The following is a 67510-nucleotide window of genomic DNA, read 5'->3' on the forward strand; positions in this document are numbered from 1 at the left end:
AGAGCTGAAGAGTTAAAGAGTCATTTAAATAGGCACTTGAAGAATTTCAGAATAATATAAATAACCAGATGAAGGAAATCATTAAAACAGTTCAAGACATGAAGATAAAAATGGAAGCTATGATACAGAACAGACAGAAGAAAAACGTGATCAAGAGGCATCAGAGAAGAAAGCAAGCACTCAAGAGGTGCCTTATCTAACAGATGCAAGAAATGGAAGAACGAATATTGGTAGATCTTCGGGGTATATTAGAGACGCATGGGAGAATAGCAAAATAAAAGGATACAGAGAGTCCTAAAAACCTACAAGTAGAACAATATGATAGGCAGATTTGGGCCCAGGGGTCCCGCTCAAACTAAGGCACCAGCCAAGGACAATACAGGAGGTAAACTTTAAACCCCTTCCCAGATCTAGGCAATGGTCAGAATATTCTCCACAGTTGAGTGGAGAGTGTGATATGACTTTTTCACGTACTCTGGTGCCTCACATTTGACCATGTCCCCTGCAGGGGGAGACCTGGTGGCACTCAGAGGAAGGACAGCAGGTTGCCAAGAAGAGACTTGATACCCTATGAGAATATACATGGGGAGGTAATCCCCCTCAGGACAGTCATAGGGGAGGGCAATAATGGGAAAATGAGGGGAGGGAGAAATGGGAGGATACAAGGGATGGGATAAACATTGAGATGTAACAAGAATGAATTAATGAAAAAAAAAGTTTGGTCAAAAAAAAAAAAAAAAAAAGAAGAACGAATATTGGGACTTGAAGATACAATCGCAGAACTGGAAACAACTATCAAGCAAAATGATAAATCTGAAAAGTTCCTGACACAGAACATTCAAGAAATAAAAGACAACATGAAATTACGAAACTTGAAAATAATAGGGATTGAAGAAAGAGAAGGCAACTGAAACCACAGCCCAGAAAATATCTTTAATAGAATAATAGAAGAAGATTTCCCCAATTTGAAGAAGGAGATGCATATGAGCATACAAAAGGCCTATAGAACACCAAATAGAATAGGAATGAAAAGAAAATCTTCCTACCACATAATAATAACAACACAAAATATACAGAAAAAGGAAAAAATATTAAAAGTGGCAAGAGAAAAAGCCCGAGTAACATATGAAGGCAAACCTATTAGAATTACTCCTGACTTCTCAGCAGAGACCATGAAAGACAGAAGGACACGGACAGAGGTTCTGCAAACCCTAAGAGAACACAGATACCAGACAAGACTACTATATCCAGCGAAATTTTCAATAACCATTGACAGAGAGGACAAGATATTCCATGACAAAAACAAATTCAAACAGTACCTAGCCACAAATCCGACTTTACAGAAGTTACTAGAAGGAAAACTCCACCCCAACTGGTCAAACTACAACCAAAAATACATAGGAAATAGGTAACTATACCATTGCAAAATCACAACCTCACAAAATCTTGACTGTTACAAATAACAAAATGAAGGGACTTACCAATCACTGGTCAGTAATATCTCTCAACGTCAATGGTCTCAATTCTCCAATAAAAAGACACAGACTAACAAAGTGGATGCATAAACATGACCCAACATTCTTTTGCATTCAAGAAACACATCTCAACTACAAGGAGAGACATTGCCTCAGAGTAAAAGGTTGGGAAAAAATATTCCAAGCAAATGGTCACAAGAAACAAGCTGGGGTAGCCATTCTAATATCTAATAAAATACTTTCAACCAAAATTAGTCAAAAGAGATGAGGATGGACACTTTGTACTTGTCAAAGGTAAAGCCGACCAAGAAGACATCACGATTTTCAACATCTATGCTCCGAATACAAGGGATCTCACATTTCTAAAAGAGGTATTAACAAAGCTCGAACCACTCATCGATACCCACACATTAATAGTGGGAGACTTCAACACCCCACTTTCACTCAAGGATAGGTCTTCGAATCAAAAACTAAGCTGGGAAATAACTTCATTAACCAATGTCATGAATCAAATGGATCTAACAGATATCTTCAGAACTTTCCACCCCACGCAAAGAATTATACCTTTTTCTCAGCACCCCATGGAACGTTCTCTAAAATTGATCACATAGTTGGTCACGAAGCAAACCTCAACAGATACAAGAAGATTGAAATAAAACCTTGTTACTTATCAGATCACCATACTAAAAAGTGGAAACTCAACAACTTTCTACTTAATGACACATGGGTCATGGAAGAAATAAGGGAAGAAATAAATGACTTCCTGAAATTCAAAGAAAATGATGAAACACCATACCCAAATTTGTGGGACACATTGAAAGCAATACTAGAGGAAAATTCATAGCACTAAGTGCCTGTAAAAAGAAAATGGAAACATCCCACATAAACAACTTAACAACACACCTTGAAGCTCTAGAAAAAAAGAAGCAGAAACACCCAAGAGGAGTAGATGCCTAGAAATAATCAAACTCAGGACTGAAATCAATAAATTAGAAACATAGGGAACAATTCAAAGAATCAACAAAACCAAGAGCTGGTTCTTTGAAAAAATTAACAAGATAGACAAACCGTTAGCCAATCTAACTAAAAGACAGAGAAACACTATCCAAATTAACAAAATCAGAAATGAAAAGGGAGACATAACAACAGACACTGAAGAAATACAAAGAATCGTAAGAACCTACTTTAAAGGCATTTATGCCACAAAATTTGATAATCTAAAGGAAATGGACAAATATCTCAACCGATTCCATTTGCCAAAATTGAACCAAGACCAGATAAACAAATTAAACAGCCCTATTTTGCCTATAGAAATAGAAGCAACCATTGATAATCTCCCAACCAAAAACAGCCAAGGGCCAGATGGTTTCAGCACAGAATTCTACCAGTCCTTCAAAGAGGAGCTAATACTGATATTATTTAAGCTATTCCGAAAGATAGAAATGGACGGAATATTACCAAATTTCTTCTATGCGGCCATAGTCACATTGATACCTAAACCGCACAAAGACCCAACAAAAAAAGAGAATTTTGGACCAATTTTTATTATGAACATTGATGCAAAAATACTCAACAAAATACTCGCAAAGCGAATACAACAGCATATGAAAGATATCATTCAACATGACCAGGTAGAATTCATTCCAGGCGTGCAGGAATGGCTTAATATATGTAAATCCATCAATGTAATCCACCATATAAACAAACTGACAGAGAAAAACCACATGATCATCTCTTTACATGCAGAAAAAGCATTTGACAAAATCCAACACCCATTTATGTTTAAAGATCTGGAGAGATCAGGAATACAAGGCACTTATATAAACATAATAAAGGCTATATAGAGCAAACCAACAGCCAACATTAACTTAAATGGAGAAATACTCAAGGAAATTCTTCTAAAATCAGGGACCAGACAAAGCTGCCCTCTGTACCCATATCTCTTTAATATAGTTCTTGAAGCTTTAGCCAGAGCAATAAGACATCAAAAGGAGATCAAGGGGATCCAAATGGGAAAGGAAGAGGTCAAATTACCCCTGTTTGCAGATGATATGACAGGGTATATGTGACCCCCAAAATTCCACCAGAGAATTTCGACAGCTGACAAACACCTTCAGCAAATTGGCAGGATACAAAATAAACTAAAAAAATCAGTAGCTGTCCTGTATACAAATGACAAACAGGCAGAGGAAGAAATTAGGAAACTACTCCATTCAACATAGCCACAAACAATATAAAATATCTAGGAATAACTCTAACCAAGCAAGTGAAGGACTTATTAAAAAACTTTAAACCTCTGAAGAAAGAGATTGAAGATGACATAGAAGATGGAGGGATTTTCCTTGTTCAGGGATCGGGAGAATCAACATTGTAAAAATGGCCATCTTACCAAAAGCAATTTACAGATTCAACGCAATCCCTATCAAAATACCTACAAAATATTTTGACAATATTGAAAGATCAATTCTCAAGTTCATATGGAGAAATAAAAAGCCAAGAAAAGCAAAAACAATCCTATACAATAAAAATCCTCTGGAGGAATCCCCATACCTGATCTCAAGCTGTGCTACAGAGCAACAGTAATTAAAACATCATGGCACTGGCAAAGTAATAGGCTGGTGGATCAATGGAATCAAATTGAAGACCCAGAGATGAATCCACACACATTTTCTCACTTGATTTTTGACAAAGAAGCCAAATCTATTCAATGGAAAAATGATAGCATCTTCAACAAATGGTGCTGGTCTAACTGGATGTCTATATGTAGAAAAGTGCAATTAGACCCCTATTTGTCACCATGCACAAAACTCAAGTACAAGTGGATTAAAGACCTCAACTTAAAACCAGAGACATTAATTCAATTAAACAAAAAAGTGGGGAAGAGCCTGAGACACATAGGCACAGGAGACAACTTCCTGAACAATACACCAACAACCCAGGCCTTAATGTCAACAATTTATAATGGGACCTCATGAGGGTGAGAAGATTCTGTAAGGCAGGAGACACAGTCAGTAGAAGAAAGCGACAGCCTACAGACTGGGAAAAGATCTTTACCAACCCTTCATCTGACAAAGGCTTAATATCCAAAATATATTTTAAAAAACTCAAGAAATTAAACACCACAAAACCAAACAACCCAATTGAGAAATGGGGCTTGGAACTTAACAGAGAATTCTCAAGAGAGGAATATCAAATGGCTGAAAAACACTTAAAGAAATGTTCGTCTTCGTTAGTCATCAGAGAAATGCAAATCAAAACGACACTGAGATTCCCTTTTACACCCATCAGAATGGCTAAGATCAAAAACTCAAATGACACCACATGTTGGTGAGGATGTGGAGAAAGAGGAACACTCCTTCATTGCTGGTGGGAATGCAAACTAGTACAACCACTTTGGAAATCTATCTGGCGCTTTCTCAGAAAAATGGGAATAGAGATTTTTCAAGACCCAGCTATCCCACTCCTTGGAATATACCCAGAAAATGCTTTACTACAGAACAAGGACATATACTCAACCATGTTCATAGCTGCTTTATACATAATGCCCAGAACATGGAAACATCCGAAGTGTCCCTCAGTAGAAGAATGGACTAAGAAACTGTGATACATTTACACTATGAAATACTACTCAGCTATTAAAAACAAAGAATTTCTGAAAATTGTGGACAAATGGATTGATCTAGAAATTATCATAATGAGTGAGTTCACCCAGAAGCAAAAAGAGACAAACGGTATATAATCACTTATATCAAAACACTAGTCCAAGGGATACGTACCATGAAAAACTTTACTTACCAAGAAAGTGGGTCAGAAGATAGGACATCCTATTGAGACTTTAGTTGAGAGTACCATAGAAGAATGGGGAAATAATAGGATCCACAGCGTCCTGGAAGCCAACAAGAAGAACTTTATGACAGGCAGATCTGGGTCCTGTGGTCCTCCTCAAACTAAGGCACCAGCCAAGGAGAATATAGGCAGTAAACTTTGTACCCCAACCAAGACCTAGCCGACAAACAGGATATTCTCCACCGTTGAGTGGAGAGTGAGATCTGACTCTCACACGAACTCCGGTACCCCTTTTCTGACCATGTTCCCTGGATGGGGAGGCCTGCCGACACTCAGAGGAAGTACTGCAAGTTACCAAGAAGAGACTCGATATTCTAAGAGCATAAATAGGGGGAGTAGGTTTCCCTCAATCACAGACATAGGAGAGGGGAGAAGGGGGAAGTGGGAGGGAGTAATGGGAGGAAACAGGGGAAGGGCTAATAATCGAAATGTAATATGAATAAATTAGTTTAAAAATGAAAAAAAAGAAGAAATAGTGGAACTGGATTAAAAAATTGGTTTCTATTTAATTTGATTTGATTTATTTTTGGTTAAAATCCAAAATCAAAGATGAAACTATACAAATATAATTATTAGGTCCATACTTTCCTAGACCTATTTGATTTCAGATAAAAAGCACATGGTTGTCTATATATAAATAAAGGCTTTGTTACCTACCTCGAGAAATGATTATATCATTATCAGGAATTGGGGAAGAAATAAGAAGGCATCGTGTCAAGTCACACAGTAAAACTTGGGAAAATCAGCGTTTTCATACACTCCAGGTTCATTAGTGTATGTGTTGTGTCGGTGTGTGTATTAAGTGTCTGTTGGTGTGTATATGTGACATATGCATTTTTACACAAATAAAGTAGGAAAAGTATTATTAGAGAATTGCAAAGATATAGAGGAATTAAGGATGGAGTATTGTATAAAGCCAGTGGAAAGAAAATATCATTATCACACTGAAAATGCAGGCTTTAGTCTGCAACAAAGAATAGATTACTAGGAAAATGGTATAGGAAGAGTTTATACATTAAACCCATATTTGTTTCCCAGTTCTTACTCACTGCAAAGATACTCAGAATAATAATTCTTTACACACATTACCTGAATGTAAAAAACAAAACTCAATGTTGAAAAAATCAAAGATGAAGTACAAGAAATGATTCACCACAAGTTATTTATCTGTGAGAACTGACGATCTAGGATGTAGATCATGTGTAAGAACTCAAATATTCAAATTAGTTTCTCATTAATAATGTAGGTGTTAATGGAGTGATACACCTTTTTGTATATTTGAAATGATATAAAAGGTCTGGAGTTCTCTCTAGATCTTGTATAACCTTTGAAAATCAACATTTAATATGTAAACTGTCTGAGATTTTGTGAGTAGGTGTGTGATTTTGGATACACCAGAAGTCAAATAAAATTAATGGGTTTCACCTGATTGTTCATTCTCCAGACATTGTATACACAGGTTTTGGTTAGATATTCTGTACTTGTCACTGGTGTGGCATATTCCACAGTGTAAATGCCTCACACAAGTGGCTACCTCTCCAACACATAGATAGATGATACAATGCTCACCATGTGGTCCTGAGGCCTTTTGTATATCCCTCCTGAATGAATAATTTATATTTCACTGTGAGTCATCTAAGAAAAAAAGCTAGTGACATAATTTCTAATGGTATTCACATAAACACATCTGTAAGATAGTTCGAAAATGAAATTTTTTTAAATGTTGTTCTGCCTAGGAATTTGACTGGGCACAAATGTAAATGATGTCATGGAACCAGAGAAAGAACTATTTTCATATATATTTATCAACTCATATTTATCACATGGACTGTGGACCACAGATGACAAGCCCCAGGGAAGATTCCTTGAGGAATGAGCAAGGGCCTTGGGGAGAAAAGGAATTATGAATGTGCAAGTACACTTTCCATTGTCCAGAAATATAAAAGAAGGAAGGAACATATCGGTGCCCATATAATGGGTTGATATGTATGACACTTTGCAACTCACAGCACCCATGCCTACAGTAGGGCAATGATGTTCACTTTTATTTTGTTCTACTTGCTTCTGAACATTCCACTTCTCATGACCAGTTTCATTCCTTCCAAATGCTTTTGGAGAATGAAGCAGAATGAAAAAAAAGGATAGAAACTTAATGACAGCTTGTATGTTCACCCTTGAGTCAGCAGAAAGTCTATGAAGAAAGTCGCTTTAAGCATGCTTCTGAATAAGCTTTAAGTGCTTTTGTGTTTTTCTTGTAAATTTCATCACAAGTATTTCAGGAGTGGTCTGAAGCTGCAAAATAGAAGAATGTTTTGAGTATTCTGTCCTGTTCCTCCAATGTGCACACCAAGAAACAACCCAAAATTCATTTATGAGTTCAATGCTTTTTTATGATTTTAACTTGCTATTTTATGTTTTTTCCTGTTAGTCTCCTGATTTTAAGGCTAATGGTTGAGTGAACACAGGTATCTCTATCGTGAGCCATGGGAAATAGCTCACTTAGGTTTCTCTTTCATTAAGATTACTAAGTATATTTGCATATTTTTACATGCACACATTTAACTGTACACATTTTGGCTTTATGGATTTCTGCTATGTGTTTTCAAGCATAGCACTTTACATTATAGGGCAACTTAGATATCAAGTAACTGGTGTTTGTTTTGTTTAGTATGCATGAGTTAGTGTTTCAGTCACACAAACTCTAATCTCAAATTCCTATTTTATGGCACTGAAATGTTCAATACCAATTGTCTTTGTGTAATAAAGGATATTCTAAAGGAGGCTATTTTTGTAGACAAAGATACCACAAAGTTACCATTTCCAAGTGGAAAACTAATTATATTAAAATCTGAGTGAATCCATCAGAATGAAGGAATATGTCTGATGTTTGTTTTTCAGATGATATGAAATGACTAAGAAGAGACAGAAGAGATTATTCTTTCTTTAAAGAGAAAAAAAGATTGTAGGTCAAATTAATTTTTTCCTTTTTATTAAAAGTATATCATAAAGGTCACTCATATATTATTTCTCTCTCTCTCTCTCTCTCTCTCTCTCTCTCTCTCTCTCTCTCTCTCTCTCTCTCTCTCTCAATATTGAAAAAAACATATCACCTGCAATTTCTAGATGTTTCTAATTATCAGTAGGATGCTAGTGTTCTCTTAGTGTAACTGGAAATGTGGTAAAATAAGTTTTTGTAGAAGAGAAAATATATTCCATTACTTGTCAATTGTAAATCACATAACTTTTCTTATTAATAAAATAAGTGAATGATCATGGAATGCTTGTGCATAGACTTAATCTCTGGATGCATGTCTGGAGAAGATGTATTCCTATGTATTGAAAGATAAGGTAGTCTAGAGCAAAACCTCATTTAAAACTATGGAATCACTTACATTTATAAGCACAAATGAGCATTGCTTAAGCCTATTTAGAGATGCATAAACACATACATAATTTTAATTAATATATTTGTTTAAATATTTTTACCTTGAACTATCGCCTCCTCCCTCTTCTACTCCTGGTCCAATCCTCTCAATCCATAGCATTCTATCTTTTTCAGAGAGGGGGAGCCAAACTACCAAATCATCAAAACTCATCAATCACATCGGGACAGAACATGCCCTCTTTTACCCTGTAGCCTGAAAATGAAGGCTCAACATGGCAAAGATTTAAAAACAGGCAATAGTGTTCATGTCAATGGCAGCCCTGTCTACCCATATTAGGGGACCTACAAGAAGCCTGAGTTGCCTATTTGCTACATCTGTGTAGGGGACCTGATCCAGTCTATTCATGGTCCTCAGTTGGTGATTCATTCTCTACAAGACACTCTGTGCCCTCATGAATTAGTTGACTCTGTTGGATTTGTTGTGGAGCTCATGTCACTTCTTGGTCCTTTTATCCTTCTTCTTGTTTTTCCACAAGACTCCCAACACATTGCTCAATATTTGGCTGTGATTATCAGCATCTGTTTTGATTCACTGAAGGCTGCAGCCCACCAGGGAACAGCTATGCCAGGCTACCTTCTCTGCAAGCATAGCAGACTATAAGTAATAGTGTCATGGGTTGGATCTCCCCTGTAGGATGGGTTTCAGTTTAAGCCAGGCATTGGATGGACATTCCCTTCATCTCTGCTCCATATTTATCATTGCATATCTTGTAGGCAGAGTAAAATGTGGTCAAAGTAATTGTGGGTATAGTGGTGTTCTCCTCCCTCTACTGGAAGTTCTGTCTAGTTAGAGAGCATCCTCTAAATCCAATGACTCTGATACTATGAGTCTCAGCTAGAGTCACCCTCCATGTTATTCCAGAAGCTAAGTTGTAGTAGTTCTTCTTCTTGGTAGAGAGATGTCTCCGCCAATGTTTTCTCTTTTTTCTTTGGGCCGTCTGTCCTTCTGCACAAGCACACCCTAGGTCTGATATCTACTCTCATTTCTCTCTGCACTCCCTCTCTTACCTGATCCCTATCTTTAGCTTCTGCTGTCTATTCTATTTCCATTTCTGAGTGAGAATTAAACATCCTCTCTTGGGTCCTCCTTCCTACTTATTTACTTTTGTCAATGAATGATAGTATGTTTACCCTGTACTATATAGCTAAGAAATAACATACCATGTATGTTTTTCTGGTGGGGTTACCAAACTCAGGATGATCTTTTCTAGTTACAACGACTTACTTGGAAATGTCATGAGATTTTTGGTTTTAGTAGCTCAGTAGTACTTCATTGTGTAAGCGTATCACCGTTTTATTCCATTATTCAATCCATTCTTCGATTGAGGGACATCTGGGTTATTTCAGGATTCTGGCTGTCAAGAATAAAATTGCGGTGAACATAGTTAAGCAAGTGTTCTTGGGTTTATGCCCAGGTATGGTACTGCTATGTATTGAGGAAGAATTTTTTCCAGTTTTCTGAGAAAGGAACAGATTGGTTTCCAAAGTAAAATATATATCTTTTTAAAAATGCATCTCTGGTGTGTCAATTTATTTGAAAATAAATTATTAAAACTTGTTCTTCCTAAAAAATAAACTACAAAGAAATAGGAAAAAAACCACAGTCCAAATGTATTAAAGATCTCAATTTAAAACTGGACATCTTAAATATGTTAGAAGGAAAAGTAGGGAAGATCTTCGACCTCATTAGCACAGAAGACAACTTCCTTAATAGAACACCAACAATCCAGGCTCTAAGTCAAATATTAATAAATGAAACCTCATGAAACTAAAAAGCTTCTGTAAGTAAAGGAAACAGTCAACAGAACAAAGCTACAGACTCCAGACTTGGAAAAGATCTTCACCAACCCTACATCTGGCAATGGTCTAATATCCAAAATATACAAAGAACTCAAGAAATTAAACAGCACTGAGCATAATATCCTAATTAAAACTGGGGTACAGAGCTAAATAAAGATATCTCAACAGAAGAATATTGAATGCCTGAGAAACACTCAAAAAAATGTTCAACATCTCAAGTCAATATGGAAATGCAAATAAAAAGGCTGATATTCCATCTTACATCTATCCAAATGGCTAAGGTAAAAATTTCAAGCGATGGCACCTGCTGGTGAGGGTACAGAGAAAGGGGGAAACTTCTCCACTGTTGGTGGGAGTGCAAACTTGTATAACCACTATGAAAATCAATCTGGTGCTATCTCAAACAAATTGGGAATATGTTTACCTCAAGATCCAGCCATACCACTCCTTAGTATGTACCCTAAGATGCACCAAAGGACAACTAGGAAATTTGCTCATCTTTTTTATAGCACCCTTGTTTGTAATTGCCAGAATCTGGTGTAATAGGGTTCTGTTTACTCTCTTGGTCTACAGATGCTTATTTTCATCAGAAACAAGATTGGACTCAGGGACATTTTCTCTCTCTCTCTCTCTCTCTCTCTCTCTCTCTCTCTCTCTCTCTCTCTCTCTATTTATTTATTTTTTGTAGGTAAGGAGATATGAGGTGAAAAGAATGAAAAGAGGATATAGAAATATAGAAAAAGGATAAAACAAAAAGATTATGTAATCTACTCCTCATATCAAGGCCTTAATTGGTACTGACAAATAAGTCATTTTTTAATTAAGTGGTATTGAATTTTGTATATTGATGCAAATTATGGTCGTGTCAAATACTAGTCTAATTCTATCAAAAGAATATATACTCTAGATCCCATAGATAGATATGATTCTCTATATATATTAGGTTTAATAGTTAAATAAGGTCTTCAAAAGCATCAGAGACCTGCAGAATATGGCATTTAAAGACGATTTTATTATTCTAATGATTCTTTGACAAGACAAGTGAACTCCTGGCAACACCTAGCCTGCATCAAAGAAGATGATGAGCGTCAAGTAACCTCCTTATGGAGTTGATTTCAAATGTGAGAAACCAGACACTGAGCAAAATGTCCTCTTTTCTGCCAGTGACAGAATTCTGCCAAAAATAGGTACATTTAAATGCAGGGAGAGTCGATGTCTGAATTCTGCCAAGAAACTATAAGCAAGTCCTCACAAATATGTCTGTCCGATAAACTGAGCCAGAAGGCAGAAGATGATGCTCTAACGTTATTGAGATATTTGGGTGACTGTTCAGGCAACAAACTCATTTTTTCATTTTGGAAGCTACTAACCTGCATTTCCAGTTTACTCACATAATTAAGTTTTATTCCTTCTCAGGTCTCTGATGGGGTTTAAGACCAGAAAATTTAGTCTTACAATTAAGCTTAATTGTTTAGGGGTTGAAGTGTTTTTACATCAAGATAGATTTTTCAAATTATTAGAAGTGATATATGAAAGACATAGGCCTCCATTCGGAAACTTAGACCCAAGTACATAACAAAGATGTTTACACGAAATTTGCCAAATATGAAGAACCAAATCATTATGAATGTAATATTTTTATACCTCAAGTTAGTCTTGTGATTCTTCCTGCTTTATGTAATTAATTTTATTGATGTGTTATAACATAAGTGTATATGTTAAAAAAGAAACCTAATAAAAAGAAAAAGGGAGAACCATACACACACACACACACACACACACACACACACGTGTTGTGTGTGTAAAGGTGTTTTGCCTGAAAAAACAAATTAAAAAGAACGAGGAACTCTGTGAAGATGGATGTATAAAAATATTTTAAGTATACATCAACTAAATATAATGAATTTTTAGCACTGGAGCACAGAAACTCTCTTGTCTATTCATTCATTAGTCATTCCTTCAGCACCTCAGCCATTTCAGTTTATTTCATGAGGAAATACTAGAAACTCAGGGAATCACACATCATGTGTAATTTTCATATTTCTCTATAATTAAAAAATGAAAACATAATCAAGTTTGAAGTATGATCAAGGTATGTGTCCTTATCTTTACCTTCTGAGCAAACACTAAACAACCAAAGATGGGAATTTCCTTCTATGGAAAATGCTTATTTTGGTGAGATGACCTCACATGAAAATGTATAGCTTTTCCAACATTCCAGATTTTTATGTCATCTCATCCTCACTACACTGGATGTTTGTTTCAAACTTTAGGGTTGGGGCACAATCACATGAGTTGCATATAGCCATTGTATTGACTGAAAATGACCATGTGTAGAAATTCATCTACAATAGATATTGTACTATTTTACAGAACAAGAACTGAAAACAAAACGTCTGCTCTGGCCTTGGCTTTTTCAATTGGTGAAATCAACAGAAATCCTGATCTTCTACCAAATACATCTTTAATATTGAAATATCCACTTTGTCTAAGTATGCCAGAATTATATGATGTCATTCATTTTTCTGAACAAACTCATGTTATTTTTCCTAATTTTTTTCTGTGGCCAAGAGGTCTCATGTAATGTAATGCTTAAAGCACCAAACTGGGAAACTTCTCTGATATTTCACAGATTCTTTTATGTCTTCAAATATCATCAGATGAGGTTTTGTGCAAAGAAAATTAATGAAATTGTGTATCTATTGGTGGCATTAACAAGGTGTTAAGAAAGGTGCCAAGAAGAGACTGGTCCTTCTGGCCTTATGTCAATCTGTGTAGCTCAAAGGCCTAATAAAAAACTTGATGGGGATCCTAAATTTATTTGTATGAAATAAACATAAGGGGAAAAGTAACGGAAAGGAGGATTTATAGAACTTTTACAGATAAGAATATGTTTAAGAGATCATAGAGGTGCATCCTACCTCATGTTGATCCCTGTGTCCTAGATGCTTCAGCTTATTTATGGCACTTTTAATCCTCTCCTGGGTGACAATGTAAAATTTCCTGGTCTGCATCAGATGGCCCATGAGGATACATCTCTTGCCCTGGTCATTGTCTCCTTCTTACTTTACTACAGCTGGAGCTGGGTCGATCTTGCTATCTCAGACAATGATCAGGCCAACCAATTTCACTCATATTTGAGAAGAGAGATGGAAAAAAATAAAATGTGTTTTGCCTTCGTGAATATAATCCCTGACAATATGCAGTTATACATGTCAAGAACTGAAGTGTATTACAACAAAAACATTACATCGTCCACAAATGTTGTTATCATTTATGGCAACTTAGACAGTACTCTAGATTTGAGTTTTAGAAGTTGGGAATCTGAAGGGATACAGAGAATATGGGTCACCACCTCACAGTGGGATATTACCACAGGAAAAGGAGACTCCACACTTGACTCACTCCATGGGATCCTTGCTTTTGCACATGACCATGGTAAGATTTCTGGTTTTAAAGATTTTGTGCAGACATTGAACCCTCTCAAATACTCAGATAAATATCTGGCAAGCCAGGAGTAGATGTACTTTAACTGTGAAGCATCAGCATGTAGCTGTAAGACATGGAAGAACTTCTTATATAATGCCTCATCAGAATGGCTAATGACAGAGACTTTTGACATGGCATTTAGTAATAGCAGTTATGATATATACAATGTTGTTTATGCTATCGCCTGTTCCATTCATGAGATGCTTCTTCAAAAGGTAAAAAATCAGCCAATTGACAATGAGAAAGAAGATGGTAAAAGCTGCATGAAGGTAGTGTTTCTTCTTGGATGATAATTGTGTCATTAATATCATAGTTTTTAGGAATCTCTCATATTCCCAAAGTGAGTGGAAGTGGACTAGGAAACGTTTGCCTGAAAACATTTCATGCTGACAAAGTAAATATATATATCCAGTATAAAGGCACTAGAGTGGGGGACACTTTTTATTAATGAAAATCAGTGATTTTGTCACAGAGTATCTTTATATAATCATACCTGTTCTAATGTTGTTGACACTATTGGACCTTCCTCATTAATCTTATACATGAGAAAATGAGTGTTTGTGCATTAACTGTAAAATTTGTGGTAATAAGTGCTAGGATGCATTTCTCAAGTTTTATCAACTTATTGTCTACCACCTTTTGTGTCTCGGGACCTTCCTCACAGGCTGAGAGTAATAACACAAGAAATAATGCTGTGACTTTGTTTACTACATACATGTCTGTTCATATATTTGAATTTATGTTTCTCACTTTACATGTGTGTGTGTTTGTGTGTGTGTTTCTGTCTAACTGACACTGTCTGTCTGTAGAAATTAGCATAAATTTGTCTGAATGTCAGTGTCTGTTTTTGTCTTTGTGGATTTTCTGGGGGAATATGACAGTGAAAGTTTCTATGGGTTCCTGACTGTATGATTTGTGTGTTTCTGTGTATGAGACTGCATATCTCTATGTCTAGGTTGCTGTGTGTATGTCTGTGTGTGTGTGTGTGTGTGTGTGTGTGTGTGAGTGTGTGTATGATTCTGTCTGTCTGACTTTCCTTAGATGCTGTGTTCATGAATCTGTCTTTGTGTCAACATGTCTCTGTGTGGATGTTTGTATTTCATTGTGTCTTTTTGTGTTTATATATCTGTGCATGCATGTGTGAGCCTATGTATGTGTTTTCTGCATTTCTTCATTTGTGTGTCTGACTGTGTCTGTGTGTTCATATTGCTTTCTGGTCATGTATGTTGATGTGTGGGTAAGTAAATGTGTTGATATATTATGTGTGCATCTCTGTATGGATGTGGCTCTCTCTGTATGCACATGTTTGTGCATTGTACATCTATGTTTGATGTCTACATATATGTCTATGCTTTTCTTTGTTAGGTTCCATCCAGATAAGTATACATCAGCAAACATTATGATAAGTCAAATTATATTTTGCTTTCATTGAGATTTTCCTCAAGACACCTTAGAAAAAATTGCATTTCAGATGAAATCAGAATAGGTTTATTCTCATATCGAGGAAGGTTATATTGACTGTAGAATTCTTCCTGTCTTTCAGATCATGGCTTACTTCAAGTAAGATTGCAAATCCGTATGGTCTACCAGATGTTTGCATATTGCATGCTACAAAGAAAAATGTTCTGCTTTACAGAAGATATTATCTTTATTTCTAGTCTTTTCCTCTGCTTTCCAATCTTAACAGCTCAGGCACCACTGCATCAGCTTGAATCCCTCTTCAGGTTGTACAGCAGCAATCCCATTTCTGCAAAGTTCACACTTGTAATTACACGAACTCAATGTGGCTTGCTTGCCTACTATGTTCAAGAAGAGAGGGCTGTGTGATTTAATATCTTTTGAAGTTAGAAATATAACTAATATTAACTTCCAACTATATAAGCTATAAACAAGCAGCATATTTGATGAAGACAACACATTTCCAAATGTACTTTTCATAGAGTGTGGGGCACCTGCAAGCATATATTCTTCAAGGTTCACAAATGCTTTCCTACTCTTCATAAAGTTTATCACATATATAGAAAAGAATGTATATGCAATTTGAAAGAGGAGTTGATCTGTCTGTCTTACTTCAGTTAACTATCCTCATGTTCTAATTGTAGCTGCATAAGTATACCCATCTTAATTGCTGTAGCATCAAAAGATCATAAGTTGTACAGCTAGCATTAACTTATATGACACTACAAGATATATTTATATTTTTCAGGAATTGCATCTTTGCTGGTTTGTTCTAAAATGTATTTTCAGTAATTTCCCTAAGTTTTGCATTGTCACCACTAATGTTATTCATGTTCATTTCTCATCATGATATCGATATCTGTTTGTGAGGTAGAAGATGGTAATTCATATTAAGTGAAATGTATACTGATTAAATTATGGAATGTAAAAATGCTCCCTTCAACGTTAATCATACTAATTGCACATCTTATAACAAACCATATGCTACAAAACTGAGTATCTTGCTGAGCATCATGGTGGTTCACGCTTTTAATCTTGGAATTTCTGAGATAAAGACCTATGGTTTTCTTTTGTTTTCTTTGTTATATAATGTGAGAATTTTTACAATTTTTATTAATTATGTTTAAATATGTATTTATATTATAATATGTATATACAATAAATGACATATAGAAGAACAGGACCATAAAACAATCAGAAATTGTATATATGTTACATTCATATGTTTTGAGTTTCTTATCTGGTAGCCTTGAAGAAAACACATTTCTTATCTTGGTGAGTCTAAAATTCTGCATGTAAATCAATAATATCTATCATTTCCCATCATTATCAACTTAAACATCGATCTCTACTGAAAACATCTTGACCCTTAAGCAACTAAGGTTAATTGTAAAACTAAACTATCAGGTCTTCCACTCCATTAGAGTCTTGATAATGAATAAATTAATACCTGAGTATACACGGAGTTCAGCTTAGCCCCTTCCTAAAAGAGAAGATGACAGAGATGGTTTGCTGCCTAAACAGTAATCCAAAATTCTCTAGAACATTGGAGCATCATCTGCAACTCTTGGGCCCAATATATCTGGGCCAGACATATTTGTGAGGAAAAAACTATTGAAGGCTTCCTTACCCAGTTTTGCCTGAGTTTGGCCATTGATTTGCCTACATCCAAGCTTGCCCACATTTAGGAAGAGTTCTGTCTGTGGTAGAAATGAGGATATTTTGCACATTGCCTTGTTTGACAGGTAGATATGATTTTATAGACCTATGTTCTCAAGGCAAGTATGGTCTACAGAGAAATTCTGCAATGTCCAAATAAGTATACTGAGTACTCTTTTAGAACTATCTTGTTAGATTCTCTTGAGTGTCAAGAAATACTTTATAGGTATAACTTGTAAGACAACACAGATTGTAAAGAACTTTTGCTGAAAATTCATATATAATACTCTTTATGGAAAACATGAATCTCTCTTGAATTTCCCACAGTGTGTTTGTGTCTTGGTTCTCAGAAGAACAAAATGCAAAGCTCTAAGCCTGTATGCTCACTGAGACCCACTGTCATATTTAGTGTTGCCTTTCTGTGTACACAGGGTGTAGAAAATATAAAGGAGTCCTTATTTACAGCATCTTCTCTCTATAGATATAAAAACAGTTTTAAATTAATATGTTTTGTGTTAAAGTTGCCTTTTCAGGTTTGCAAGCATCATAGTCCATTGGTTATTAGAAACCAGAAGGCTTCTGAGACAGAATGTTCATATTTTGAGCACAATTTGAAATTACTGTTCTATCTGGGTTGGTCATTGAAGGCTTCTCAGTGCATAACTGGCAAACAATACTTTCTATAAACATGTCATCAATATAGAGGTTTCAAGTCCAAAAAGTGTTCTAAGGGAAGTGATAGAACCGACTTACTTAACTTTAGAGTTTCTCTATTTAGTTTTTTTTTCATATTACCCTTCTATTGCTGAAAATGAGGTATTAAAATCCCCACCATCTCTACAGTAGGGTGGATCTGCTTTTAAATCGAATACTGTTTCACTATTGAGGGTGGGTACCGATGTGTGAAGGAGAGAGAAACATGTTTTTTGTTTAGATCACAAGTGGGACATGAGACAAAGACTTATGACAGAGCAGGTAATGTTTATCCCCTTAGAAGTCGAACCACCATGTAGAAGAAATTGGTTGTTAACATCCTTGAAGAAATTCTGAGAAGATATACATACATGAGACAAAAACAAGAGGCTGGGCCTTTGGATACTTGGAATAGTTTTGGCTGTTCATTACTCCACTTTGAGATGTTCCTCGATAGAACCGTTTGAGGGAAGGCTTCGAGGATCCTGGCTCCGGCTGAGGTTCCAGTTTCTGGTTGCTCCAGGTTCCATCAGAAGAAATCCTGCTGATTATGCCAGAAGAATTGTTCCTCGGATCTGATAGCCTTATGGTTTCATTATTTTATTCTTTAATCTCCTTCTCCTATTGTTTAGGTTAGTCAGGTTATAAGTGAGGTACCCTAGGTTAATAAGTTTGTAATAAAATATATTCGTTTAAAAAATTGAGCCTACCCATGTGTACATGTTTAGGATTGTAATTACCTTATGTTGGATTTTTCCTTTATGAGTATAAAGTAAGCTTTACTATATTTTCTGAATAGGTTTTGCTTGATGTCTATTTTGTCACATCTTAGCATAGCTCTGCCTCCTTGGATATTTTGTCTAATTTTTTCAACACTAATTTTTTCAACATCCCAATCTCAGCTTTCTCTCCTTCCACTCCTCTTAGCCCCACCTCCATTTCACCTTCCACCACCGCTTCCCCACCTCACTACCTTCTCCACCTGATCCACATCTCCAATTCCCTTCAGAAAAGAGCGGGCCTCTCAGGGATATCAGCCAAACACATCACAAGGAGCTACAACAAGACTAGGTGCAAACTCTCATATTAATGGTGGGTGAGACAACCTAGTAGCAGGAAAAGGGTCTCAAGAACAGTTGAAAGACTCAAAATCATCACCACCACACCACCACTCTTAGTAGTCACACAAAAAGTAAGCTAACAATCCTAACAAATATGTAGAGGACCTAATGCAGATAAATGCAGAATGCATGGTGGCTGTTTTTATCTCTAAGCCCCTATGATCTCTGCTTATTTGATTCTGGGAATCAGGTTCTCCTGGTGTTCTTAACCACTCGGGTTGCAATTTCTTTTTTTTTCAATGTCCATAACCTGTTTTATTTTGGAGCACTCTGGAGGTATCTGTGATTTTCTTTTTTCTTTTTTTAATTTATTCTTGTTGCATCTCAATGGTTATCCCATCCCTTGTGTCCTCCCATTCTTCCCTCCCTCCACTTTTCCCATTATTCCCCTCCCCTATGTCTGTTCCTGAGGGGGATTACCTCCCCCTGTATATGCTCATAAGGTATCAAGTCTCTTCTTGGCAACCTGCTGTCCTTCCTCTGAGTGCCACCAGGTCTCTCCCTCCAGGGGATATGGTCAAATGTGAGGCACCAGAGTATGCGAGAAAGTCATAACCCACTTTCCACTCAACTGTGGAGAATATTCTGCCCATTGGCTAGATCTGGGTAGGGGCTTAAAGTTTACCGACTGTATTGTCCTTGGCTGGTGCCTTAGTTTGTGTGGGACCCCTGGGCCCAAATCTGCCTGTCATGATGTTCTACTTGTAGGTTTCTAGGACCCTCTCGATCCTTCTACTTTGCTATTCTCCCAAGTTTCTCTCATCTAGAGTCCCAATAAGATGTTCTCCCCTCTGTCCTAGTTTCCTAGTAAGTGAAGGCTTTTGTGGGACATGCCCCTAGGGCTAATATGCAGATATAAGTGAGTATATACCATTTGATTCTTTCTGATTCTGGGTTAGCTCACTCATTATGATCATTTCTAGCTCAATCCATTTATCCACAAATTTCGGGAATTCCTTGTTTTTAATAGCTGAGTAGTATTCCATAGTGTATGTGTACCACAGTTTCTTTATCCATTCTTCTACTGAGGAACTCTTAGGCTGTTTCCATGTTCTGGCTATTACGAATAAGGCTGCTATGAACATGGTTGAGCAAATTTTCTTGTTGTATGCTGGAGCATCTTCTGGGTATATTCTAAGGAGGGGAATAGCTGGGTCTTGAGGAAGCCCTATTCCCATTTTTCTGAGATAGCACCAGATACATTTCCAAAGTGTCTTTACTAGTTTGCATTCCTACCAGCAATGAAGGAGTGTTCCTCTCTCCCCACATCCTCACCAGAATGAGGTGTCCCTTGAATTTTTGATCTTAGCCATTTTGATGGGTGTAAGATGGAACTTCAGAGTGGTTTTTATTTGCATTTCCCTGAAGATTAAGGAGATTGAGCATTTCTTTAAGTGTTTCTCAGCCATTAGATATTCCTCTGTTGAGAATTCTCTGTTTAGTTCCAAGATCCATTTCTCAATTGGGTTATTTGGTTTGGTGGTATTTAATTTCTTGAGTTCTTTATATATTTTGGATATTAGACCTTTGTCAGATGTAGAGTTGGTGAAGATCTTTTCGCATTCTGTAGGCTGTTGCTTTGTTCCCTAGACAGTGTCTTCTGCCTTACAGAAGCTTCTCAGCCTCATGAGGTCCCATTTATTAATGGTTGTCATTAAGGTCTGGGCTGTTGGTGTTCTCTTCAGGAAGTTGTCTCCTGTGCTCCTGTTCCATGCTCTTCCATACTATCTCTTCTAAGTGACTTAATGTCTCTGGATTTATGTTGAAGTCTTTAATCCACTTGGATTTGAGTTTGTGCAAGGTGACAAATATGGGTCCAGTTGCATTTCTTTACACATAGACCTCCAGTTAGACCAGTACCATTTGTTGAAGATGCTATCCTTTTTCCATTGAATGGATTTGGCGTCTTTGTCAAAAATCAAGTGACCATATGTGTGTGGATTCATATCTGGGTCTTCGATTAAATTCCACTGATCCACCAGCCGATTGCTGTGCCAGTACCATGCTGTTTTAATTACTATTGCTTTATAGTACAGTTTGAGATCAGGGATGGAGATTTCTCCGGAGCACCTTTTATTGTACAAGATTGTTTTAGCTATTCTGGGTTTTTTGCTTTTCCATATGAAGTTCAGAATTGAACTTTCAATGTCTTTAAAAAATTGTGTAGGTATTTTGATAGGGATTGCATTGAATCTGTAGATTGCTTTTGGAAGGATGGCCATTTTTACTATGTTAGTTCTCCCAATCCATGAGCAAGGAAGATCATTCCATCTTCTCAGGTCATCTTCAGTCTCTTTCTTCAGAGTTTTGAAATTTTTTTCAAACAAGTCCTTCACTTGATTAGTTAGAGTAACTCCTAGATATTTTATATTGCTTTTGGCTAATGTGAAGGGTGTGGTTTTCCGAATTTCTTCCTCTGCAAGCTTGTCATTTGTGTATAGGAAGGCTACAGACTTTTTTGAGTTAATTTTGTATCCAGCTAATTTTCTGAAGGTGTTTATCAGCTGTAGAAGTTCTCTGGTGGAATTTTGAGGGTCACTTATGTACACTATCATATCATCTGAAAATAAGGATAATTTGACTTCCTCCTTTCCCATTTGAATACACTTGATGTCCTTTTGTTGTCTTATTGCTCTGGCTAGAACTTCGAGTACTATATTGAAGAGAAATGGAGAGAGTGGGCAGCCTTGCCTTGTTCCCGATTTTAGAGGAATTTCCTTGTGTATCTCACCATTTACTTTGATTTTGGCTATTGGCTTGCTGTACATAGCCTTTATTATGTTGAGGAAAGTGCCTTTTATCCCCAATCTCTCTAAAACTTTAAACAAGAATGGGTGTTGGATTTTATCAAATGCTTTCTCTGCGTCTAAAGAAATGATCATGTGGTTTTTTATTTTCAGTTTGTTTATATGGTGGATTAGATTGATGGATTTCCATATATTAAACCATCCCTGCATGCCTGGAATGAAGCCTACTTGGTCATGATGAATGATATCTTAGATGTGTTCTTGTGTTCATTTTGCAAGTATTTTATTTAGTATTTTTACATCGATGTTCATAAGAGAAATTGGTCTGAAATTCTCTTTCATTGTTGAGTCTTTGTGAGGTTTAGGTATCAATGAGACTATGGCCTCATAGAATGAATTTGGCAATTTTCCATCCATTTCTATCTTTGGGAGGAGCTTGAAGAGTATCGGTATTAACTCGCCCTTGAAGGTCTGGTAGAATTCTGCACTGAAACCCTCTGGCCCTGGGCTTTTTTTGGTTGGGAGATTATCGATGATTGCTTCTACTTCTGTAGGGTTAAAGGGACTATTTAGCTTGTTTATATGTTCTTCACTCAATTTTGGCAAGTGAAATTGATCAAGAAAATTGACCATTTCCCTTAGATTTTCAAATTTTGTGGCATATATGCCTTCAAAGTAGGATCTTATGATTCTTTGTATTTCTTCAGTGTCTGTTGTTATGCCTCCCTTTTCATTTCTGATTTTGTTGATTTCAATACTGTCTCTCTGCCTTTTAGTTAGTTTGGCTAATGGTCTGTCTATCTTGTTGATTTTCTCAAAGAACCAGCTCTTGGTTTTGTTGATTCTTTGGACTGTTTTCTTAGGTTCTAATTTGTTAATTGCAGCCCTGAGTTTGATTATTTCCAGACGTCTACTCCTTTTGGGTGTTTCTGCTTTTTTTTTCCTAGGGCTTCCAGTTGTGTCATTAAGATGCTTATGTGTGATGTTTCCAATTTGTTTTTAAAGGCAGTTAGTGCTATGAAGTTTCCTCTTAGCTCTGCTTTCAATGTATCCCACAATTTTGGTATGTTGTTCCTACATTTTCATTGAATTTCAGAAACTCCTTGATTTCTTTCTTTATTTCTTCCATGACCCAGGTGTCATTTAGCAGAGAGTGGTTTAGTTTCCATGTACGTGTAGGCTTTTTGTTATTTCTGTTGTAGTTGAATTGCAGCCTGAGAGCATAGTGATCTGATATGACACAAGGTATTACTTCAATCCTCTTGTATCTATTGAGGCTTGCTTTGTGACCTAGGGTGTGATCAATTTTTGAGAAGGTTCCATGGGGTGCAGAGAAGAATGTATATTCTTCCTAGTTTGGGTGAAAGGTTCTATAGATATCTGTTAGATCCATTTGACCCATGGCATTGGTTAATGAGGTTATTTCTCGACTTAGTTTCTGTTTCAGTGACTTATCCTTCAGGGAGAGTGGGGTGTTGAAGTCTCCCACTCTTATTGTGTGGCGATCGATGTGTGGTTTAAGCTTTTTGAGCAGATCTTTTACAAATGCGGGTGCCCTTGTTTTGGGAGCATAGATGTTCAGAATTATGATGTCATCTTGGTTGACGTTACCTTTGATGAGTATGAAGTGTCCTTCCTCTTCCCTTTTGATTAATTTTGGTTGAAAGTCTATTATGTTCGATACTAAAATGGCTATGCCTGCTTGCTTCTTGTGACCATTTGATTGGAATATTTGTTCCAACCTTTTACCCTGAGGTAATGCCTATCATTATGGGGGAGATGTGTTTCTTGAATGCAGAAGAATGTTGGATCTTGTTTATGCACCCATTCAGTTAGTCTGTGTCTTTTTATTGGAGAATTGAGACTATTGATGTTGAGAGATATTAATGACCAGTGACTGTTAAGAGTCTTAATTTTGATGTTGGTTCCAATCGAAGGTTTGTGTAGTTGTGTTTTTGCCATGGGATAGTTATCTACTTCCTGAGTAATTTTGGTTGTAGCTTGACCCTTTGGGGTGGAGTTTTCCTTCTAGTACCTTCTGTAAAGCTGGATTTGTGGACAGGTACTGTTTGAATTTGTTTTTCTCATGGAATATTTTGTTTTCTTCATCAATGGTTATTGATAGTTTTGCTGGGTAAAGTAGTTTGGCCTGGCATCTGTGGTCTTTTAGGGTTTGCAGGATCTCTGTCCAGGCTCTTCTGGCTTTTATGGTCTCTGCTGAGAAAATGGGGGTAATTCTGATAGGTTTTCCATTAAATGTTATTTGGCCCTTTTCCCTTGCAGCTTTTAATATTTTTTCTTTGTTCTATATGTTTTGAGTATTATGTGACGGGCAGTTTTTCTTTTCTGGTCAATTCTATTGGGTGTTCTGTAAGCCTCTTTTATGTTTATAGGCATCTCTTTCTTTAGATTGGGATAATTTTCTTCTATGATTTTGTTGAGAATAGTTTCTTGTCCATGGAGTCTGATATCTTCTCTTTCTTCAATGCCTATTGTCCTCAAATTTCTTCTCTTCATGGTGTCCTTAATCTATTGGATGTTTTGTGTCGGGAGTTTTCCAGATTTGTCATTTCCTTTAATGGTTGCTTCAAGATCTGTGATTGTATCTTCTAGAACTTAGATTCCTTCTTCCATCTCTTGGATTCTGTTAGAAAAGCTCACCTCTGTGTTGCTCACCTTCTTCTCTGAGATCTCACATTCTCATTTTTCTTCTGTCTGTGTGTTTATCATTGAATGCATTTTCTTTTTCAGATCTCGAGCTGATTTTTTCATTTCTTTCATCTGATTGTTTGTATATTCCTGAGTTTCTTCCATTGCCTCTTTATAGGACTTCAGAACTTGAACCGTTTTATTTATTTCTTTCATTTGGTTGTTTGCATTTTCCTGCTTCTTTTATGTCTCTCATCTGTTTGGCTGCGTCTTCCTGCATTTGATTATGAATTTTATTTGTTTCCTCCATTACCATTCTCATTACTAAGGATTTGAGGTCATTTCCTGTATTTCCGTTGTATTTGAGTTCTCTGGGTTGTTTTCTTTGGGATAGCTGGAAACTGGAGACGCCATGTTTTTTTGGAGTTTTGTTGCGTATGCTTTTTTGCTGTCCTTTAGACATCTTGCCGTCTTTGTTTTTGTTTTGTAGCTTCCAGAGTTAGATGGAGGGAGTCTGATGATAGATTCACTTGTCTTTTTCACGATTTCTTTAGGCTGAGAGCTCTAATGCTTCACTGGTGTGGATGTTAGGAGGTTAACCCTGTTGTTTTGGACTCTCACAGCCAGTGATCCTCAGCTCCCCTGTGCTGTGGGCTGAAATTGTTCTGGGTCTCTGAATGAACATTGGGTTAGGCTAAGGTATTCAGAGCCTTCTGTGTCCCCTGCCAAGTCCAGCCAGTTACACTGGGCACGAACCACGGGCCGAACTCAGCTAGATTCTCAGGGCCTGAACCGTCTGCTGAGGTCAGCTAGGGATTCTGGGCCCAAATTGTACAGAGGGTCCAGCCAGAATTTTTGGGCTGGGACTGTGCACCAAGCTCAGCTAGGGTCTTTTGGCCCAAAGTGGGTGCTGTGGTAAATTATTGACTCAGGGCCTGAATTGTCCACCAACCTCAGCCAGGAATCCTGGATTCAACCTGCACACTGTGTTCAACCAGAGTCTTAGAGCGGGTGGAACGGAGCGCTCTCCCCAGCCTGCGTCACAGCAAGAGAACTGGAGCTGTGCCAAGCTAGGGCCTCTGGTGGAGCTCAGCGCTCCACCCAGCCTGTGTCACAGCAGGAGAACTGTGGCTGCGCTGAGTTAGCGCCAGTGGTAAAACTGAATGCTCCGCCCAGCCTGTGTCACAGCAGGAGAACTGCAGCTGTGCTGAGCCTGCGCCGCTGGAGGAACCAAGCACTCTTTCCAGACTGTGTTACCGCAGGCAAGCTGCTGCTGAGCTGAGGTGGTTCCTAGTGTGGAACTGAGCGCTCTGCCCAGCCTGTGCCACAGCAGGGGAGCTGTGGCTGCACTGAGTTAGTGCATTGGGCAGGATTGCTTGCTGGGCTGAGCCAGAACCCAGGACTCTGCGGCTGCACTGTCCGCCGAGTCAAGTCTGGGTCCCAAGGCACCACATGACCCAAATTCTGCCCAGAGTCCCCTCTTCCGCAGCAACTCCCACTGGCCACCACACCAATTGCCACCACTGGAAGGCTATGAGCAGCAAACCTCAGTCTCTGCCACTGCTGACGCTGGTTCTGTTGGTGCTGCCGCCGCTGCTGCTGCCTCTGATGCTGCTGCTCCGATTCGAGAAAATCCGTGCTCCTCCCATGTGCAGTGGCACACAGGTCCTCTGCACTCTGGTCCCTCCAAACTGTGGAGCATCCCACTGCCGAGGTGTGGGGACGTCAGTGTTCCTGCCTCAGAAATCTGTGCAATTCATTGAATTGTTCACTGGAGCCTCCAAATACCGTCGACATTGCTTGCCACCATCTTGGATCTCCCTCCAATAATTCTTCCTCCTCTCTTCACATGGTTTGTAAAGCTCCAAGGGGAGGGTCTCGACCATGATCTCCAATTTGGGTTCTCTCATCCTGTTTGGCTATGGGTCTCTCTACATCTGCTCCCATCAGCTGTCATCAGAGATCTCTCTGATGACAATTGAGCTAGACACTGATCTATGAGTGTAGCAAAATATCATTAGCAATCATTTTATTTATTTTTTTCTGTCCTGTGTCTCTGGCATATCCTGACTCTGGTTGCTGGTCATCCTTAGGCATGGGCTCCTTCTTTGGTGTAGGCCTCATATTGACCAGTCACTGGGTGGCCTCTCCCACAAGTTAAGACTGTCCATGGACTCAGCACATTTTTCAGATAGGATAAATTATAGATAGAAGGTTTTATGGCATTGGTGTCCATGACCTACTCCTGGAATGTTTGCCTCATTACACGCTCCATATGGTTCAGGCTCCATAGCTTCTTTTACTAGGAGTCTTAGCTAAGATCACCCTTTTACAAACCTGTACATTTCTATTACACTGTTTCCTCATTGCTCCCCAAGCGTCTACCAATCATGCCATCTCTTGCCCATCCCTCTCATACCCCTATGTGACCAGCCTATTTCCATCATCACACTACCATAGTCCATCTACAAAATCTATCTATTTTTACTTCCAAGGGAGATTCATGCATCCACCCAAGAGCTCTCCTTTTAATTAGCTTTTCTGGGTCTAGTTATTTCAGCATGATTATCATTTACTTACCAACTTCTGTCCACTTATACATGCGTACATATCATATTTGTTTTTTTGAGTTTAAGTTACCTCACTAGTGATGATTTATTTTCTAGTTCATTCCATCTGCCTAGAATTTTGATAATGTGATTTTTAACATATGACCATATGAGTGTATTCCATTTTCTTTATCCATTCTTAAGTTGAGGGGCATCTAGTTTGTTTCCAGTTTCGACCTGTTATGAATGAAGCCACTATGAACCTAGTTGATCAAGTGCCCTTTTGGTAGGATGTAGCACCCTTTGGGCATATTTCAAAGAGTTTTATATGGAACTTGAGATAATTCAATTCCCTGTTTTCCAGGGAATTGACATACTTACTTCATTTTGGCTATACAAGTTTGAATTCCCAGCAACAATGGAGGAAGATTCCCCTTGCTCTACATGAGCATGAGAAAGTCCCTTGTTTTTTGACATGATCATTCTGATGAGTAGAAGATGGAATCACAGAGATATTTTGCTTTACATTTACCTGATGGCTAAGGATGCTCAGCCTTAAAGTGTTTCTTGGAGATTTGACTTTCTTCTTTTGAGAATTATCTGTTTAGCCCTGTCCACATTTTTAGTTAGATTATTTGGTGTCTAGTTTCTTGAGTCCCTTATATATTTTGGGTATTAGCCTCTGTCAAATCAGCATGGTGAAAATCTTTCCAATTCTCTAAGGCTGCTGTTTTATCTTATTGACAGTGTCCTTTCCTGGACAGATGATTTTCAAGTACACGAGATCCCATTTATTAATTGTTAAGCTTGGTGCTGGTGCTATCTATCAGTGTTCTGTTCATAAAATCATCTCCTCCTGTGAGAGTACCTTTTATTCTTCCTACACTGGTCAATACATTAAATTATTAAGTCAGTAGAATTTTTTAGCCAAATAGTTCCCAAAGGACAGACACAAAGATTATGGTTTATTTTTAACATGAAAGCACTTTACTGGGCAGAATCTGAGCTATTCTAATCCTAATATCCTTAAAACCCACATGTAAACCAATCCCTTGCCAGTCTGATTACTCCCCAGAGTCGATTTTGTCCTGTTCTGCAGGATGTATCAAATAGGTTCACTGAAAGAGAGAGTGCAAGTGAAAGAAAAGGAACAGACACAGCGAATATGGAGCTAAGTCAAGCAGTCCTGATCAAGGCTCAGTTTTATTCCATACAAGGCATGGTTTATATAGCAAAGATACACAAGCACCAGAATGGACTCATTTCCTCCCAAGGCCTTCTAGACAAGCTGCAAAGAATGCTGTCTCTGGGAAAAGCTCTTTGTCTGAGCTCCTTTGTTTCTTTACCAACACAAATATTAGCAACTCAAAAAATCCAATATGCAGCACAGAGGATCCTTTCAGCAGGGGTCTATAACTGAAAGTTTGCAGCATGTAGCATAGCAATTCAGGTAGAAGTGCAGGATCTACTCAGCTTTGCCACAGGCTGAGGGCAGTTTACAGACTTGGACATGATACTCTTCCTTCAGTCTCTTTTTTCAACCACCTGCTCCAGCATCCTCTTCATGCTTTTTTTTCCCAGAAATTCCTCCTTTCAACATCCTGTACATCTGCTCAGCTGATTGGCGAAACAGCTCTTTATTGGGAACTGCTACACCCACTGAAGGCATTCCCAGACAGTTCCTCTTTTTAGTTTAATAAAAGGCCACTCTTTACCTATACATTACGTTATTACACATATATGCAATAAACTACATACAGCAAGAAGAACCACAAAACAATCAGGAATTAGATAAATGTTACATCCATAGCATTTTGCTTATTTGCATTTGGAAACCCTGAAGAAAACATCTTTTCTATCTTGGTGAGACTAAAATTCTGAATGTAAGTCAATCTCTATTAAAGTTTATATCTACACAGTTGAGTGTAGAGTGGGATATGACTTTCTCACGTACTCTAGTGCCTCACATTTGACCATGACCCCTGGAGGGGGAGACCTGGTGGCACTCAGAGGAAGGACAGCAGGTTACCAAGAAGAGAATTGATACACTATGAGCATCTACAGGGGTAGGTAATCCCCCTCAGGAACAGTCATAGGGGAGGGGAATAAGGGAAAAATGGGAGGGAGGGAAGAATGGGAGGATACAAGGGATGGGATAACCATTGAGATATAACAAGAATAAATTAATAAAAAAGAGGGCAGAGGACAGATCCAAGATGGCGGTGAGCAGTGTGGACCGTGTTTGGAGGCTCCAGTGAACAATTCAGGGAATTGCACAGATTTCTGAGCCAGGAACACCGAGGTCCCCACCCCACAGCAGCGGGAGTGCTCCACGGGTCAGAGGGAAGAGGGTGCAGAGGACCTGTGTACCCCTGCATGTGGGAGGAGTGCAGATTTCTTGGATTGGAGCAGCAATGGCAGAGTGAGCAGCAGCAGTGGCACCAGTGGCACCAGCGGCACCAGCATCAGCAGTGGCGGTGGCTGAGGTTTGCAGCTCATAGCCTTCCAGTGCAGTTGATTGGTGTGGTGGCCGGTGGGAGTTGCTGAAGGAGAGGGAACTCTGGGCAGGATTTGGGTCGCGTGGTGCCTTGGGACCCAGACAGGACTCAGCAGACAGTTCGGCCCCAGAGTCCTGGGTTCTGGCTCAGCCCAGAAAGCAATTCTGCCCGAGACGCTAACTCAGCACAGCCACCAGTCCCCTGCAGTGGCACAGGCTGGGCAGAGCACTCAGTTCCACCCTAGGCACCACCTCAGCTCAGTGGCAACTCCCCTGCAGTGACACAGTCTGGGCAGAGCACATGGTTCCACCACCGGCGCTAACTCAGCGCAGCCGCATTTCTCCTGCTGTGATGCAGGCTGGGCAGAGCGCTCATAGCCAACACTGGCGCTAACCCAGCACAGCCGCAGTTCTCCTGCTTTGACACAGGCTGGGTGTAGCACTCAGTTCCACCACTGGCGCTAAGTCTATGCAGCCGCAGTTTTCCTTCTGTGACACAGGCTGGGCAGAGTGCTCAGCTTCACCGGAGGCCCTAGCTCGATGCAGATGCAGTTCTCTTGCTGTGATGCAGTCTGGGCAGAGTGCTCCATTCCACTGGCTGTAAGACAATGGTTGGACACAGTGTGAAGTTTGAATCCAGAATTCCTGGCTGAGCTTGGTGGACAGTTCGGGCCCTGAGTCAATACTGACCACAGCACCCACTTTGGGCCAAAAGATCCTAGCTGAGCTTAGTGCGTAGTCTCAGCCCAAAAATTCTGGTTGGACACTGTGTGCATTTTGGGCCCAGAATCCCTAGCTGACCTCGGCAGACGGTTCAGGCACTGAGAATCTAGCTGAGTTCAGCCCGTGGTTCGTGCCCAGTGTAACTGGCTGGACTTAGCAGGGGACACAGAAGGCTGTGGGTACCTTGGCCTGACCCAATGCTCATTCAGAGACAAAGAACAATTTCAGGATCCACAGCAGAGGGGGGCTGAAGATCACTGGCTGTGAGAGACCAGAACAACAGGGCTAACCTCCTAACATCCACACCAGTGAAGCTTTGAGCTCGCAGCCTAGGGAAATCGTGAGAAAACAAGTGAATCTATCATCAGACACCCTCCATTCAACTCTGGAAGCTACCCAACAAAAACAAAGACGGCAAGATGTCTAAAGGACAACGAAAAAGCATACTGCAAAAAACCCCAAAACAACATGGCGTCTCCAGTTTCCAGCTATCCCAAAGAAAACCACCCAGAGAACTCAAATACAACGGAAATACAAGAAAATGACCTCAAATCCTTAGTAATGAGGATGATAATGGAGGAAACAAATAAAATTCGTAATCAAATGCAGGAAGACGCAGACAAACAGGTGAGAGACATAAAGAAGCACATAGAGTGGAACTGGAAAAATTGCAGGAAAATGCAACAACCAGATGAAAGAAATAAATAAAACGGTTCAAGCTCTGAAGACCTATAAAGAGGCAATGGAAGAAACTCAGGAATATACAAAAAAATCAGATGAAAGAAATCAAAAAATCAGTTCAAGATCTGAAAATGAAAATGGATTCAATGATAAACACACAGACAGAAGAAAAACGAGAACGTGAGACCTCAGAGAAGAAGGCGAGCAACACAGAGGTGAGCTTTTCTAACAGAATCCAAGAGATGGAAGAACGAATCTCAGGCTAGAAGATACAATCACAGATATTGAATCAACCATTAAAGAAAATGCAAATCTGGAAAACTCCTGACACAAAACATCCAAGAAATTAAGGACACCATGAAAAGAAGAATTTGCGGATAATAGGCATTGAAGAAAGAGAAGACATCAGACTCCAGGGCCCAGAAACTATTCTCAACAAAATCATAGAAGAAAATTTCCCCAATCTAAAGAAAGAGATGCCTATAAACATACAAGAGGCCTACAGAACACCAAATAGAATTGACCAGAAAAGAAAACTGCCCGCCACATAATAATCAAAACACAAAACATGCAGAACAAAGAAAAAATATTAAAAAGCTGCAAGGGAAAAAGGGCCCAAATAACATTTAATGGTAAACCTATCAGAATTACACCCTAACTTCTCAGCAGAGACCATAAAAGCCAGAAGGTCCTGGACAGAGATCCTGCAAACCCTAAGAGAACACAGATGCCAGGCCAGACTACTTTACCCAGCAAAATTATCAATAACCATTGATGGAGAAAACAAAATATTCCATGACAAAAACAAATTCAAACAGTACCTATCCACAAACCCAGCTTTACAGAAGGTACTAGAAGGAAAACTCCATCCCAAAGGGTCAAGCTACAACCAAAACTACCCAGGAAATAGATAACTATCCCATGGCAAAAACACAACTACACAAACACTCGACTGGAAACAACATCAAAATTAAGACTCTTAACAGTCACTGGTCATTAATATCTCTCAACATCAATGGCCTCAATTCTCCAATAAAAAGACACAGACTAACTGAATGGGTACATAAACAAGATCCAACATTTCTTCTGCATCCAAGAAACACATCTCACCCATAATGAAAGGCATTACCCTCAGGGTAAAAGGTTGGAAAAAAATATTCCAAGCAAATGGTCACAAGAAGCAAGCAGGCGTAGCCATTTTAGTATCGAACAAAATAGACTTTCAACCAAAATTAATCAAAAGGGATGAGGAAGGACACTTCATACTCATCAAAGGTAAAGTCAACCAAGATGACATCACAATTCTGAACATCTATGCTCCCAATACAAGGGCACCCACATTTGTAAAAGGATCTCCTAAAAAAGCTTAAACCACACATCGATCCCCACACAATAATAGTGGGAGACTTCAACACCCCACTCTCACTGAAGGATAAGTCATTGAAACAGAAACTAAGCCGAGAAATAACATCATTAACCAATGCCATGGGTCAAATGGATCTAACAGATATCTATAGAACCTTTCACCCAAACAAGAAAGAATACACCTTCTTCTCTGCACCCCATGGAAACCTTCTCCAAATTGATCACATCGTAGGTCACAAAGCAAGCCTCAATAGATACAAGAGGATTGAAATAATACCTTGTATCCTATCAGATCACCATGCTCTTAGGCTGCAATTCAACAACAACAGAAATAACAAAAAGCCTACATGTACGTGGAAACTAAACAACTCTCTGCTAAATGACACCTGGGTCAGGGAAGAAATAAAGAAAGAAATCAAGGAGTTTCTGAAATTCAATGAAAATGAAGAAATAGCATACCCAAGTTTGTGAAATAAATTGAAAGCAGTGCTAAGAAAAAAATTCATAGCACTAAGTGCCTTCAAAAGAAATTGGCAACATCGCACATAAGCATCTTCACGACACAACTGGAAGCCCTAGAAAAAAAAGAGACAGAAACACTCTAAAGAAGTAGAAGTCTGGAAATAATCAAACTCAGGCTGAAATTAACAAATTAGAAACTAAGAAAACAGTCCAAAGAATCAACAAAACCAAAAGCTGGTTCTTTGAGAAAATCAACAAGATAGACAGACCATTAGCCAAACTAACTAAAAGGCAGAGAGACAGTATTGAAATCAACAAATCAGAAATGAAAAGGGAGAAATAACGTCAGACACTGAAGAAATACAAAGAATCATAAGATTCTACTTCGAAGGCATATATGCCACAAAATTTGAACTTCTAAGAGAAATGGTCAATTTTCTTGATCAATTTCACTTGCCAAAACTGAATGAAGATCAGTTAAACAAGCTAAATAGTCCCATTTACCCTACAGAAGTAGAAGCAATCATCGATAATCTCCCAACCAAAAAAAGCCCAGGGCCAGAGGGTTTCAGTGCAGAATTCTACCAGACCTTCAAGGGCGAGTTAATACCGATACTCTTCAAGCTCCTCCAAAAGATAGAAATGGATGGAAAATTACCAAATTCATTCTATGAAGCCATAGTCTCATTGATACCTAAACCTCACAAAGACTCAACAATGAAAGAGAATTTCAGACCAATTTCTCTTATGAACATCGATGTAAAAATACTAAATAAAATACTTGCAAAATGAACACAAGAACACATCAAAGATATCATTCATCATGACCAAGTAGGCTTCATTCCAGGCATGCAGGGATGGTTTAATATATGGAAATCCATCAATCTAATCCACAATATAAACAAACTGAAAATAAAAAACCACATGATCATTTCTTTAGACGCAGAGAAAGCATTTGATAAAATCCAACACCCATTCTTGTTTAAAGTTTTAGAGAGATCGGGGATAAAAGGCACTTTCCTCAACATAATAAAGGCTATGTACAGCAAGCCAATAGCCAAAATCAAAGTAAATGGTGAGATACACAAGGAAATTCCTCTAAAATCGGGAACAAGGCAAGGCTGCCCACTCTCTCCATTTCTCTTCAATATAGTACTCGAAGTTCTAGCCAGAGCAATAAGACAACAAAAGGACATCAAGTGTATTCAAATGGGAAAGGAGGAAGTCAAATTATCCTTATTTGCAGATGATATGATAGTGTACATAAGTGACCCTCAAAATTCCACCAGAGAACTTCTACAGCTGATAAACACCTTCAGAAAATTAGCTGGATACAATATTAACTCAAAAAAGTCTGTAGCCTTCCTATACACATATGACAAGCTTGCAGAGGAAGAAATTCGGAAAACCACACCCTTCACATTAGCCAAAAGCAATATAAAATATCTAGGAGTTACTCTAACTAATCAAGTGAAGGACTTGTTTGAAAAAAATTTAAAAACTCTGAAGAAAGAGACTGAAGATGACCTGAGAAGATGGAATGATCTTCCTTGCTCATGGATTGGGAGAACTAACATAGTAAAAATGGCCATCCTTCCAAAAGCAATCTACAGATTCAATGCAATCCCTATCAAAATACCTACACAATTTTTTAAAGACATTGAAAGTTCAATTCTGAACTTCATATAGAAAAGCAAAAAACCCAGAATAGCTAAAACAATCTTGTACAATAAAAGGTGCTCCGGAGAAATCTCCATCCCTGATCTCAAACTGTACTATAAAGCAATAGTAATTAAAACAGCATGGTACTGGCACAGCAATCGGCTGGTGGATCAGTGGAATTTAATCGAAGACCCAGATATGAATCCACACACATATGGTCACTTGATTTTTGACAAAGAAACCAAATCCATTCATTGGAAAAAGGATAGCATCTTCAACAAATGGTGCTAGTCTAACTGGAGGTCTATGTGTAAAAAAATGCAAGTGGACCCATATTTGTCATCTTGCACAAAATTCAAATCCAAGTGGATTAAAGACCTTAACATAAAACCGGAGACACCAAGTCACCCAGAAGAAAAAGTGTGGAAGAGCCTGGAACATATTGGCACAGGAGACAACCTCCTGGAGAGAACACCAACAGCCCAGGCCTTTATGTCATCCATTAATAAATGGGACCTCATGAGGCTGAGAAGCTTCTGTAAGGCAGGAGACACTGTCAAGAGAACAAATCAATAGCCTACAGACTAGAAAAAAATCCTCACCAACCCTACATCTGACAAAGGTCTAATATCCAAAATATATAAAGAACTCAAGAAATTAAATACCATCAAACCAAATAACACAATTGGGAAATGGGGCTTGTAACTAAACAGAGAATTCTCAACAGAAGAATATCAAATGGCTGAGAAACACTTAAAGAAATGCTCAGCCTCCTTAATCATCAGGGAAACGCAAATCAAAACAACTCTGAGATTCCATCTTACACCCATCAGAATGGCTAAGATCAATAATTCAAGGGACACCACATGCTGGGGAGGATGTGTGGAGAGAGAACACTCCTTCATTGCTGGTGGGAATGCAAACTGGCAAAGCCAATTTCGAAATCTATATGGTGCTATCTAAGAAAAACGGGAATAGGGCTTCCTGAAAACCCAGCTATTCCCCTCCTTGGAATATACCCACAAGATGCTCCAGCACTCAACAAGAAAATGTGCTCAACCATGTTCATAGCAGCCTTCTTCATAATAGCCAGAACATGGAAACAGCTTAAGTGTCCTTCAGTAGAAGAATGGATAAAGAAACTGTGGTACATATACACTATGGAATACTACTCAGCTATTAAAAACAAGGAATTCCCGAAATTTGTGGATAAATGGATTGAGCTAGAAATGATCATAATGAGTGGGTTAACCCAGAAGGAGAAAGAATCAAATGATATATACTCACTTATATCTGCATTCTCGCCCAAGGGGCATATCCCACGAAGGCCTTCACTTACCAGGAAACTGGGGCAGAGGGGACGACATCCTATTGGGACTGTAAATGAGAGAAGCATGGAAGAATAGCAAAGTAGAAGGATCGAGAGAGTCCTAGAAACCTACAAGTAGAACATTAGATAGGCAGATTTGGGCCCAGCGGTCCCGCTCAAACTAAGGCACCAGCCAAGGACAATACAGGCGGTAACCTTTAAACCCCTTCCCAGATCTAGCCAATGGGCAGAACATTCTCCACAGTTGAGTGGAGAGTGGGATATGATTTTCTCATGTACTCTGGGGCCTCACATTTGACCATGTCCCCTGGAAGGGGAGACCTGGTGGCACTCAGAGGAAGGACAGCAGGTTGCCAAGAAGAGACTTGATACCCTATGAGCATATACAGGAGGAGATAATCCCCCTCAGGAACAGACATAGCGGAGGCAACTAATGGGGAAATATGAGGGAGTGAAGAATGGGGGGATACAGGGGATGGGATAACCATTGAGACGTAACAAGAATAAATTTTAAAAAAAAAGAAAAAAAATAGATGAAAAAAAAAAGAAAAAAGTTTATATCTATCAACCTAAAATATTTATATAGTTCTAAAAGTACCTTAACTTCTACACAGCTAAGCTTAATTTAAAAACTAACTGTCTGATCTTCAACCCCATTAGAGACATGAGAAGGAATACATTTAATTTCCTGAGTATACAGTAAGTTCAGTTTAATAGCTTCCATAATGAAAAAATGAAAGAGACAGTTTGCCACTTGAACAAACACCCAAACTCTCCCTAACATTAGAGCATCATCTTCATCCTTCTGGCCCATTATATTTGAGAGACATATTTGTGAGGCAGGAACTATCCCAGCCTTGCTTACTCTATCTTGGCAGAGTTTGGCTGTTGGCTCTGCATGCATCCAACTTTTCAATTTTAAGTAGAATTCTGTCTGTGGTAGCTACAAGAACATTTTGTCCCGTGGCTGTTTTGACACATTTGAAGCCATCTCCATAAGGAGGTTCTTCGATGCTCATGACCTTCTTTCAGGTAGGCTGAGTGTTGCCAGGAGTTAACCTGTCTTATATTCAAAGAATCTTTAAAATAATAAAAACAACTTTAAATGCCATATTCTGTAGGTCTCTGAGGATTTTTAAAACCTTATCTGTCTATAGAATTATATCTGTCTGTTAAACGTAGGATGTAGATTCCTGCACTTGACATGACCATGAGCTCATCAACTAACAATTGACTGCTGTCATTTAATTATTCTAATTATCCTAAACAGGCTGCAATAGCACTATCAGTGTATTGGAAATAAATCATGTATTAATTGAGTTATATGGGTACAAAACCTCATATTAGAGTAGAAATATAATATGTGAAGAATATTAATTTTTAATTCTATTTCAATGTATCAAATTTAAACTTATTTTGTATCAATACACAAAATTCTATATCAATTAATTGAAATAACATTTCTTGTGAGTAACAATTAAGGCCATAATTTGAGGAGTAGATTCAATAATCTACTTTTTGTCCTATCATCTCTATGTATTTCTATATATCCCTTTTTTTCTTTTCAGCCTCTGTCTCCATACCTAAGAAAGAAAGATAAAGGAAAAGAGAGAAATCTCTAAGTCTAGCCTTGTTTTCTCTCTGAATAAGACCAAGAATAAATAATCACCAACTCCCAATGACAATAACATCTATAGCCCAAGACAGCAACCAAAAATTGACCCATACCCACCCTTTAAGGGAAATAGGGCATCTTTCTCTTTAAGTTTCTTCTGACTTATTTGGGACCAACAGTAAAACCAAGAAAAGGATAATATACACATGGTATATACTTACTTGTTAGCGGACATTAGACCAACATGGATGTCCTCTAAGAGTCTGCACTCAGAAATAAAGATAAGGCCACATTGCTGAAGATAACAACTATAGGACTTATTGAGCATGGAAAAGTTGAGCTAAAGCCTTTACACCTATGGACTAGTATTCATGGCACTGGAAGGTACTCTGAATACTATGAAAGGAGAAAGGTAATTACCAGCCCAGCTACATGTGCTCTAATCAACATTAGTTCCCTGCCTACAAGATGCCTGTGAGAAAACTAGAGACATTAAAAGATAAAGTATGTTACACATTAAAAAAAATGAAAAATGTTATAGAATTGGTGGTTGTACACTGTATAATTTTTATTATCACCATACCAAAAATCATGTTCAATCATAACTCAATTTTATATTTCATTTTAAAGAAATTCAAAAGAAGTCAGACATAGAGAGAAAGGAGACTCAAAAACTGAATGCTAAAATGAAGGTTGTAAAAACAAAGATTAGAATATTCCTTAAACCATAATTAAAATTCTTCAGGGAAGCCAGGCTTGACAGCACCCACCTTTAATTCCAGCACTCTGGAGACAGAAGCAGGTGGATCTTTGTGAGTTCAAATCCAGCATGGTCTACAAAGAGATTCTAGGACAGCCTGGGCTGTTAAGTAGAGACACCCATTCTCATTAAAATAAGGAGCTTCAGGTAAATCCAATATAAGGCCTACAATGCCACCTTGTGACAAAATTAAAGAATGCTATCCCATTGAAACCCTAGAGGCTTCAGTGACAAACCATCATAATGAGAATACGTGTTATATTTTCAAATTCAATTAATAGATGAAAGTCAATATTATGAATTTTAAATACAGGCTCTCAAGTCTAATACATGTGGTAGACATTGAACCCCTGCTCAGATCTAGCCAATGGACAGGACATCCAAAGTTGTATGGGGAGAGAGGACTGACTCTGACATGCACACTGGTGCCCCATATATGACCACTTCCCCTTTGTGTGAATGACTGGTGGCATACAGAGAATGGATAAGCAGGCTACCAAATGAGACTTGATGGCCTGTGACTGTAGGGTGTTGGAGGAGGTCCCCTTCAGTCACAGACCTAGGGGAGGGGAATAGAGTATAAGTAGAAGGGAGGGAAAATGGGAGGATACAAGGGACAGGAAACAATTGAGATTTAATCTGAATAAATTAGTTAAATATAATTTAAAATTTTAAAGGTTGTATTAATGTCACCTTAAAGCAATTGCTTACAATAGCTTAAGTGTTCCATTTGGCAGAGTTTCAAAATCAAAACATGGGTACCATACAGTACAGTCTTATAGACAATTTCAGGGGGCTTTTGTCTTGAGTTCTGAAAAGTATGATTCTGAGATTGTACATTAATTTGAGGTGATTGCTTACTTGCAAATGCATTTACCAATTGAATCTGATACATCAACATATGTATCCTATAGAATACAACAATTATTTAGACACTGTAACATAGAAAATGTTACAAATAGATCTTACACTTCTATAGGACAGGCAGTTATAGAAAAATCTAACAGGACGTTTAAATGAAATGGTCATAGAACAGAAGGGATAAATGGGATCTTCAAGAAACCTCTTTTAAAAGGTTTGCTGTCTTTTAAAATTTGGATAAGTGTGGACAAATGTTGACACATGATATGAAATATTAAGTAATCTTATATTTAATGTTGTTACATATAACACCCAATTAGTACATTCATGAAATAGTAGCTGGAATGGTTGTAATAGTGAAAGTTATTAGCCAAAATTATTCAAATTATATTACCCTCCCTACAGATGATATTTCTCAAATGATTATTTATTTAGTGTTGACTCAATACAAATGGCACACAGGTAGTTTTTTTTCACTTCTTTCTCTGTAACCTCATGCAATAAAATGAAAGTACTTAGAGGACATAAGTGGTGCTTTTAATAGCTCAGTATTTAAGTCCCTTGCCACTAGACTTATCATTTTTTATCCTCATGATCCAGCTCCTAAATTATGTCCTTGAGAAGGTGATCAACTTCTGGAAGATGTATACTGATATCAATGAACTAAAACATAAAACATGTTGCAAAGTAATTAAAGAAAATATAATGAAATCTCTACCTAGCACCCAAGTGGCAGCCCTTGATCATTTTACTGGCAGACCATGGGACTGGAATCTGTTTTCTAGTCTCTGTGATCACTGCAAGCATATTATAAAACAGCCTTATACAAGAAATGAAAATAAAATATTTATTTCAAAATGAAATCTTATTCTTATAACCTGGGTCTAGGGATATCTATAAAACAGACAAAGAAATAAAGATTAAGCAAGCAAGCAAACAAAAAAGTTGTTTGGTAGTTCTTAGTGAAATGCTGCTGTTTAATATCCATGTTTTTCCTTCGATAGAAATATGACAACTGCAGAGAGTTTTGATCATCATAGTCATCTAAAATTCAAACATGCTAAAGAGACTATTTTAATAATATTTTATTCTCTTGTCAATCATTCAACTGTGTCTCTTATGGTAGATTTAACATTGAAGGGTATTATGTGGTAGGCATAAAGAAAGTCTCAGTCATCTCTTCCCAAATATCTCTTTAGTACTTTAAAGTCTGGTGTCTTACCTGTTCATCAAAAAGCAGCATTCTTATGCAGCAGAGTCATTAAAATATTCTCCTCTAATTTTAAATATAATGCACTATCCGTTATTTATGTGTGTGTGTTTGTGGGTCGTGTGATTGTGTTTTGTTTTGTGCACAGGTAAATTCAGGTAACCATGTAGCCCAGAAAAGAACATTTTATGCTATGGAGCTATTATTACACAGGGTTGTTAATATCATTTTTTTCAGGGCGGAGTAGTGAATCAGGTCTTAATCAAGAGCAGGACACGACATGATATTAACTCCTGAGATGTCAATCCGTCTTCTTCAGTATTCTTTCTGTTTAGCAAGCCATCACTCTCTCTTCTAAGTGCAAGTCTTCTAACACCTTATATAACATCAGGATTCCTTTCGCTTGCCCCAGCAAGTAGGAACATTGTTTTACCATCATGTGAAAACAGGAGTACACTCTCCCACAAACATCTGCAAAATTTTTAATTACCATTCAACAGGCTTCAAACCCATTCATTCAGATATTAAAAGAACTTTGATTTTATTTTGAACGCTTTTTATTTTAGAGAAGAAAAGGACATTTACACTTTACACCACACTATGCCTGAATAGTGACAAACTGTGATATAAGTGGATGAGAGCAAGACTACTGGGATAATGTAGACAACTGTAGTAGCCATGACTGCTATAACACCATTAGAGGAAACAGTGAGAATCATTTTAAAATCAGATAAAACTTGTACTATCGCTCAATATTTGTTGTTCATGCACAAACGTTATAGTTGTTGGTTAGAATTAATTTACTGGTCAGAATACCTGGCCCAACTCAAGACCCAACCCATGGAAGACAGCCAACCTCCAACTCTGTTGCAGAAGGAGCCTAGATGAGTTATCCTCTGAAAGACTTCTCCCAGCAGTGATTCAAATCAAATGCTGAGACTCACAGCCAAACATAGAGTGGTACATATAGAGTCTCATAGAACAGTGGAGTGAAGGAGAAAAGGACCTTCAGATAATAGGAGCTCCAATAGAAGATCAACAAATACAGCTAACCAGGGCCCAAGGGGGCTTAGTGAGACTGAAGCAACAACCATGGACTATGTATGAACTTGACCTACATCTCATACACAGATGTAGATGATGGGAAACACATATTTCATGTAGGTCCTCTAGTTAGAGGCCTGGGAGCTGTCCCTGACATGGACACTGTTGCCACGCTTTTGATAAATTCCTCTTTGTGGAACTATTTTCCTATGCCATAGGTGAAAAGGACATGCTCAGTCCTGATGCAATTTGGTGAGCTGGGTGGATGAGAAGGGGATCTTCACTTATCTGAGAAATAGGAAAGAGTTGATGGGAGAGAGGGAGGAAGGGTGGGACTGGAAGGAGAAAAGATATTGGGTCTACAACAAGGTTGTAAAGTGAATCAATTAATTAATTTCAAAAATGGATTTGTGAGCTATCCCTTTAGGAATATGATTTCTCCCTGATCTTTGGAAGAGAATTTGTGTGTGGCTTGAATACAATTATGTAGTACTTGGGAACAAAGATGCACCCCAACATCCCTGCACTGGAAGACAAGATGGAAAAATTTTCCCCAGCCACCATGACCTTGCCCTTGGTGCTATGGTAGACAGGGAGGAAAGTGATCCAAACACTGCAAAACACCAGCATGCTGAATGTCAAGAACTTAGATTCATTGAATGCGTCAGGCAGGTTCCTAGCCAAGAAAGCCATGGTGAAGCTTCCTAGGGCCAGGAAGCCTAAGTATTCTAGGACACAGTAAAATGCTATAACAGAACCCTTGTGGCAGACAATGATAATGTGGCCATGCTCAGAGTCTGCATCAATATCAACAAAAGGAGGAGAAGCTACTAGCCAAACTGAACAGAGAATAATTTGGATAAGTGTACAGAGAGGAATGATGTAGTTAAGTGTTCCTGAAACCAGAATGTACCTCATCCTTCTTGCAGGAGTTGTGATTTTGAAAGCCAGAACCACTGTGATTGTTTTGGCCAACACAGTAGAAATAGCCACAGTGAATACAATTCCAAATGTGATTTGCTGCAGGATGCAGGAGACTGAGTTTGGATGGCCAATGAAGAGGAAGGAGCAGAGGAAACAGCACATGAGTGACGTAAGATGTAGCTCATTGAGCGGTTATTGGCCTTCACAATGGCAGTGTCATTGTGCTTCAAAAATATCCCAAGAATCAGAGCTGTGAAGGCAGAGAAGCACAAGGCCAGTATGGCCAGAGCCATCCCCAAGGGGTCTTCAAAGCCCAGAAAGACCACAGCTTTTGGAATGCAGTGATTCTGCTCTATGTTAGCATACTGGTCCTCTGGACACTTCACACACAGGTCCATGTCTGAATGAAAAAGGAAAGACTTGTTATTGCTGCTTCAGCAGTTTATGGACAAGATATTTCAATAAGTCTGTTGAAGATGATTTACAATACATACATTTTATTCCTGTTAATATAATTGAAGGACATTGCTGTACAGCAAAGCTTATATTTATTAATTCTTATCTTCTCTGAGAACAAAACTGAACCATCAATTTTCTATTTAACTGTGTTGATGAGAACATTTCCCATATTTTCATAAAGCACAGATTTCTTACATTATTTGGAATGCTATCATGAGACGACTTACTCTTATAAATTCTGAAAAAAAAATTAACCACAGAATGGCTGTGTTTTAAAACCACTGACACCATTCATTCATTGCCTCATAAGTTCATTGACAGTTTAATTAATGCTGTCTTAAAGAGAGATGGAGAATGTCTTCTACTTGGACAAAACCTGTGGTAGCTTTTCTTGTTCCAATTGACCAACCTGAACATATTGATATGAAAGGAATAGTAAAAGAAATTATCAGGGTTAGGTGTGTGTGTGTTTGTGTTTGTGTGTGTGTGTGTGTGTGTGTTTGTGTGTTTTTATCTTGGTGTTTCCATATGAAAGAAGCAGGTGAGCTCATAAACTTGGAAATGATTTGATTTATATGGGGGAAGTAGGAATGTGACTGTGAGAAGTAAAATTTATATAAATTAATATTAATGATTGAAAATTATAAAAATAATTAATATGTCTTTATTTATGTTGTCATCTGGCAGTATAAAGAAGAACTCCTCAATCTAGTTCATGAAAAGCACTAGGTGTCTACTGAAGTTAGATACCTCTACAAACTGAGCACTACAAAGCCCTTTATCTTGACCCCATCTTCATGGGAAACATCCTGCACATTCCTACTTCCCTAATTCCAATCTGTATGACACACAGACTCTGAGTACACTCTGTGATAAAATATGTATTGATAAACAGCATGAATAAAATGAAATAAGTACCAATAATCAAGAGTTTTAGCCCAGATTTTTTTTGTGTGTGTAGAGCAACATACCGCATTCACAACATGCTTTTCCCAAATGGCATGCTCAGGAAACTTGATAGCAATTGTGTCGATTCACTTGATAATTTCAGAGACTTATGGTATGCTTCTAGTTTTAAAAATTTTTTTATGTAAAACAATAGACTTCTGGACAACTGTAATTTGTTAATTTGCTTGAACAGGTAGAAAGTTGACTTAACAATGAAGAGACTGTTCTGCTCTTTCAGTAAACCTGTGTTCACTTCCCAGAACCCATGTGAGGTGTTTAACAACTACCTGCAACTATAACTATAGTGTTATTAGTTGCTCTCTTGAGAGGCATCTGCTCTTGAGAACATATACCCTCCCAACTCACACATAACATTAATAAAGAAATAATAAATAGTTTTTGTAGTTATTGATGTAACTAGCCCTAATTCTTGTTATTTTTATGTTTAAAACAATTTTATTACAGTCTGTTTAATACTTTTGGGGTATATTGGAATGCATAAATGTCAGAATCCATTTTCCAGGAATCGTTTGACTCCTTTTGCTATAAGATTCCTGGGGATGAAGCACAGTCATCGTTCTTAGTGGCAAAAGATTCAAATATTGAACCATCTCACTGTCCAGAAGTATGTTTTTAAAATTTCCATTTCATTGCAGAGTATGAAGGCAACGTGTGAGAAAAACTATTCATTGTCCATTTGTATTTAGCCAAGCATAAACATATATTCACTTGACTAAAGGGGCTCTATAGGTGGCAATAAAACTTTAATAGTTGTGACCAATTGTTTTCAATACAAAAGCACTCTATTTTATTATTTCATGAAACTATCAATTGGGTGCTGTATATAAAATATTTTTATAAGACCCCTTATATTTTATAGATTATATGTCAACACTTACCCCTACTTTACTAGAAACAAATGACATCAGACACTTGAAAATGGGCTTCTAGATATTATATGAATTCTGTCTCTTACATATCAGTTTCTGATAATTTTATAAGTAGTTTTTTTTTACCTCTACACTAATTTTCCTAAGGATACAGATTTGGTTTCCCTACTCCATTACCCCGTCCACGCAATCTTTTGGCCTATCTGTTCTGCACACTGCTATGAACATACATGGTGTGCATAGACATGTGTAGGGAGATATACATATGTTCAAAAAGAATATATGCATATTTGGAAGATTAATGACTGGAATGTTTCCTACATGTAGTTATAGAGATTAATCACAAGGAAAGATCTTGTGTAGAATTGCTCACACTGCAGTTTGATTATGAAAATTGTTTCTTTGAGAAAATGTCATATGACATAAAATTTGAATGAATCAAAATGTAGGTCTAGGCATAAGGTGTTGTTAATGTTTGTGCTCCTATAAAGACTAATAGAGAAAATTGTATATTTTATTTTTGCAGTTGCTTTTTAGACTCCCTCAGCATTCTTTTTTTTTTTTTTTTTTTTTTTTTTTTTTTTTTTTTGTGGAGTGGATTACCATTATGAAGGCTTTACCACAGCAGCAAACCCTCACTGGTTCCATTAGAAATTTCATTTTCTGCACAGGATATACAAATAAAACAGCAGGCTGACATTCCCTCCTGCCTGAGTTGTCTTAATCCAGGACCACAATCAGCACTGCATACAGAGGGTAGCATCTGAGAAAGTAATATACATGCTAATATCAGGAGTTTTATCTACTTCTGCCATAACTATATTATATTAGCATGTGAATATATCAATAAGTTTATTTTATACTAAGTAACTGAGGGACCACATTTCACTTAGTACTTTGTATAATGCCAAACATATGAATCTATTTAAGCAAATGGATGAAAAGTTGAGATTATTACCAAATCTTAGCAATCCAAAAAAAGAGAACTTTTAGTTTACTTTGTGCAAAGAGGACAGAAATTGTACCCTGGTTTTCAAGTTAATTTTTATCATTCTGACACAAAGTACAGTAAAAAGACAGGATTAGGGGAACCCTAATTGAGGAATTCTCTCTAAGAGACGAGTCTCTTTTCATATCTGTGAAGCATTTCATTAATTGGTATGCATTGTAGGCATGAGCAGTGTGCTATTGCAAATACCATCCCTAAGCAAGTATGTATGAGAAATCAAACAGAGCAAGCCGGTAAGCAATGCTCATTCAAGGGTCTATGCTTTAGTTTCAGTCTCCAACTTCCTTTCCTATCTTTGCTTGACTGTAATACATGAGCCAAATCAATAGTTTTTCCTCATTTTGACCAAGAGCAATGCTTAATTACAGCAATGGTTAAACAAGTTATGAATAAAGCTAATCCGAAACAGGTGAGACAACTACTCAAACCTCAGGTAAGAAACATATCCTCCAATAAATTAAGACTGAAAATATGACAAACTCAATGTAAATATAGGTGAAAATGGGTGAAAATACAGACCTGGTGTATTGCTAATAGCAAAGTGCTGAGCTGATGTGTAGGAAGCTAAAATTTGAACTGTTTCCTGAAATGAGAAGACTTTACAGAGCCTGTGAGTACTGGGAGAGGCTGAGTAAAACTTAGTTTGTGTAAATTTAATTGAAGGACTTCTTAATTCCAAATTTATTTGTATTACACTGAACCTGATGATGGTACTGTATACGCTTCATCAGACATTTGCTTATTTTTGCAAATTCATTTTGAATCCTTAGTTCAGTATTAAGATTTATGTGAAAACCACACTGTCACTCATGCACAGTCTAATCTCATGTTCTTCTTAGACACAGTTAACTAAAACTCTTCCTGTGGAAGAGAAAAGGGTCTCACTATGTAGGACTGGGATACCTCAACTCCCTATGTAGAACAGGGAATGTTTCCTTCTTTCTTTTTGCATATATTTTTGTGGGGACCACAATTTAGCCTCGCTAAATTCAGCCATGTTAGAAATTCTGTACTTAGGCTGCGGGCTGTTACCTTTAGTTGTTGACCCTTGCTAGAGGAGGTCTTGATTTCTAGGCTATCTTTGGATTATCTAACTTTGGAAGAAATAAGGTGGTCCTTACATGGATCCACCCAGAGAAATAGGGAAGTTCTTACATGGAGTTACCCAGAGGATTAAGCAAGTTCTTACAGTGAGCGATTCAGGTGATTGTATTCTTACCTGGAGTTAGGGAAAGTGGGATTAGAATAAATCCTGTTCACCTTGGTATATAAAGACTTACTTGCCAAGAGCCACCCTGTTAAGGGGGCTCACTAGGCATGTGGGCTGTCTAGGAGGTGATCTGGTGTTTGCAAGGTCTTATACCACGATGTACCCCAAAACTGCTTCCAGCCTCTGACATGCTGTCAGGAGCCATTGATTTGAGAAAGTCCAGGAGGCATGAGAGATCTCTGGAGGTGATCCAATATTTGCAAGGTCTGTATTGTGATGTACCCCAGAACTGCTTCCAACCTCTGACTACCCTGTCAATTGTGCACTACTGAATCTCTCTGAAATCTGGCATTAGAGCCGGGCATGGTGGCACATGCCTTTAATCCCAGCACCCAGGGAGGCAGAGGCAGGTGAATCACTGTGAGTCTAGGGCCAGCTTGGTCTACAAAGTGAGTCCAGGACAGTCAGGACTACATTCATGGCCAGCTCGGTCTACAAAGCGAGTCCAGGATAGCCAAGATTACACATAGAAACCCTGTCTCGAAAAACCAAAAGTAAATACATCTGGCATTGGTGTGAATTGTTAGCTTCTGGGTACTGACCAGCTCTGATTGAGTAAACTTCCTAGAGGATCATATTGAAGATGTACTTTTTGTTATCCAAATGAATTAATCTCTGATTATGAAATTCCTGATTTGGCTCAAATAGTTTTAAAAGTTAAAGTTAGTTTATGGCTGCAATAAATACCTTTGTGGACCTCCAGATGCCTCACTAGGATAGCCTACCAGCAGATTTGTGGCTTCAGATAAGCCTCCACCGCAGATGGCACCACGAATCTTGGTATTTGACCATAAATATAGCCAAATTTTTTAAACTCCATGTGAACCTATGTAGAATGAAGTTACCTAGAGATGTCTGAATTTACTCTGTTTCTTAGAATGAAAGACAGACAAAATTATTGTCCTGAGCTCACAATGAACTAAGAGATAGCTGGATAATGTATAGTCAGGTCCATCCTAACTGATAGGTTGTATAGTCTTGTAAGTTTCACACCCTGTTAACCTTAGACCCTGCCAACCCTCGTCATTTTGAACTCACCATGAACTTACATAATGGATAGATAGATAAGAAATGTTTAGATTTAAAGCATTTAACCTGTTGTATTTTAGAATTCATCTGCTTTTGTGATTACTTGTACTCTTCTGATTATGAGGTAATTCCCTTTTCTCAGAGGTATAAATATGGGCTACAATAAATGTGAGCAGGACAACAAAGGAGAAAAGAAAGAAGAGCGAGAGAGAAATGAAGGAGAACAAAGGAGAAAAGGAAGGAGAATGAGAGAAAAATGAAGGAGAACAAAGGAGAAAAGGAAGGAGAACGAGAGAGAAATGAAGGGGAACAAAGGAGAAAATGAGGGAGAACAGAGAAGGAAATATTAAGCAGCTTAACTTCAGTTGAAGTTAAGACGCCTGACTTCATCCACCTTTTCTCCTGGTCCTCTTCTCTTGAACGTATGTGTGTGAGTGGTTTATTTTCTATCTCTCTCTCTTACTTCTTATTTATCTATAGGTTAGCAAATAAGTTAGCAGACTCAGGAGCATCAGCCTTCTACGGCTAATAAGCCTAAGTTTACACCAGCTTATTGGAGATCTCCATAAAGAGGTCTATCTACAGATCAAAGAGCCTCCTTTTACGACCCTGTGCAGTTTCTAACAATAAGCCGCTTTTACAGCCTCAGCCATAGGAAAAAAGGTGGTCAGTTTAAGTTCTCCTCAGCCGCAGTACAGCCAGTCCCTAGAGAAGAAACCGTGGGCTCTTTTCCCTTTCCTTCCTTTTTCTTCTTTCAATCCTGATCAGTTGCATGAGCCATCAGCTCTGGTCACCCAAGAGATAAAGTAAACTAGAAGGGCTTCCACAATCCAACACCAGAGAATCTACCCTGGACCCTCTCCAGAGCACCAGCTGGCCATTAACACTTACTCAACGAGCATTAAAGAGACTCTTGATCAGAAATTTCCAGACTTGTCTCAATTTTCTTACATCTCTGTCCCCACTTTCAATCCCCACTCCCCCTTTCAGGTAAAACCTGGTTAGATTTGTCCCACAGTCCAGGACATACGGTGCACAAAGTGGGACCTGGAAAACAGGGGTTATATGATGGACATTGTTTTGAAGGGGCCCTGTGGAAAGCCAACTGGAACATTTTACCAAAGTCGCCGGCTTCGCAGAGAAACGGCGAGATGAGCAACACAAACATGGGACAGAGAAATAGCAAAGATTTATTCAGAGAGACATTGGAAAATAAATTTCAAATGGAAGGAAAAGGGGTAAATACTGAACATTTGGATTAGTTTTTAGGTTTAGTCAATGAAGTATTTCCATGGTTTCCTGAGGAAGAACTGGTTAATTTAAAAATGTGAGATAGAGTTGGAAAAAATTACAGGAAAACAATATTATTCTTTTAGACATATATATCTTGTCATTAGTTAAAGATAGTGTAGACCCTACATTTGCTGTTTATTGTCATGGTTTCAAAACTGCTTCTTTTTGTCATGCCTATCAGTCTACTGTTTGCTTTATGATTGTCATGTCAAATTTTATGTCTATGTCTGTAAATTTGTTTAAGTGTTTAAATATTGTTTCATTTTTCTATATTTTGAAAGAGGGCCAAGATTTACTTGCTGGTCAATTTTCTAAACAAATAGTGCTCCCCAACGTGGTTTGCACAGCCCATGAGGTAATAAGAGTACTGCCTCTGTGGTGCTGGCCAGCAGCAGGCCCACCCTTCTTGGGGCCTAGACCCTGGCGAAGTGGCTTCCCTTGGGGAACAAGCCCAGGACTGGGGCATACATGCACCAAAATGTTTCACAGGCACTGCTCCTTTCTCAACTCTTGCAAAACAGGGCTGGTTGGAGAAGTATGGTCTAAGGAATAGTGTATGTTGTATAAAACTTAAAATTTTCTTATTTAACTTTTGCCTTTAAGAGACTGATAGTTTTCCAAAATGGTCTAAGGAATGGAGGTAACTCCAAACTCCTTAGCTACAAGGTGTTTAAAATTTTCTTGTTTCTTTTCTTAATTTTTACTTGAAATATTTCTAAAAGTTCTTAGATTCTCAAAATAGAGAGAAAGACTACTGCTGTCCTTAAAACCAAACATTAATAGCTGGGAGTTTTCAGTTTAGATCAAACTAGCTAAACAACCCCAGATCTAGAACGTCCTTGTGCCAGATAATTTTTTAAGACATTGTTCCTAGTTATCTGTAGGCTTGACTCTTACAGAGCAGTGATGGCTACAGAAACATGTAGCCATTTGGAGAGGTGGGACTAGGAGTCTGATAGTTTTCTAAACTAGCCTAGAGAATGTAGTTAACTTCCGAGAGATTGAAATTTTCTTGTTTCCCTGATTAATTTTTGCTTCAAATTTCTAAAGATTTTACTGAAATTAAAGGGAATACAGGGCACTGAGGTGCCTTCCTTTAATACCAAAACTTGGGTATTAACACAGGCCGAACTCTTGGGTTCCAACCTGGCCTATACTGATAAACTAAGTAACTTATAGAGATGAAAGTTAAAAGTTAATGAGACTATGCAACTTATGGCAGCATTGTAGGCAGGACTGCCCTCTCATGTGGCTGTTTCCAAAATTGTCATAGACCTTAAAAATTGTTTTTTCACTATACCCTTGCAACCAAAAGATTGCTTTCAGTGTGCCTTCTGTGAATTTTAAAGAGCCAATGGAGAGCTATCTTTGGCAGGTTTTGCCTCAGAGAATGGATAACAGCCCCACCCTGTGTCAGAAATTTGTAGCTATAGATTTACAAAAGGTTAGAGAAAAATATACTGATTTATAGATCAGTCATTACATGGATGATATACTTATTTCTGGAAAGGATGGACAACAAGTGCTTTTATGTTATGCTTTTTAGGAGACCCAGTTCTCTCAGGTTGGTCTGAAAATAGCTCCTGAAAAAGTTCAAGGGGGGTTCCATACTGGTATTTGGGATTTTAGCTTTTTCCTTCTCAGATAAAACACCAAATAATCATATTGAGAGTGGATCATTTAAAGACTTTAAATTATTTTCAAAATATGTTTGGTGATATAAATTAGTTTAGACTTTATTTAAAATTAACACCTGGAGATTTGCAGCCCTTATTCAAAATCTTACAAGGTGATTCCTCTTCAAAGTCAGCCCAGGAGCTTACAGCTAAAGCTAGGAAAGCCTTGGCGTTAGTGGAAGTGGCTATCTCCCATCAGTTTATAAATTATATAGATTATGACAAGCCTCTAGAGTGTATTACATTGGCCATTCATACCACACTCACCATGGTGTTCTGGCAAGATACTCTTATTATGTGGGAACATTTCTCATCTCTTAATAAGGTAATAGTACCATCTTGTTTGGCTGTTGCAAAGTTGATTGATATAGGTTGATTTCGAGGAGGAAAGTATTTTGACAAAGAACCTGATTTTATTATTCAGCCATATTCTAAGAAACAACAAAATTGGGTGTTTGCTAACACAGATAATTGGCAGTTAGTTTGTGCACAATTTTGTGGATATTTAGATAACCATTTTTTCCTCTAATAGGCTTCTTAACTTTTTAAATAACCATCCAGTTATTTTTCCTAAGATAACTCAATTTCAGCCTGTGATAGATGGTTGGCTGATTTTTACTGATGGGTCTTCTAATGGAAAAGTTGGTTACACAGTAGAAGGACAGACATATGTTATTCCTACTACTGCTAAGTCTGCTCAAGTTGCTGAACAGTATTCCTTGTGTTCATTTAATTTATATTCAGACAGTGTCTATGTAGCAGAAGCAGTTCCTCACCTAGAAACAGGAGGAAAAATCCAACCTTAATCACAGGCAAGTGGATTATTTTCTCTAATCCAGATATTTATTCAAAAGAGTAAAACATCCTTTTTAATGTGACATTTAAAAGCTCACACTGATATACCTGAACCTTTAGCTGCAGATAATGCATTAGCAGATGCGGACCCCCAAAATTTGGGTATGACTAACAAATGTAGGAAAGGCTCAAAAAGCTCAAGATTTACAGCTTATCAATAGCCAAACTCTAAGACCTCAATATAGGATTACTAAAAAGCAAGCTTGAGCCATTGGGAAGCCATGGTGCAACCTGTCCCCAGTTTCTTCCTGTACCACATCCGGGAGTTAATGCTAAAGGACAGATCCCTAGCCAACTTTGGCATATACCTGAATTTGGAAACTTAAAATATGTTCACGTGTCTATTGATACATATTCTGGATATTTAATTGCTTCTCTCCAATCCAGAGAAGCCAGAAAAATATAATTTCTCATTGTCTGTCTCCCTTTTCTCAAATTGGCGTGCCTAAGGCTATCAAGACAGATAATGACTCAGGGTATGCTAGCAAAGCTTTTCAAAAATATTGTGATTCTTTATCCATTAAGCATGCTACAGGTATTCCTTATAATCATCAAGGACAAGTTATGGTGGAACAATCTCATTCTACCATAAGAACCTATTTACTAAAAGTAAAGAGGAACTTTACCCCTAATCACCTAAAAATGCTTCTCTTTGTTTTATTTTATTTATTTATTTTTTACTGTGTGATGCCAAAGGAAACTGTGCAGCTGGTTGAGTCTGGCACATCAATACTCAGTCATCCTTCACTAGAGTGACATGGAAGGATTTTTTAAATGGACAGTGGAATGGACATAACCCTGTGTTAATATAGGGGTTGATGCTTTGTTTGTGTTTTCTCACAGGAATATGATGCTGCACCCTGTCTATCTGAGAAGCTTGTGTGTCAAGTGGATGCTGCAATAGATGAGTCTGCTGATGATCCTGTGATTGGAGCTGAAGCTTCATTGGACACTCATGCCTAATCCTTCTGTTCTTCGACCTGCTTATGTCAAAAACACTCACTACTTGATTTCCCTGTGTATGATGAAGAAAGAGGAATGCAAATGTTCCAGTACATGTGAGGCATCCTTCTTACAGACTTGACTGAACTTTGGAGATGATGCTTTGCAGAGTCTCCTCTAGAACATTCTTCTTCCAGAAGCTCATATTACTAATATTATTTTTGCCTTAACTAAGAGGTTAGCAATTTGAGAAGACTTAGCAAGTTACAATGTCATGCTAGGGTTCCCTAGACTCCTTGTGAGTAGGATGTAGATAGATTCAAATTCAATATAATCTCTTTAGAATTAACAGTATTCTACTGCATGGACTATCCTTGGTTGGGATGGCAGAGATGGAAATTATAGTCTGTTCCTTCCTTCCTTGCTTAACACAGCTCATGTCCCAGCAATTTCAGCCAATAAAAGCACAAGTACATGACAGAGCTCATAGACACTGGCCTTCTTCATATGTTGAAATGAAGGCAAGCCAGAGGTGGGTAAGAGCCTTATCTAACCTAAGCCATGGCATGAATGATGAAATTCATGTGCAAATAATGGGTAAATAAAAGTACTCAACTAAGATAGACTCTTCATAATTTTATTTTAGAAGAGGCAGATGTGGGGAATTATATTAAATTCAACAATGTTAGAAATCCCATGTTTAAGCTGCATGCTGTGACCTTTGAGTTGTTGATCCTTGCTGAAGGAAGCCGTGTGTTCTAGGCTAACTTTGGCTTATCTACCTTTGAAAGAAATAGGGAAGTCCTTACAGGAAGCTACCCAGAGAAATAGGGAAATCTTTGCATGGAACTACCCAGAGGATTAGGTAAGTTCTTACAGGCAAATGTTTTCTTGCCTGGTGGCTAGGGAAAGTGGGATCAAAATAGATCCTGTTGACCTCGATATTTACAGTCTTACTTATGTGCATTAAAGAGAGTCTTGATCTGAAATTTCTGACTTGATTCAACTTCCTTGCATCTCTTTCTCAACTTTCAATCCCCACTCCCTTTTTCAGGTGAACCCTGGTTCGATTCATCCCACAGGCTGGAATATATTTTCACATTTATTTTGGCACTGGTAAGATTCTAATGACTATTTTGAAGAAGAGTGGAGACAAGGTATATTGCTGTTCAAATTCTGTTCAATTTTTTAGGCTCTTCATCATTTCCTTCAAAGGTTCTTCATAAGTGAGAATATCCCTATAGATTAATAAGAATGGTACCTCAAGATTATTGCTTATTTTATATAAATAATATCTATGAATCTTCAAACATGATTTTATATTCATATTAAAAACAACACAGGTTCTAATAAAATAAAATATACTGTATACAATGCACGTTTAGATTTCTTAACGAATTGGTAAAAATGTTACATCAAAATAGTGAAAAGAAGAAACATATAGGAGGCTAGATATAGGTTCCTTATGTCACAGTTCATTCAATTTCACTAAGTTACAAAATGGCATAAATTCATATCAGTACAGTTATGTCAATATTACCTGTCTACTTCCTGAGGCCCACTCTAGCATGTCTTCAGATAAATGGAGCTGTTGTCCATGTGGAAAATTAGGGGCTAAACTTTCCTATCTTCACTTTAAGTTCAACACCATGTGAGTAATTCCTAATGTGAAAGATGTCACACTCTTTCTGGTTCACATTAACTTGTCACCAACAGGATTACTGAAGTGCCTCTTTCTCAGAAAGGAGTGCATCTGAAAGACAGGAAGAATTCTACAATCAATATACCCTTGCTTGATGTGAGAAAACATATTCTGATTTCATATGAAAGGCAGTATTTAAAAGATATCTGGAGTGAAATCTCGATGAAAGTGAAATGATATATTAACTTATCATAATATTTGCTGAATTTAATTATCTTAAAGGAACCTAAGAACCAAAAGCTTAGACATACGTGTATGCATCAAACAAAGATGTACAACACACAAATATGTGCATACAGAGACCCCCATCCTACATAGATGCACACACAATATGTCAACACACATTTACTTACACACACATCAACATAATGCCAGAATGGAGATATGAGCATATGGACACAAATAGACATACAAGTACAGAAATGCACAAAACACATAGATGAACACACACATGCATGCACAGACATATAAACACAAAAGACCTGATCGACATTAATGGACACACAGACAGATTTGTGCTCACACCATCCAAAGAAAGAAAGACAAACAGACAGACAGACAGACACACACACACAGCAACACAGATATACATATGTGCAATCACAAACACAGAAACACAGAAAACATAGAGTGAGGAACACGCAGAAACATGCACTGACATATACTTTCAGAAAATACACAAAGAGAAAAACAAACAGAGACACACTGACATACAGGCAAATTTATGCTAACTTCTACAGACAGACACACAGAGTCAGTTGGCCAGAAACACATACATACACACACACACACGCATGCATGTGCATACACATGTGTATATATTTATATATATTTGTGTGTGTTTGTGTGTGCATGTGTGTATACAAATGTATAGTGAGAAACATACATTCAAGCACACGAACACACATGTATGTACTGAAATGGTTCACAACAGTATTTTCTGTATAATTACTCTCAGGCTGTGAGGAAGCAAGAATCATTGATAAAGGGGGATCTTGTAGTGGGCATATAAAACTTTCAATATTGTGACTATTATTTTTCAATACAAGCATCTAATTTATTATTCATGAAATATCAATTGGTGCTGTAGTAAAAATATTTTTATAAGACCCTTAATTTTGTAGATTATTGTGCCAACACTTACCCTTACCTTACTAGAAACAAAATGCCGCATACATTGAAAAGTGCTTCTAGATATTATTTGATTTCTGTCTCTTATGTATCAGTTCGATAAATTTTAGGTACATTTTTTTACCCTCTATGCTAATTTCCTAGGTCAGATTATGGTTTCCCCACTCCATTCCCCAGTCCAGGCAATCTTTTGCCCTATCTGTTCTGCCATGTGCTGAGACATACATGGTGTACGTAGAACTATGTGGGATACATACATAATTCAAAAAATGTAGTGCATATTTGAAAGACTAATGACTTGAATGTTTCATACATTTAGTTATAGAGATTAATCATAAGGAAAGGTGCTCTGTAGAATGCTCATATTGCAGTTTGCTTATGAAATTATTTCTTTGAGAAAATGTCATATTATGATATAAATTTCGAGTGAATCAAAAATGTAGGTCTAGGATAAGGTGTTTGTTAATGTTTGTACTCCTATAAAGACTAAGGAGGAAATTGTATATTTTACTTTTTGCGGTTGCTTTTTAGACTCCTTCAGCATCTTTTTTTTTTTTTTTTTTTTTTTTTTTTTTTTTTTTTTTTTTGTGGGTGGATTCCATTGTGAACGCTTTACCACAGCAGCAAACACTTACTTGTTCCATTAGAAATTTCATTTTTGGCAGTGGATACAAATAAACAGCAAGCTGACTCCCTCCTGCCTGAGTTCTCTGAATCCAGGACCAATCCGGACTGCATACAGAGGGGTAGCATCTAAGAACGGAATATACATTTTAATATTAGGAGTTTTATCTACTTCTGCATAACTATATTGTATTCGCACATGTTAATATTCAAAAAGATTATTTTATACACAGAAACTGAGGACCCCATTTTCACTTAGCATTTGTATAATGCCACACAATTGAATCAATTTAAGCAAATGGATGAAAGTTGAGATCATTCCACATCTTAGCAATCCAAGAAAATGAGAAATTTTAGTTTACTTTGTGCAAACAGGACAGAAATTGTAACCTGGTTCCTATGTAATTTTCATTATTCTGACACAAAGTACAGTGAAAGGCCAGAATTAGGGAAACCTTAATTGAAGAATTCTCTGTAACAGACAAGCCTCTTTTCATATCTGTGAAGCATTTTATTATTGGTATGCATTGTAGGCATTCCCCGTTTGCTATGCAAATACCATCCTAGGCAAGTATGTATGAGGAATCCAACAGAGCAAGCCCGTAGGAATGAATTTCAGGTCTATGCTTTAGTTTTCAGTCTCCAAAATTCTTTCCCTATCTTCCTTGATTTAATTCATGAGACAATAAATCATTTTCCTCATTTTGTCAAGGTCATGCTTAATCCCAGCAGTTTAACAAGATATGGTAAAGCACCTACTCGAAACAGGTGAGCTATCTACTCAAACCTCATCATAACAAACATACCCTCCAATAAATTAAGACTGCAATATGACAAACTTCAATGTAATATAGGTGAAAATACAGACTGGTGTTGTTATGGCAAGTGTTGAGCTGATGTGCCGGAAGCGAAAATTTGAATTGTTTCCTGGAATAAGACAGACTTTCCGCAGCCTAATACTACTGGGAGATGCTGAGTAAAACAGTTTTTGTAAAGTTAATTGATGATTTTTTAATTCCATTTATTTGCATTACACTGAAGCTGATGATTGGACTGTCTATGCTTCATCAGAAAATTGCTGATTCTTGCAAATTCACTTTGAATCCTTAATTCCGTATTAGGTCTATGTGCGAAAACACACTGTCACTTATGCACAGTCTAACCTATATTCTCCCAGATACAGTTAACTACACTCTTCTTGTGGAAGAGAAAAGGTCTCACTATGTAGCACTGGGATACTTAACTCCCTAGGTAGAGCAGAAGACTGTTTCCTTCTTCTTTTTGAGCATATAATTTGGGGACCACAATTTAGCTACGCTAACTTCCGCCATGTTCGCATTCTGTTTCTTAGGCTGCGGCTATGATCTTTGTTGATGAGCCCTGCTCAAGGGGTCTTGGTTCTAGATATCTTTGGATTATCTTTCTTGGAATAATAAGAAGGTCCTTACAGGTATCCACCCAGAGAAATAGGGAAGTTTCTTACCTGGAACTACCCAGAGGATTAAGCAATTCTTACAGTGAGCTATTCAGGGATTGTATTCTTGCCTGGGGTTAGGAAATGGGATAGAATAGATCCTGTTGACCTTGCTATATAAAGTCTTACTTGCCAAGAGCCGCCTGTTAAGGGGGCTCCATGGATGTGGGCTGTCTGAGAGGTAATCTGGTGTTTGCAGGTCTTATACCCACGATGTACCCCAAAACTGCTTCCCGCCTGACATGCTGTCAGGGCCATGTTTGGGAAAGTCCAGGAGGCATGAGAGATCTCTGGAGGTGATCCATATTTGAGAGGTCTGTTTGTGATGTACCCCAAGACTGCTTCCAACCTCTGACTACCCTGTCAATTGTGCACTCTGAATCTCTCTGAAATCTGGCATTAGCGCCGGGCATGGTGGCACATGCCTTTAAATCCCAGCACCCAGGGAGGCAGAGGCAGGTGATCACTGTGAGTCTAGGGCCAGGCTTGGTCACCAATGAGTCCAGACAGTCAGGACTACATTCATTGCAGCTCAGTATCAAAGCGAGTCCAGGATAGCCAAGATTTTCACATAGAAACCCTGTCTCGAAAAACCAAAAGTACAATACATCTGGCATTGGTGTGAATTGGTATGCTTCTGGTACGACCAGCTCTGATTGAGCAAACTTCTAGAGGATCATATTGAAGATGTACTTTTGTTTCCGATGAATTAATCCTTGATATGGAATTCCTGATTTGGCTCAAATAGTTTTAAAAGTTAAAGTTAGTTTATGGCTGCAATAAATACCATTGTGGACTCCAGATGCTCACTAGGATAGCCTACCAGCAGATTGTGGCTTCAGTAAGCTCCACCGCAGATGGCACCACGAATCTTGGTATTTGACCCTAATCAGCAAAATTTTTAAAAACTCCATGTGAACCTATTTATGAATGAAGTTACCTAGAGATGTCGGCATTTACTCTGTTTCTTAGAATGAAAGACAGACAAAATTATTGTTCCTGAGGCTCACATTAACTAAGAGATAGCTGGATAATGTATAGCTAGTCCATCTAAACTGATAGTTGTATAGTCTTGTAAGTTTCACACCCTGTTAACCTTAGCCCTGCCAACCCTCGTCATTTTGAGCTCACCATGAACTACATTAGGATGACAGATAAGAAATGTTTAGATTAAAGGATTTAACCTGTTGTATTTTAGACATTCATCTGCTTTTTGATTACTTGTACTTCTTCTGATTATGAGGTATTCCCTTTCTCAAGGTCTAACTATGGGCTACAATAAATGTGAGCAGGACAACAAAGGAGAAAAGAAGGAGAGCGAGAGAGAATGAGGAGAACAAAGGAAAAGGAGGAGAATGAGAGGAAAAATGAAGGATAACAAAGGAGAAAAGGAAGGAGAACGAGAGGAAGGACTAAGGTGAACAAAGAGTAAAATGAGGGAAACAGAGAAGGAAAGATTAAGCAGCTTAACTTCGTTGAGTTAAGCACGCCTGACTTCATCCACCTTTTCTCCTGTCTCTCTTCTCTTGAACGTTGTGTGTGAGTGGTTTATTTTCTATCTCTCTCTCTTACTTCTTATTATTCTATAGGTTAGCCAATGTTAGCAGACTTCAGGAGCATCAGCCTTCTACGGCTAATGAGCTAAGTTCACCAGCTTATTGGAGATCTCCATAAAGGTCTCTCTCAGATCAAAGAGCCTCCCCTTATGACCTGTGCCTTTCTAACCAGAAGCCGCTTTTACAGCCTCAGCCATGGAAAAAAGGTGTGGTCAGTTTAAGTTCTCCTCAGCGCAGTACAGCCAGTCCCTAGAGGAAGAAACCGTGGGCTTCTTTTCCCTTTCCTTCCTTTTTCTTCTTTTCAATCCTGATCAGTTGCATTGGCCATCAGCTCTGGTCACCCAAGAGATAAAGTAAACTAGAAGGGCATCCGCAATTCCAACACAGAGAATCTACCCGTGACCCTCTCCAGAGGCAAACAGCCGGCCATAACACGTACTCAACGAGCATTTTAAAAGAATTTGATCAGAAAATTCCCGACTGACTCAATTTTCTTGCATCTCTGTCCCCACTTTCATTCCACTCCCTCTTTCAGGTGAAACTCCGGTTCGATTTGTCCCATCGCCCAGGGACATATAGTGCCCAAAATGGGGCCTGGAAAACAGGGATTAAGTGATGGATATTGTGTAGAATGGGCCCTGTGAAAAGCCAACTGGAACATTTCACCAAGTTGCCAGCTTCGCAGAGACAGCGCGAGGGCAAAACCAACATTGGACATGAGAAATAGCACCGTTTATTCAGAGAGACACTGGAAATAAGTTTCAAATGTAAGGAAAAAGGGTAAATACTGAACATTTGGATTGTTTTTCGGTTTAGTCAATGAAGAATGTCCAGCGGTTCTTGGGAAGAAGTGGTTATTTAAAAATGTCATTAGTGGGTAAAAATTACCGGAAAACGATATTATGCTTTTAGACTATATATGTTGTCATTCGTTAGTATTCGTAGACCCTACTATGCTGTTTATTGTCAAGGTTTCGACTGCTTCTTTTTGTTTTGCCTCTCAGCTACTTTTGCTTTATGATGTCATGTCAATTTATGTCATGTCTGTAAATTTGTTGTTAGTATTCAAATCTTGTTTCATTTTTCTATATTTGCGCGGAGGGCCAAGCTTTACTCTGCTGGTCAATTTTTCTAAGCAAATAGTGCTCCCCAACGTGGTTTGCACGGCCCCGAAGGTAATAGAGTACTGCCTCTGTGGTGCTGGTCAGCTGCAGGCCCACCATTCTTGGGGCCTAGATCCCGGCGCAGTGGCTGCCCTTGGGGAACAAGCCCAGGCCTGGGGCACACATGCACCAAATGTTCACAGACACTGCTCCTTTCTAACTCTACAAAAAGGATGACCTAAGGAATAGAGATGTTTCCTAAAACTTAAAATTTTCTTGCTTAACTTTTGCTTGTGAGAGGACTCACAGTTTTTCCAAAATGGTATAGGCATAGAGTTAACTCCAGACTCCTTAGCTACAATGTGTTTTACCATTTTTTTTTTCTTTGCTTCATTTTTACTTGAATATTTCTGAAATTTTTTGATTCTCAAAAAGAGAGATAGACTAGTGTTGTCCTTAAAACCAAACCTTCAGTGAGGAGTTTCCAGTTTAGATCCACTAGATCACAACCCCAGAGCTAGAACATCATTGGGCCAGATAATTTTATAAGACCTTGCTCCTCGTTTTTTGTGGCTTGACTCTTACAGAGCAGAGATGGCTACGAAAACCTGCCACTGGAGAGGTAGAACTGGGAGTCTGTAGTTTTTCTAACCTAGCCTCAGGGAATGTAGTTACTGCGTAGAGCTTGAAATTTTTTGTTTCCCTGATTAATTTTTGCTTCAGATTCTAAAGATTTACTGAAATTAAAGGACTCAGGGCATTGAGGTGCCCGCCTTTATCTCAAAACATGGGGATTAACACAGCAGAACTCTCGGGTTCCAAACTGTCTATACTGCTAAACTAAGTTATTTACAGAGATATAAGTTAAAAGTTAATGAGACTATGCAACTTTGGCAGCATTGCTGCCAGGATGCCCTTCATTTGGCTGTTTCCAAAATTGTCATCAGACTTTAGAATTGTTTTTCACTATTCCCTTGCATCCAAAAGTGCTTTTCAGTGGTGCCTTCTGTGATTTTAAAGAGCCCATGGAGAGATATCTTCGGGAGGTTTGCCTCAGGGAATGGTTAACAGCCTCACTGTGACAGAAATGTAGCTACAGCTTAAAGGTAGAGAACAATATATGATTATATGTCATTCTACATGGATGATACTTATTGCTGGAAAGGATAGACAACAAGTGTTTTTATGTATGATTCTGAGACCCACTGATCTCAGTTGGTCTGCAAATAGCTCCTGAAAAGGTTCAAGGGGGATTCATATTCATATGGGACAGCGTTCCTTTCCCAGAAAAGCACCCAAATGATCACATGAGTGTGGACATTTAAAGAGATTAAAAATTTTTACAAATATGTTTGGTGAACAAATTAGCTAGACCTTATTTAACATTAATAGAGATTTGTAAGCCCCTTATCCAAAAATCTTACAGGAGATCCTTTCCAAATTCACCCCAGGAGCTTATCGCGTAAGCTAGGAAAAGCTCGGCATTAGTGGAAGTGCTATCTCCCATAAATTTATCAAACTCTATATAGATTATGACAAGCCTCTACGAGTATATTACATTGGCCCATTCATACTAACACCCACCTGGTGTTCTGGCAAGACACTCCTATTATGTGGGAGCATTTGTCATCTCTAAAAGGGTCGTAATATACCACCTTGTTTGGCTGTTGCAAAGTTGTTCAATAGGTCGATTGTAAGGAAGAAAGTATTTTGGCAAAGAACCTGATTTTATTTTCACGCTCTATTCTAGAAACAACAAAATTGGCGTTTCCTGACACAGACGATTGGCAGTTGACTTGTGCAATTTTAGGATATTTGGATAACCCTTCTCCTCTAATGGCTTCTCCACTTTTAAGAAACATCCAGTATTTCCCTAGGAAAAACTCAATTCAGCTGTGATAGATGGTTTGCTGATTTTTACTGATGGGTCTTTAATGGAAAACTAGTTACATGTAGATGGATGACCTATGTTGGTCCTACTACTCCTAAGTCTGCTCAAATTGCTGAACAGTATGCCCTTTGTTCATTTAATTTTAATTCAGTAGTGGCTATGTGTCAGAGCAGTTCCTCGCCTAGAAACAGCAGGACACATCCAACTCACTCATGGGAAAGTGGATTATTTTTTTTCTATCCAGACATTTATTCAAAGAGAAAAACATCTTTTTTATGTGACATTTAAGAGCGCTCATGCTGATTTACCTGAACCTTTAGCTGCAGATAATGCATTAGCAGATGCAGGCCCCCAAAATTTGATCTAGACTTACCAATGTAGAAACGTCAAAAAGCTCAAGATTTACATCTTTCAATAGCCAAAGTCTAAGACTTCAATATCGGATTAATAAAGAGCAAGCGCTCAGCCATTGGGAAGCCATGCTGCACCTTCGTCCCAGTTTCTTCTTACCAAAAAAGGGAGTTAATGATAAAGGACAGATCCCCGCCAAATTTGGCATATATCTGAATGGAAACTTAAAATATGTTCACGTGTCTATTGATACATATTCTGGATTGTAATTACTTCTCTCCAATCCAGAGAAGCCAGAAAATATAAATTTCTCATTGTCTGTCTCTCTTTTCCTCAAATTTGCGTGCCTAACGCTTATCAAGACAGATAATGAGTCCTGGGTATGCTAGCAAGCTTTTCAAAAATATTGTGATTCTTTATCCATAAGCGGTTACAGTTATTCCTTACAATCCTCAAGGACAAGTTATGGTGGAACGCATCTCCTTCTCATAAGAACCTATTTACTAAAAGTAAGAGGAACTTAACCCAAATCACTCAACAGCTTCTCTTTGTTTTATTTTTTTTTTTTTTTTTTACTGCCTGATGCCAAAGGAAATTGTGCAGCTGGTCGAGTCTGGACAATCAATACTCATCATCCTTTCACTAGAGTGACATGGAAGGTCTTTACTGGCAGTGGAATGGACCTAACCCTGTATTAATATAGGGGTTGATGGTTTGTTTGTGTTTTCTCACGGAACATGCGCTGCCCCTGGCTATCTGAGAAAGCTTGTGCGTCACGTGGATGTTGCCATAGATGAGTCTGCTGTATCCTGAGATTGGAGCTGAAGCTTCGTGTGGACACTCTTTCCTGATCTTCTGTTCTTGACCTGTCTGTCAAAACCCTTCACTACTTGATTTCCCTGTGTTGTGAGGAAAGGGAATGCAAATTTTCCAGTAACATGTGGGGTATCCTTCTTACAGACTTGACTGAACTTTGGAGATGATTGCTTTGCAGAGTCTCCTCTAGAACATTCTTTCTTCCAGAAGCTCATATACTCAATATTCTTTTTTGCCTTAATAAGGTTAGCAATTTGGAAGACGAGCAAGTTACAATGTCCTGCTAGGTCCCTAGAATCTTGTGGTAGAATGTAGGTAGATTCACATTCAATATAATCTCTTTAGATTAACAGTATTCTACTGCATGGACTACCTTGGTTGGGATGGCAGAGATGGAAATTACCGTCTGTTCCTTCCTTCCTTGCTTAACACACGCTCATGTCCCAGCCATTTCAGCCATAAAGCACAGTACATGACAGAGCTCCTAGCACTGGCCTCTTCATATGTTGATGAAAGGGCAGCCAGGGTGGGTAGAGCCTTTTCTAACCTAGCTCTTGGCATGAATGATGGAATTCATGTGCCCATAATGGGTAATAAAGTACTCAACTAAGATAGACTTTCATAATTTTTTTTAGAGAGGCAGATGTGGGAATTATATTAAATTCAACAATGTTGAAATCCCATGTTTAGCTGCATGCTGTGACCTTTGGTTGTTTATCCTTGCTGAAGGAAGCCGTGTGTTCTAGGCTAACTTTGCTTATCTACCTTTGAAAGAAATAGGGAAGTCCTTACAGGAAGCTACCCAGAGAAATAGGGAAATCTTTGCATGGAACTACCCAGGGATTAATAGTTTCTACAGGACATACAAATGTTTTATTGCCTGTGGCTAGGGAAAGTGGGGTCAATAGATCCTGTTGACCTCGATATTTACAGTCTTACTTATGTGCGTTAAAGAGAGCTTGGCTGAAATCTTCTGACTTGATTCAACTTCCTTGCATCTCTTTCTCAACTTTCAATCCCCACTCCCTTTTCAGGTGACCCTGGTTCGATTCATCCCACAGGCTGGAATATATTTTCACATTTATTTTGGCACTGGTAAGATTCCTAATGACCATTTTGAGAGAGGTGGGACAAGCGTTCAAATTCGTTCAATTTTTAGGCTCTCATCATTTCCTTCAAAGGTTCTTCCAAGTGAGAAATCCCTATAGATTAATAAGAATGGTACCTCAAGATTATTACTTATTTTTATATGAATATCTATGAATCTTCAAACATGTTTTTCTATTCAATTAAAAAACAATACAGGTTCTAATAAAATCAACATATAACTGATACACATGCACGTTTTAGATTTCTTAACGAATTGGTAAAAATATTACATCAAAATATTGAAAAGAGGAAAACATATAGGAGGCCTAGATATAGGTTCCTTATGTCACAGTTCATTCAATTACAAAGTTACAAAATGGCATAATCACTATTGTACAGTTATGTCAATATACCTGTCTACTTCCTGAGGCCCACTCTACATGTCTTCAGATAATGGGCCTGTTGTCCAGTGGACATAGGGCGTAAACTTCCTATCTTCACTTTTAGTTCAACACCATGTGTAATTCCTAATGTGAAAGGATGTCCCACTCTTTCTGGTTCACATTAACTTGTCACAACAGGATTCCTGAAGTGCCTCTTTCTCAGAAAGGCGGATCTGAAAGACAGGAAGGAATTCTACAATCAATATACCTTGCTTGATGTGAGAAAACATTCTGATTTCATATGAAAAGCAGTATTTAAAAGGTATCTGGAGTGAAATCTCGAGAAATGAACATGATATGTTAACTTATCATCATATTGCTTGAATTTATATCTTAAAGGAACCTAAGAACCAAAGCTTAGACATAGTGTATGCATCAAACAAGATGTACAACACACAAATATGTGCATACAAGACACCCCCTCCTACATAGATGACACACAATAGTCAACACACATTTACTTACACACACATCAACCTAATGCCAGAATGGAGATATGAGATATGGACACAAATAGACATACAAGTACAGAAATGCGCACAAACACATAGATGAACACACACAGCTGCCCAGACATATAAACACAAAAGACCTGTGGAATACAAACACCCACATCGACATTATGGGACACACAGGACAGATTTGATGCTCACACCCTCCACAGAAAGAACAGACAAACAGACAGACAGACAGACACACACCAACAGCAACAACGATCTAACATATGTGCAATCCACCAACACAGAACACAGAAAACATAGAGTGAGGAACACGCCGAACATGCACTGACATATACTTTCAGAAAATACACAAGAGAAAAACAAACAGGACACACTGGACATACAGGCAAAATTTATGCTAACTTCTACAGACAGACACAACAGAGTCAGTTTGGAAAGAAAAACACATACACACACACCACACGCATGCAGTGCATACACATGTGTATAATATTAGACATATTTGTGTTGTCCCCTTGTGTGTGCACTATGTTGTGTATTCCAAATGTTTGTGACGAAACATACCATTCACAGCACACGACACACACATGTATGTAATCCTGACGGGTATCACAACAGTATTTTCTTTCTGCATTAATTACCTCAGGCTGTTTGAGGCAAGGTCCCCGCAGACAAAAGCTTAGACAGAATCAATTGATAAAACTGCGGAGACCACTAATCCTTACACTTCTTACCTTCAAATTTTCAAGTTAATGAACACAACATCTCTTCTCATCAATATATGCATTAAGCGGAAGGTACCAATTATGTCTAATATTAGAAAAGGTCTGTGATTATATTGAGGCTTCTATTACAAAATCACGCTGATATTCATTACTAGGTTCTCCCTCTCACGTTGCCTTTATGATGGGAGAGCTAATACAAAAATCTCTACGACTTACTCTGTGAGGAAAAAAAAAACTGTTTAGCGAAACCACTTCAACTCATTGGGGACAATGGAGATTCCTAAAACTGATGATATGCATTTACACAATCTACCCAAACAACAACAACAGCCTCCGGAGTGAGAGTTAGGGTGCGTAGAGGTAGTATTTCTACAGAAAATACGGGTGTGAACTCGTCAGTACAAACCTGTATTGTTCATTGTGCTTGAGTGTAGTTTTCTCACTGTCCATTGTAATATAAATCACACTGTGTGAACACAACCAACAACCCATATATGTACATCGTAACATACAACAATATTACACTATATGGTGTGTGGTTTGTTTGTGTTGTTTGTGTGTTTTTTGTTTTTCTCCAAAATCAAACTGACTCGTGTGTCTTTCTGTCGCCGTTCGTCGTCTCTTGAGCAGTTAGCACTCTCCAACCGAAACATCACCTTCACCTCCTTTATACTCCTATTTCTTTTTCACCTCCTCTTCTCCTTCCTTTTTTTCCCCCCTTACCTTCTCTCTCTCATTCCTTCCTTTTCTCCCCCCCCCCCCACAACAACAACAACAAAAACAAATAAAACAACAACAAAATACCCTACCACAACAACACACACCCCTCTTCCTTCCCCTACACCCCCAAAAATTCTTCTCTCCACCTTTCCCCCCCCAACACCCCATCCCTTCCCCCTTTCCCCCCTCCCCCCCTCATTTTTCCCCCATCCACTTCTCCTCATTCCCTCTTTCCCCCCCCTCTCCCCCCCCCCAGTTCAGTTACGACCCATATACATATACAATGCTTTGTACGGTATTATCCCATTCCCTTATGAGATGCTTCTTCCTGGGGGTAACCAATCAGCAGATGATGTGAAAAACGAATATTATCACGCTTGAAGGTAGTGTTTCTTTTGGCTGATTGCTAATTCTACGAAAGACACACAGAGTCATTTGACAGAACCACACACAAACAACACACATATATGTGTTATATATGGTATGTTATATGTACATATATGTGTGTTTGTGGTTCAGTGGTTTATCCAATGATACCGGAGCAACATACACTCAAGCCCATGAACAGTACATGTATTACTGAACTCAGTTCACAACAGTATTTTCTGTAGAACTACTCTCAGCTTGTTGTGTAGTGTTAATGTGTACATGATAGCATAGTTTTCTGAATTCTCTCAGTTGTCCAAATTGAGTTGAATGTTTTCTAAACGTTTTTCCTCACAGCGTAAGTTAGAGATTTGTCTATATCTCCATAATAAAGGCACTTGATAGGGAGACACTGTACTGAAACTCAGTTTGATTTTGTAATAGAGCACTCAATATAATCACACCTGTTCTAATATGTAGACATAATTGGACCTCCTCATTAATGCTATATGTGTGAGAAGATGCATGTTTTGTTCCTTAACTGTAAAAATTTGAGGGTAAACGTGCTAGGATTGTCTCCAAGTTTTTCCATTGATTCTTTCTAAGCTTTGTCTCTGGGGAC

General features: G+C 38.2%; 1 pseudogene; it reads right to left on the reverse strand.

The window, feature by feature from the left end:
* Positions 1–41564: 41564 nt before the first annotated feature.
* LOC127186596 (vomeronasal type-2 receptor 116-like) lies at positions 41565–57224 on the reverse strand (annotated as a pseudogene).
* Between the last annotated feature and the right edge of the window lie 10286 nt (positions 57225–67510).

The sequence above is a fragment of the Acomys russatus genome, unplaced genomic scaffold (assembly GCF_903995435.1).
Source record: "Acomys russatus unplaced genomic scaffold, mAcoRus1.1, whole genome shotgun sequence".
In the NCBI taxonomy this organism is placed as follows: domain Eukaryota; kingdom Metazoa; phylum Chordata; class Mammalia; order Rodentia; family Muridae; genus Acomys; species Acomys russatus.